This window comes from Lygodium microphyllum, chromosome 25, assembly GCF_053477565.2.
Source record: "Lygodium microphyllum isolate KBCC chromosome 25, Lygodium_microphyllum_v1.1.10, whole genome shotgun sequence".
In the NCBI taxonomy this organism is placed as follows: Eukaryota; Viridiplantae; Streptophyta; class Polypodiopsida; order Schizaeales; family Lygodiaceae; genus Lygodium; species Lygodium microphyllum.
The window spans coordinates 7,011,835-7,083,923 of record NC_141159.1 but is presented as its reverse complement, the minus strand read 5'-3'; the positions used below and the strand labels follow the sequence as shown (position 1 = coordinate 7,083,923).

Below are 72,089 nucleotides of genomic sequence, written 5' to 3'. Positions count from 1 at the left end.
TCTTGCATAAGACAAATCTGGATGGGTACAAGTAATTAGAAATAAGAGATATCTGAGTGTTTCCATATAAGGAATAGTTTCCATTTCACGAAGCTTGCTCATTTGAAAGAGAGTGAGATGAGGATGGATTTAGTTGGAGATTTTGGGCAAGTGGAGTGACCATGGGCTACAGTGGAGCATGGAGTAATGTGAGAGAATAGACATAATATAGGTATGTTAATGCATTTTGATAGATGTGCGTGTCTGTTCAATTTCAATGCCAATACAATAATGCATAGGACCATAATTTGTTATAGCAAATTGGGAGGATATAATGGATTTGGCTTTGGACATGGCATGAGGAGAGTTGGTGAGAAGTGGAATGTCATCAACATAGAGGCCTAGGATAATAACGGTGTTGCCTTGAAGAAGAATATAAATGTTATGATCAATGTCTAGCTGTCTAAAGTCATGGTGTATTAAGTGAGAATGAATGAGAGTGTACCATTTCCTTGGTGCTTGTTTCGGACCATAGAGGGCTTTATGCAATAAGCAGACATGAGTGGAGAATTTTGGATCAACAAAGTTTGGGGGTTGGGACATGTAGATTTTCTCATCTAAGTGACCATGTAAGAAGGCAGTTTTGACATCAACATGATGGTGAATAAATTTGAAATGAGCAACCATGGAAACTAATACCTATAAGGAAGTCATAGATAATACAAGAGAGAATGTACTTCCATAGTGGAGGCCTTCAATTTCTTCGAAACCATGAGCTACAAGTTGGGCTTTGTACTTGTCAATAGTGCCATCATTTTTGAGCTTTTGCAAAGTACCCATTTGCAGAGCTGATTGCAGATTCTCTAGGAGGAAGTGGGACCAATGTCTGGGTATTGTTATGAATAAGAGCCTTGTATTCTTCGAGCATTGCAGCTTGCCATTGAGAGGCTTCATGACTCCAAAGTGCTTGATTGATGGAAGGGCACTTGGGTGGCTTTAGAATGGTGTTTGGAGGCAACTGTCAAGCTTGTCCAAGGGCAATGTTGGCTTGGAGATGAAGGTCATGTAGGTTCTTGTAACATGGAATTGGTAAGGAGATAACTTTGTCATTCTTGGAGTCAGAAGAGCTGAAAGGAATAATGGGCATGGAAGGGGAAATTGGAGATGGGGGTTTGAGAGTGGTTTACAATGAGAGTAGTAGGAGAAGAGTTACTTGAAGTGGAGGACATTGCAACTATGCAGCAGACCTTTGAAGGTTGGGAAGGGAGTTTGAGGGTGCTTGATTTGTGGGAATTTTAGTGGGAAGCTCTTCAGGGATGAATGGAGAAGATTTTTGAGAAGAGGAGGTGTTTGTGTGTGGACTGAGAGAGATTGTTTTAGCTGTAGGATTCTAGGACTTGGAAAATGGAATGATGGGAGCTTGGGATTGCTGAAATATATAGAACTCTGAATATTCAATTGGAGAGTTGGTATTGGGAATTTCAGATAGAGAAGAGGCTTCAATTGTTGATTTCTCAAGAGTTGGAGTGAACCTGTTGGTGTGGACAGCTATGTGGCAATTGTGTCTTCAAATTTGGCACCCTGTGATGTGATGAGGGCTGCTATGGTGGCTGGGTGGTGTGTCGAGCAGGCATGACAATAGCTATTGCAGGTGAGGTTTGCACTGATTTCAATGTAGAGAAAGGCACCAAGTTGCCAGCGTGGTGCTGTAATCGTGAGCTGGAAGGTAGTTTATGAGATTTTGAAAGGTTAGAGTAATTAATTTTGGTGGGATTTAGAGCTTGTCCACATGTGGCAAGTGGTGAGGGAAAGTCAAGATGGGATAAAGGAGAGGAGCATACTTGAGCATGTGTATGGAAGGGGATAGGAAGAGAGGATTGTGTTGGAGAAGATACAGTGGGCCCATTAGGGGTATTGTTGGATGTTGATTGGGAAGATGTGGTGGCAAATGGGGTGACTGGATAAAGGGTCAGAGATTGAGGTTGTGTGATGGTGGAGCTTGCGGGTTTGGGTGCCTTTTCTTAACTTCTAGTGTACTTCTTTTACTTGTAAGTGCAACATTAACGTCAAATGCTATCTTCTTTTACTAAAATTTACAAGGGTAGACAATGTGTCCTTATGGTTATACATCATGTGTTGGTACTCATTATAGCTAGGATATGTAGAAACCCTTCCTCTTACCAAAACTAACGGAATAAAGTCATTGATAGCTACCATGGGCTCTTGGTTAGCATCTTTAGGATCAAATGATGGAGGATATATGTAGCATTGATATTGGTTTAGCACGGTCTTGTATCTTCTGTCATCTAGAGCAACATGTTGTCTCTACTAAAATTTGGAAAATAGCACATAGAGTTGGATAAACACTTGAGAAGTATTGTCTTGCTATCATCACTACTTGAAGGGACTCCATCAACATGAGATAGATTAAAAATTGCTTTCTTGCATCTATCTTTGTGCAATGACACTAATGAAAAATTTGTTGTTTAGACAAGGAAATATTGTAGACAATATAGATGCATTCAAATTTGGACTAGTGTGGTTGCTCCATAGCACAATTTGAAAACTCTATGCACAATCTATAATGCATTAGGTCTCATGATGCATCAAAGATGTTCTTATCTTTAAACCCTTTAAGGTTTGATGATCTTGTATAGAATGTTTTGAGGCACAAGCCTCGTTGATGTTTCTCAAAACATATGTGATCATATATCTTTTCAATTGTAGGCCATTGAGATCTAAAACAAAACATTCGTTCTTTGTTCCATTCGCCAATGTAACGTCCTACCTCAGCATCAGTATGGGTGTTCACAACGTTAACATCAAAGACACAAATTGCATTCTCATTTGTAGTTATATTTGTATCCCCACAATTAACATATTCTAGTCCACAAGTTTGGGCATCATTTAAATGTTCAAGGTCTAAATTACATGTATTTGCATTTGTCCCAAGATGCACATCTTGCACATCATTCATATGTTTTAGTTCCTCATTACTTGTATTAGCATCTTACCTAACATGCACATCTTGTGTATCATATATATGTTTAGCTTGTTGGTTATATGTATCAATATCTTGCCCAACATGCACATTTTGCACGTCATCAACTAATGTTGGGGATGGTGTATCACCCATCTTGCTTGCCAACTGTGCAAGGGATATAAGATGATTATATTGTGAATCATCCACTACTGCAACATGCATAACATTGGGCATCTTATCCATTGTGTGACACACATCCCTAGTACCAAAGGCTCCCTCTTGAGTTGTAGTATCAATATCATTTCTATTGCCAATATGTTCTATATCCGTATTTATTGTAGCATTAATTATAGGCTCATGTGGTGAACCTATATCAAAACTTTATGTATAAGTTGTAACATGACTATCTCTAGCACCATCAGCAGCATCATTTTCATTTTCCCTTGTGCCAATAGCTTGAGCATAACAATAGTGTTAGCATCTACCTTAGCCTTATAATCTTTTGTAGCCATGTAAATAATGAGAGCCTGCATATTACCTATAGCTTTTGCACACTGCTCTTCACCCATCAAGTGTGGAATCATACACATTGCTTTATGTTGTATGAATTGACATACCAGAAGACAACTTTTTATCAACTAACATATTGAAAGACAAATTTGTATCAACTAACATATTGAAAGACAACTTTGTATCAATAGACTTACCAAAAGACAACTTTGTGCATGTAGTTAGGCGTTCCAATTGTTTGCATTTGCACCTTGCATGGCCATATGTTTTGTCATCTGAATATTGTTTAGGCCACATGTTCAACCATAGGGTCAACTTTAAGATGGTGTCCCCTTAGCCTCTTTACTTAGTAGGGTAAACTCTGTTGAGAAACACAGACCTAGAACTAGATCGGCTATGGTGGACACAAGTCAAACACACGATACATTATCAGAATGAGGAATTGTAACTCAAGTGAATTGGGTTCCAAGATAGATTAGCTTAGACTCATAAACAAAATATTGAGTGTCTTAAACTGAAAGTACCATTACATTGAAATGAGTGTCAAGTACATGCTTATATAGCTTTTTGGATAGTACCACTATACCTCACTATGCTTATGGGATTCTGTCATCTCTTCCTAGAGCATACATCATATGTCTATCTTGCATACAAAGCCACTTATGGGCAATCCTCTATGGGCATACATATCAGGCATCGTTTTCTATTCTCAACGCCCCCCCTCAAATGATGGGTTCCTATACCTACTGGAATTTGCGCCCCCTCCCCCCCCCCCCCCACACATGCGAATATGGACCAGGAGACTAGCTCTTTGACAACCTCAGTTAGGTCAAGCTTGAAACCTTACATTTTTGGTAGGGTTTGTTACATCCACTATGGGAAACAAAATCCCCTATGGAAAATAAGGATCCACCATGGGAAGGTTTTTGTTATCGGCAACAAAGAATATTTTCTTCATCTTCTTTGTGCTTCTTTCCCACTCTTTGGTGCAGTCTTCAATCTTCTTGGTCTTCATGCTCTTTGTCTTTGTTGTGACTCTTGTCCCTTTGTTGACACATGGTACTTCTCCTTTTTGCTTTATGCTTTTACAAATGAACACACTGATGGGTACATGGGCTTGGTTTGACAAACTCTCATACATTCAAGTTCGGGATACATGATTTTTATTTTTATTTTTGGATTTTATTTGTCTCAATGAACTAGAAGAACTTTTAACCAAAAAATTCGTTCTTCCAACTAATGGCTATAGTATTATGATTCAACAGACACCTACAGAAAGACTCCATGATTTGGGCCTCACTTTTGTGAATAATTTGAGTGACTAGAGTGAATTAATGGTGATGCCCTCCAGGAGATCCACATGGTCCGACAACTTCCAGCTTAAAGACCTAAGAACAAAATCTGCATTCATGCAACTCTCCTTTTTTCAACCTAAACCAGAGAAGGTCACGCTCGTCTTCTTCAACTCCTCCTTGAACTACTCTTTAGTGACACCTTTGTCCATGGATGCTGTTGCTAAGAAACCCCTTGTACAGTCCTGAGGAAGTGGTCAAAGCAATTAACACTAGACCATTTCTGATGGGCCAAAGTTTCAATTCCATGCTCTCTCTCTTTCCTCTGTATATTTTGCACATAAGTTACCATCCCACGCTCCATGAAATCCTTTGCAAACAAGTCAACAATGAGTGAGTTAGCATGGAATCCACCAAGAGTGATGAATTGCCACACAAAGCTAAGCTTAGCAAGGTCTGGGATGAAGCTCTGCATCTGTGCTTCACTCATTCCAGCAGCATCCTAGTTGAAAGAAGGGGACACGTTATAGGCCAGGAGAATGTTAGGATAATGTGCCTTGACACCGAGGGCAAAGTCGCGTGCCTAGTCATAATGGGGCCCAACAGACTCCATCCAAAGCATGTCAACATGAGGGGCAAAGGCAATGCCTCTTGCTATTGTGGCCCTAGTGCCGCCTTGGCACCTATAGAAGCCTTCTATGGTCCTAGGCAGATTCCAATCCCAGAATACATTATCGGCACCAAGCCTCTCAGCCAACACTTGTGCTTCATAGTGTGAAAAACTATCAACTTGAGAGAACCACCGATCTAATCTCATCTTTTGCTCTTTCTTAGGTATGGGCAACATCCTTAGCTTATCTGCAACAACATCCTTGAAGAGCCTCAGGTCAGCTTTAGCCATCCAAGCATCTTCCAAGGCCTGTAGTTCAGACCCTAATGCGTTTGATGCTTTTGAATTGGCCTTTCAAGCTCACGTCTAGCCAGATGATGGCTCCTCTTGTCGCAAACACTCCCCCTTGCTTCACTTGAGAAGGTTTGGAGAGCTGGCCTATGATAGGTAGTATATCATGTCCTCCTTGAGCAAGAATGAGAGTCCTTTTGCAAGAACAGGGGAGGGCGACACAGCCACGCTTCTTTCGTTCTTCTTGGCCGAGAGGAGAGACTCATCGAAACATGTCTTTCTTCTAACATTTCATCGAATGCCGCGTTTGAGTGCTTAAGAGATTGGAATAGAAATAGGCTAAAATATTGTAGAGCTTGCAAGGAAGAAGAAAAACACACCACTAACCACCTAGCTCAGCCATGGCTCTGCTACTATGTTGAGAAACACGGACCTAGAACTAGATCGGCTATGGTGAAACACACGATACATTATCAGAATGAGGAATTGTAACTCAAGTGAATAAGGTTCCAAGATAGATTAGCTTGGATTCATAAACACAATCTTGAGTGACTTAAACTGAAAGTACAATTACATTGAAATGAGTGTCAAGTACATGCTTATATAGCTTTTTGGATAGTACCACTGTACCTCACTGTGGTTATGGGATTCTGTCATCTCTTCCTAGAGCGTACATCATATGTCTATCTTGCATACAAAGCCACTTATGGGCAAGTCTCTATGGGCATACAGATCATGCATCATTTGCTATTCTCAACAAACTCAATGCTGAAAATTGCAATGCTTGTTTGGTGATCTTTGGAGGGCAATGTTGAGTCCTGATGATAGTCGAGGGAGTGATACATGTGAGCAACATGGGATGATTATTCTACACAAGTATGTATAAACTTTGATAGGACAACTACTTCAAAATGCATATAATTAAAACTAATATCCTATATATACCAAAAGCATGGCCAAAGAACTCATTTTGATCTCTCTTGAAACAAACTCGTATAGGCCTTTTCCAAACAAGAAAGTTCAACACACAGAACTTCCATGATGGGTAGTTCAACACACAGAACTTCCATGATGGGTAGTTGTCTTGGTCTAGCTTTTTAATAAGAAAGTTCAACACAAAACTTCCATGATGGGTAGTTGTCTTGGTCTAGCTTTTTAATAATAGGGTTTCCATTGTTCTCAAGTATTATGATAAAATTGAATACCAAACAACAAGCAAGTCTTTTTTAATCTTTCACAAGAAGTACATAGCAATAAACCAATCACTATCCATAGGCTTTCCAAACAAGCAAGTTCAACACACAGAACTTCCATGATGGGTAGTTGTCTTGGTCTAGCTTTTTAATAATAGGGTTTCCATTGTTCTCAAGTATTATGATAAAATTGAATACCAAACAACAAGCAAGTCTTTTGTAATCTTTCACAAGTACATAGCAATAAACCAAGCACTATCCATAGACTTATCATTACTTTTTCAATTCACACTTTGCATTTACAATAGCTTGGATACCTAGCATAATCTTTAATCTATCAAATAGTGCATTTGTGCAACCCTCTTATTTGTATCAACGACCGAACTCTCTCTGCATGTATGCAAAGCACATGTGGTATGTATGCAGATATGACATGGAAAAGGCATCCAATGTAGTATGCATGAAAGGAGCTCCACGCCCAAGGCACATACGTACCACTCCTTGTATGCACCTTTACGTTATGATGTTGCAAGGTGTCACCTGCTTTGCCCAAATAATATAGTAGCAACCTTATATCTAGTAGGCACAAAGTACTGACTTGACATGTCATGACCTTTCATTGGAGTTAATGTTAGCTCTACTCTAGCATTCTCAAGCAATCTCTTAGCTTTAGACTGAAAACGCAAGTATAAACATTGTGATGAGCAAGGTGCATCATTGCTTGCATCAAAGCCAAGATTACACTATCAAGATTTGGTAATGTGGCCATCCTATTCTCAACCTCATGCTCAGTATTGTTCACACCAAATTGCACAAACCTTGGGTCCATTGCATGATACATGCATCTTGCAGTATCATGGACCCGATACGGTGATAATTAGAACCATGAGTCCAAAAGGTATAGCCATTTTTCCAACAAACTAAGACTCTTCAATACCCATTGATACAAAAGGAAGGGTTTTCTTGAACTATTTACCATGCCAATGCTCACCAAGTAAGAGCTTTGTAGTGGATCGAATGGTTCTTGAAGAGGAGGCAAAGAAGCCTTTCCATCCCAATAATAGTGCTTTCTGAAACTCTAAATTTTTGCAAGGCCATCAAAACGTGCTTTGTTTATTTCTGCAAGGCTATGAGGCCATGATCAGAAAAAAGAGTAGTAGTACATGCTGCAGTGTTGGATGAATTTCCAACTCGAGCGTACCATGTACAAGGGCAAGGACACTTTCCAACTTTAGTCATCAAACGATCTTTCAGAAATGTATGGAGTTGTACCTTGCATATGCAATGATGGGTGCACGAGACTTCCCTCATTAATCCATGTGTGAACGGAATAGACAACATATAAGACAGCACACACACAGCCTTCGTTTATCATCCAAAACCGTAATGTGGAATGGCGTTAACCTTGGTTTTATATGATTAATCCTCCTCCTCCTCCTCCTCATTGAGAGCTATTTTACACTCGGATCCCAATTTACATAAGTCGTCGAAACTCTGTGTAGCTTGTATTTTTCACAGCTGTTGGGAAAGAAGAAGAAAGAATTTAAGAATAAATAAATTTAGAATTTGTCAGTCAGTACGTATCGTGACAAGAGCAGTCCCCATCCTGGAATCGGTGAATCCTGTACGCATCCGTGATGACAATCTGGCGCTTCTCGATTGCGGAGATGGCCTTCATGTCGCTGTGGCAATCCGGGCACACTCGCAGGTTCTTGGAGATCCTGAGGGTCGCTCCCGGCGGGGTGCAAAGCAACCCCAGAGCCAAGGCCAATCTCTCGCAATGCCCACCGCCTCGGTCAGATCCATCACCCTCCTTGCGCCGCCGCCGCACTTGCACACCTAAACAGTCGAGCTTTGCGTAGATATCATCGCTTCTTGGATGCGTCTTGCTTGAGACCGTAAAATCATGCACCTGATTGTCGATCTCTATGAACGCCCTTGCTGGTTTCTTCCATCCATTTGCACATCTTCTCAACTGCTCTACTGCTTGCGCATCTGCTTGCCTGCCAGCACCTGACAGTATATCCGACATGAGCACATAACCAGAGGCATTCTCGGGATTCAGGCTCACAAGGTGGTCAAAGCATCGCTGTCCTATATTGACATTCCCGTGTGTCCTGCAAGAACTAAGCAGGGACGTCCATTGTGTGACATTGGGTGCAAATGGAACGGTCTCGAGTAAATCTTCTGCCTCAGACAAGTATCCTGAATGGCCTAACAGATCAACCATTGAGTCGTGGTGTTCTGTCGTTGGTGCAATCTCATACTTATCTCGCATGGATTTGAAATGCGTGCATCCTTCATCGACTAAACCAGCATGGCTGCAAGCGGAGAGAAGACAGATGAAAGTGGCATCGTTGGGCTTCAGACCAGCTTGCTGCATCATCTTAAAGTGGCCAACAGCAAGCCGATGAGCATTGTGCTGTGCACAAGCTGAAATCAAGGCATTCCATGCCACTGCATCCGGTTTTGCAACCCTCTCAAAAATTCTACATGCATCCTCCACACTAGAGCACTTGCTGTAGAAGTCAATGAGGGTTGTGTTTAAGAACAGGTCCGAGTCAAACCCTTTTTCAACAATCTGAGAGTGGGCATGAATGCCTTCTACTAGAGCTGCCAAACTGGAACATGCTTTCAATAAGCTGACATAGGTGGCCTGAACAGGCTCCACACCCTCTTGCTGCATGAGGTGGAAAAGAGACACTGCTTCCTGCCCTTGTTCATTCTGGACATAGCCAGAAAGCATTGCGTTCCAAGTCACAATTCCAGGATTTGACATTCGGTTGAACTGTGCCCGTGCATCCTCACAACACCCACACTTACCATACACGTCAACCAGCATACTGCCCACATATAGATCTTCCTCCATACTATCTTCCAAGATCTGACAGTGAATATTCCTGACATGCTCTAAAGCTGCTAGACCAGAGCATGCCTTTAAAACACACACAAATGTGAACGAGTCAGGGCTTATATCATCTTCTTGCATGTCATGATAAATCTCTAGTGCTTCCCAACACTGTCCATCTTGAATGAAACCTGCAATCAACACGCTCCAGGTTATGACATCTCTCGTTGGCAACCTGGAAAAGACCATCCAGGCATCTCTGACCCTTCCACATTTGCTGTACATGTCAACGATGGTGTTGCCAACTGGCAAACACACCTCAATACCCACTTCAATAATGCAAGCATGAATCCGTGAATGCAGCTCTTGTGCTGGTAACTGAGAAAGTGCTTTCAACACGATTATGAATGTGTCCACGTTTGGGTTTACGATGTCAGAAAGAAAGGGTGAAAGACCTTGCCAATCTTTCCTGTGATAATCATCACTTACCTGTTCTGGATCCAGGCTGTTTTGTTGCAGTTGCAAAAATAGGTTGAGGGCATCCTGAGCATTCCCATGATCAACAAAACCTGCGATCACAGTATTCCATATATCCACACTCTTCTGGGGCAATCTCTGAAACAGCACGCTTGCCTCATTGAAGCTACCCAATCTCATATACATATCAATCAAGCAATTCGCAGTGAAGACTTCTGAGTCAAAACCACATCCAATGACATGAGAATGAATCAGCTTGCCTTTGGCCAAGTCTGACATTACAATACATGCCTTAAGGACTGCAACAAATACATATCCATCGGGTTGCATATCAGCTCTCTGCATCTGCTGGTAAAGTGTGAAAGCCTCATGGGCTTGCCCGAGATTAGCATGTGCTGATATGATGGCACTCCACGAAAATACTGTAGGATCCAATGCTTTTGAGAACACCTGCCTAGCTATTGGTAAACTCTCAAGGGAAGAATATGCACGAATTAAGTGACACACCAGAAACCTGTCTGAGTCAACTCCATATTTTACCACAAGGTGATGGATGTCCTTTAAAATCGATATCTCTTTCTCATTAATGCATCTCTGCAAAAGATTGAAGAAAACATCGAAAGGAACGCTGAAACCTTGTTCAAGCATACAGTCCACAGCATTAACGACTCCAGTGATCATCCCATCATTGCACAAATCAGAAGTGGAGCTGGGAAAAACATGATAATTCATTCCCCTGCATTAATTGACCAGAATGTGGGAGACATCAGGTAGTATGGAAAGTGCAGAGATGAACAGACACATCGTCCTCAATTAAAATAAATCAGTCATCTGTATATCCTCACATCCTTGTTTTCCACAATGAGCAGCCAAACCTACTGAATTCCCAAAGGTTCTGCCCATTCTCAAATCCTTCCAATGACAGAGGGCTGGTGCAAAGGAAGGACCTGGATAAACTCATATTCGAAGAAGAGCGGCTTCCAGTGACATTTTGTGAGGGAAGCAGATTTCTTTCGGACAAGTGTTGAACACCTTGTTGCCTCATCACCACCGGTGTGGGCTTTAGCCATGGAGGTTTCCACTGATCAGTATTCCCCTCCCCTTGAGCAGAATCAGACCATTGTAAAGAACCCTGCGCAACGATAACACAACAAAGTGATGTCACTTCGTAACGAAAGGCTACACTAGTGGATCGGCTCAAAACCGGTTCTTAGGCAATGCGCGACTGACCCTGCAATGCTCGTACACATTCGTTTCACAAGCTCAAAATAAGTTTGTACGCAATGCAGTGAAACGACAATTCAAATGATTGAAGTGACAGCGATGAACCAGGAGAAGTTCACCTTGCTCGGACAGTCATGATGCGTGTACTGTGGGGCAGGAACGCCCAATTGGCTTGTCATTGCCATCATTCAGAGAGAAGAGAGCTCGTATAATGCCGTATGGACTCTAGAGAATTAGTCATCAGCAGGGCTGCATAAGACATAAAGCTCACAGACGCTGGAATATATGAGAGAGAGAGAGAGAGAGAGAGAGAGAGAGAGAGAGCCGGTGACTGCCACCGCTCCTTTGTGATGAGGTTTAGACTGTACACATCTGCAACAAACCTCATAAGTTTATCTGTTGGCATGGTGGGAAGCACGTGACACGTCTCTCCTTTCGGACTTCCAAGGGGCCTTGGCTATAAGTAAATTAAGACGGCCGGTAAATTGGAGCCATGAAAATAGAAATGATCTAAAGAAAACCCCTCGTTTCCAATCTTCCCTCCCAACTCTCCCCCCTCTTGCATGCCCATGTGAGATAGTGTTGAGGGCCACCATCTAGTTTAGTAGTTACAAATTACAATGGCAACTCTTGTCTTGTGACTATCTCACATAGGCACTTAAAAAGGCCTAGTTCACATTATATTGGGTAAATTATTTTGTAAATGTAAACAGTTAGAAAAGCCAATTTTGTTAAATCAAAGTTTACCACTTGTAATGTAGAACATGTTCCACCATCCAAAATTTTATTTTGAGGATATGACACTAGTAGAAGTTATGGTGTGTTAAAAGTAAAACCGGCTTTTTGCTGTCAAACACACATTAGATTACATTATTGTTCTTTTTCCTTCTCATCGCTCAATGTGAACCCGGATAGTGGAGAGTTTAAATTAGTGGGTAAACAATAGAGGAGAGTGTCTCATTGTCAATAGGCAAGCCAGAGAGGGTGAAGAGTTGAACGTTAAGAGGTGAGTTAATAACTAAGCAAATGTCATCATCAAGTGCATTTACTCATCACCACATCAAGTGATGAGCTCATCCACTTTGATGTCTAGCAGCCTTAACACTATCTCACACAAGCATTTAAGAGGGAAGAGAGGTGGGATCAATGGTTGGAAACAGGGAATACTTTTTAGAGCAACCTTGGCCGTTTGTTGAAATGTCACATTGTGGAAGTAAACTAGGACGTGAAAGTAAACTAGGATGCACGTGTAAACTAGGATGGTAAAAAAAATGGCATGGTTGCTGAAAAAATGGATCCATAAGAATAAATAAGTTAAACTTAGCCTTTACAACATGTGCATATATATATTCTAATGGTTTAGAAATATGCACGATGTTCATGAGGTCAAGCGTTCAAACTCGAATTCCTTTGAGTTTTCCTTTTTGGGTTATTTTCTTAAGTCTTTTTATTTCTCCCTAAATTTTTTAGAAGAGGTCTAGGCTTCTAGAAACAAACTATTGTATTAAAAATGTTAAATTTTTTCAGAGTTTAGGCTTCTACAAACAAACTATTGCAAAAATAAAAAATCTTAAGGAAACAAAAAATGAAAAAAAAAAGGGATTTGAACTACCATATTGAAATTTTTTAAGATTTGTTCCATAATAAAAATTTAAGGAGAAATGAAAAAATGTAAAGAAACAAAAAAGGAAAATTTTTTAAGAGATTTGGACCCATGACCTTTAGATTCATTCCAAATCTTCAAACCATTAGACCATGCACTATGAACATGTTTTCAAGGCTAATTTTAACATTTTTATCTTGACGACTCCAATTTTTTGATAATCATGTCAATTTTCCAACTGTCCTAGTTTACAAGTGCATCCTAGTTTACTTTCGCGTCCTAGTTACTTGTGTGATGTGACATTTCGATGAATAGCCAAGATTGATCTAAAAAGTATATGTTGTTTCTAACCATTGATCCAAATTCCCCCCCCCCCCCCCCCCCCCCCCCCCTCTTAAATGCCAATGTGAGATAGTGTTGAGGGTATGGGAGCTTACCTATGTAGTCTCGTGTAGAGTAGGTAAACCAAAAGATAGAGACATAGTCATGTCAAAGAGTATCAATGAAAGCACAATGAGCAACATCGCATCGATAGATCTAGATATGAAATGGGCCCACAAACGCAAGCACAATCAGGAGCATGAAGGTGATGAAAGTAGGAGGATCCAAAGCAAGCTAGGAAACCAAGCCTACCTAAGATTTAATTAACATTGAAGAGGACTATAAGCTTTGCCTCCTTGAAGACAACTTGCAATTGGTTGTAGACATTCTAACACCCATTCTACAAAAAAACATTAAGGAGATCATAAAAGGGGGTGGCAAAAAAAATCATCCTAAACTTAGATAAATTTACCCCAATGTGGTTTGATTTAACACAAGAGTAGCACTAATCTTCTTCATAAGCAAGCCACCTAAGCCCATGGAGGCGACCATGTGGTTGGCCAAGGGGCCTTATGAAATGGTATTCAATAGAGTTAGGAGGCATCAAAGAAAGTCAAGGCACAAGGATTTGCTTTTTGGGACTTGACCTCATCTATGCCATGGAATGGCAACCTATGGAGTTGGCAAGGGATAGTATTAAGAAGGATTGCCCAGTCTAGGGGGAGTTGCCAAAACTACTAGCTTATCTATGGAACATGCATGCTTCAAAATTGTGAAAGGCCTTGGCAAGCCACTATACATCCCTCCTTTGGCTAGTCCATTTCGAAACCGTGCATGTCTTCATTGGGATATCAGGGTGGTAAAGCTTGATGCCATGGAGTTGGAAATGTTGTACGTGGGGAGCCTCAAGCTTAAATTGGTATGGAGCAAGTTTGCTAGCACGTGCCACATTTCTGGCATGTGAGGGTACTATTTCATAAAGTGCTCACAAAACAATGATTCAAATGAGGAGGTCAAAGCAGGAGCACACAATTCTGGCTAGGCCGAAATGGTCAAGGAGGTTCAAAACACTAAAGATAAAGCTAGATAGAACAATGGGGTAGAAGATGATGGCTAGCACCTAGTCAAAAATGGAAAGGGGAATGGAAATTCCACCAAGAACAAGTGCAAGGCCTTCACCTATTAAAAACTTTTGGTCTAAAATAGCAATACCTAAGGGTAGCTGGAATTGAGCAAGTTCATTTGCAAATCTTAGTAAAATATCACTTAAGCATTTGAATCATGCATATCTTCTTTGATGCTTTTGTTCTCTTAGGTGTTGAGAGTATGCCTTCATTTAATGTAGTTGTATGTATCTCTACTTTCACAATCTTTGTGTCCTCCTTGTCTCCTTGTTCTTCTTATATGCAATTGACAATTATGTACTTGGAAAGCTTTGCTCATACATATCTCAAACATGCTCATTATTGTAACAATCCTTAGAAAACTATTATGTGTTTCAAAGAAAATAATATATATTTAGAGTTATTTTGCAATGGACTTTTTTTTTGTGAAACTCTAGCTTAAAGTTAAACATCTTCCATATTACCTTTAAAATTTTGTCATCATTAAGATAAATAAACTTAACCAATCTTCTAGCATTTGCAATTACCCTCCAACCGCAACAAAATGACTATCATATTGATAAGGGCTCTACAACCAACAATACAAAGCAAAACTATGTAACTTATTTATTGTAATTTATTCAATTAACTATCTTGATATATTTTGATCAAAAACTTATCACAACTTGTCTATACTCCATTTGTGTAAGTAGATCAAAAGGCATAGGATGTTTTTTCTATAATACTTCAATTAATCTTTATGCACCACTATATCAAAAAAATAGAGTACTTGCAACAAATAAAACTTTAAATTATCAAGGATCCTTGGGTTATTTAACTTATGTCTTAGCATTTTCATATATTCCTTTCAAAGAATTGATTTAAAAACATTTCTTCAATGCAATGCATGCCAATCAGGCTCCAATGAGATCTAGAAACAATCACAATCTAATAACTAAGCAAATTCCAAATTACTTACTTTTCATGGTATGGAAGCAAAATAAGCTCTAAAGTATCAAAATCAATTTGATTCAGCCAATAGTTAAATTTGTTTGTATTAAGCTCACTTAGCCTCATGTAATTGGAGATTATAAGATTAAGAATCTTTTTATTGTATATTGAAAGGAAATTCATGCATCATACACCTAGTAAAAGTTGTAAGATAGTAGGTAAATATGATAAAAAATATTGCTTAAAAAATATTATTCTTAAATATGAATATATTTGGGTATGCTATACTTCAGTCTAGAAAGAACAATAGAGTAATTTACTTCTCTCCTTTTATCCTTGAGAGTTTGAACACATTCTAAGTCCAAAGAACCAACATGATTTCTCTTGCCTATGTCACCAGGTAAGAAGCAATACATATTGAAGCCTATTGGATTAAACCCCTCAAGCATATTAGAGGGCTTCTAATTGCTCTCCTTCTTTTTCTTTTGCTTTATTCCTCTTATGCTCCTCCATTTCTCTGGTTGTTCTTCTCTAGTCTTTTCCTCCTTCTCATGCAATCTTGTATCTCTGTCATGTGTGACATCCTCTATTTTAGGATGGTGCACAGGTTGCTAATCACTTTCATGATTCCCCAAACTTGGGTTGGGAACATTGGCTAGAATTTGCTAACTTTGTGATGGGTGAATATGTTCAACATAATCATATCCATCTTCCAAATTGTGATGAAGAAGACATTGTGGATGCCTATGTTGATACACAAAAAGTGCTTCCCTCTTGCTCTGCTTTTTATGAAAATGGGTAATCCTCTTTTTCACGGGCAAGATCATGGTGATATCTTGGATCTATTTGTGGTTGACTTCCATTTTATGTGTTGAAAATATTTTTGTGGGCCCCAAGAGTTTCTATGAGGTTATGCTTACATTAATCACCAATCAAGGTGACCTTTTGGGCATACTACCCCCTCTTCTTTGATAGACAATTGGTACATGTAGTGTCACAAAGGTTAATTTCCAATTATTTCTTGAACAAGAATGTCAATTGAGGTGGAAAATCATTCTACAATCTATTAGCCTTTGTTAAGGGTAGTAATGGTAGCCATTGGTATTGTTTTGGCACCTCCAAGTATGAGGATAGGCAACATGAATTGATTATGAATGTTGTGGGATACTGCAAGGAAAAGGCCCAATTGGTTGCATCTTAATTGCACTAGTATGCATCTGCTATGGTTTAGACTTAATAAAAGATGCTACTGCTTCTCATAATATGGATAGTGATACAATGCTTGATGCACCAATCCCTAGGGAATGAACTTTACAAAAGATTTAAGCAACATGTGATGTCTTCGAGTCCTAGTGATTCTGCATGGGTTGATGTACAACATAGAAAGGGCAAGCATGTTGAAATTCAACAGCTCGTGTGTCCATCAAGTGCCCATGATTTCTTCCATACATACATACATAGAAAGGATAAATCTTCTAATGTGCTACATGCACCTGTCAAGGACCCTTCTAGCTTAAAGCAACCCACATTATTGGAAATGCACATTGAGTGTTCTCTAGATCCACCTACCCACCTAGATTTTGATCACTAGGGTAAGGTGATCACCCCATGGGAGCGTAGATATCCCCACTTGGATTGAAAAAATGAGACTAAGTCATCTTCCTCCATGTCCGACCGTCATGAAGGGTAGAACATTTTTCTAGTACTAGGGTTGATTTCTTGGAAAATGGTGTCCTTGAAAAGTTGGCTAAAAAAGTCAAATCAAGGCAAAATCAACCTCAAACATGATTTTCCTCTTGTTTTATTAGCCCACCCCACTTGGAATGTTCATGGCATTTGCTCTCATAGCAAATAACATGACATGTGGCATGTGTTACATGAGACTAAATGGGATGGTTTTTGTGCTATTGAACACAAAAGTCATGGGAATTATGAAAAAACTATCAAATGTCATGAATTTTGATTGTTTGATGATGGAAATGCCACCATCCACTATGCTAGTGTTCTCATGATTGTACTATGCATCTGTTTGCATGCGGTGTATGCGTGTCACAAAGGAAGTTTGCTCTTTGTTGCTCGAATCTCTAGATAATGATTTCTTGGCTTTCTTATCAATCTATTTGGCTGGTCTTCCTAAGCACTTTCAGCTTCATTCTTAGCAATGATATACAATATCTATTTTTAGCCTCTTATATTCGTGATTATGACATTCTTTGCATTAATGATATACAATCCTAGCCACTTTTATTTAATGATATGTCTGAATTAATGATAATGATAGGTTTACTCTAAATTCAAATTAGTAAAAAGCTTGGCTCTCTCTCTCTCTCTCTCTCTCTCTCTCTTTGTGCGATGGATACAGAAATTTGACCTTCAACGAGGCATCCAAGTTCCAAATCACATCCATATCAGTGTTTAACTCATTCCAAAAAGATGGAAAATGGATTCCTACAATCATTAGCAAAGGCAATTGGTTCACCATGCAATAGGAAAAATGTGGGAAAATGCAAAGATATGAGAGCTCATTCATCTCTCCTTGGAAGGGTAGAATCCGAGATTTCAAGCTTGGAGTAAATAAGAATAGCATAAAAGAGGTTCTGGTGCAACATGTGTTTATGCATAGACAGCTATATTTGGAGCCTGGAAGTTCAAATCTTTCAAAGCATAAACCAAATTGTAAGGATTGGATATTAAAACCTAGTATCTCAAGTAGGCTAAGCAAAGTTACTTTGTTCATGCCTATTAATATATTTGTTGACTTATTTTCTAATCCTAAGATAAGAAAATCAAAAGCTATGCTTTCAATGAAGAGACTAACATATGATCATGTTATACAAATGGCATTATGTTGGCGGTAGTCTGGTTGCTTTAGACCAAAATCTTGATAATTTTAGCAATGATCCTATAGTGGATCTTGATGTTTAGTACAATGAGGACATTATTGCAATTCTAAAGGTTAGATCATCATGTATGCTACATCAAGTGAGGATGGATTTATAGAATGAAGATATTAAACTACCATACTCATTTGTGTTCTAACTTAATAACAAACGAGTAAGTTTTTGTATCACATTATATCCACTTAGGTATATATCTGATTTCACTTCATGATTAATAAATATTTGTAACTTTTTTTTACAGATATCAACGAGGAGAGAGAAGAATATACAATGTAAGGATATTGAAGAAAATATCTCTTTACTATCAATATAAAATACATGTACAAATTTTTGTCAACCATCTCCATGGCTTATACACAAGGGCTTACGATTTGAGGCGAAGCTACTTTTTTTTAGAACTTTTCTTAGGAGAAGGGACATCCTTGCTAGGAGTCCTTTTGCCTATCTTCGATACTTTGGTTGCCTTGGGTGTTGAAGCCATAGCTTCACCTATTGTAGTTACATGCACCTCCTTTCCTTCAATGTCCAAGCCCCCACTATTGTCCATTCTTGTTGGTTGTATACAATTGGCCATTATATACTTCATGAGATTTGCTCTTATATACCAAACGTACTCACTTGCATAGCAATCCCTTGTAAATTGTCATACATTTGTAAGAAAATAATTATAGTTCATTGTTATTTTTTACAATGGACTATTTTGCAATAAAACTCTATCTTAAAGTTTAGTATGTTTTACATTACCTTTATAAGTTTATATTAGTTAAATAAATAAACTAAACCAATATTCTGACATTTACAATTGCTCTCTACACTATCATCCTAGTGAGGACACTACAATCAACAATATAAAGTAAAACTAAGAAAGTACTTATTTATAGTATTTTTTAGAATAAATTTTCTTTATATATTCCAGCCATATTAATCAATACCTTACCGCAACTTGTCTATATTGCATTGTTGCAAGTAAGTCAGAAGGTATGGAGGCCTTTTCTCTAGCACTTTAATCAAACTTTTCACAACTATGTACCAAAAAGGCAATAAATTTTAGAGTTATTACAAAAGAAAGATCAAAATATTTAGAGTACCTGCAACAAAAAAATCAAAATATCAAGAAGACCCTAGATTATATAACTTACAACTTGGCATTTCCATGGCTTTCTTTTATAGAATTGATGAGAAAACATTGCCTCTCCACACAGTCTATTCCAATTAGGCTCCAATGATAACTAAAAACAAAAATATTTCAATAATCTAGCAAAACAAGATCTCAAGATCTCATAAAATCTAACAATATAGCAAAATACTTAATTTTCATTGTATGGAATTAGAAGAAGCTCCAAAGATTCAAAGTCAATTGAATTGAACCAATTGTGGGAGCTTTCGCTCAACCGCCAAGATCCACGGACCGCTTATTGCTTCAAGCGTTTCAAGCGAGCTCTAATGGCTATCTCTCACCTAGCCGACGCGCCGTCGATCCTACGAATGTAGTGAGCTTACCTTGATGCCGATGTGAGTAGCCTCCTCCCTCGCACACCTCGATAGCTCCAGGATTCTTGATGCTAGCTCAAGCATCCTCAAGCCTCCTCCATCTCCAAGCTCCATTCTCCATAGCCGCGCGCGCTAGAGAAGAGAAGAGAAGAGAAGAGAAGAAGAGAAGAGGAGATGGTGAAGAGCTCCACCCTCTTGATCCCTCACTCCCACACACACTCACTCCCTCACACTCTCACACTCCCTCTCTCAAGAGCACACACAAGCAAGAAGGAGAGAATAAGAGAAGAAGATAAGGACTCCTTTTGCCACACACCAAAGAATGAGCTTCTCATTCACTTTTCAACTTTATATACAAAACCCTAAATCCCTTTTGGGCGGTCATCCCCTTTTTTACATGGCCGGCCGTAGCCTAGGCCCTTTTTCCCATTGTCCTTCTATCTTCCTAGCTTCCTTTCCACCGCCCGTCTACATTTACAAATTGCACGGGTGAGAGCCACCGCTCCTTGAATTAAACCATGATGCGCTTGCGCTCTTTTACAATAGTTTGACTTGCGCTTTTCCTTGTGCGCCTTTGTCTTCCGTTTCTCTTTGCCTTGGCCTTTGTCTTTGTTTTCTATTTTAGCTTTTCGAATTTTCCACCGCCTGGCATTCTTTTACAAGATTTCAGGGTGCGCCTTTGTATTTTAAAATGCACATTTCCCCTTTTGCATTTTCCTTGGACTTTTAAGGTTGCCCTTGCGCTTTTGGCATTTTCTCCTCTTCTTTCTTCAGTCGAGCTACCTTTTTTCCGCCTTTGCCCTGCGTCTTTTTTATTTCCTTTTGCTTTCTTTGTGTTGGGGTTAACATTAACCCCCTCCTAAACGAGTGCCAGTCCCATGGCACTCATCGTCGTAGGTAGCAGGCGTTAGCATGCACCGAAGACGTGGGTGGCAAGGACGTCGATGGTTGCCATGGCAGAGTGTTGGTAGTGGTGGGGAGGAAGGGCGTTGGAGGCACGTTGGTGGGTTAAGTGGTGGTAGGTGGTAGGGCAATGGGAGTTGGTGGTAGGTCTATTCTTTGGGGGGGTTGCACTAATGGAGTACAAGTGGCGGTTTGGTGAGAATTCTGTACATGAAGATTCGTGGCAGGCTTACCGGGAGTTAAGTGTGGATGAAGAGCAAACGACACCTTCGTTGGATTTGCAATACCTGCAATTGAAAAACCTCTCATGTGGTCTCTCCCTAAGGGGAAGTGCTAGTCTTCTTTATCGTGCACAAGACATATTTTGATTAGTTTGGGAGATAGGTCGAACTCTAAGCAAGCCTAGAGTATTGTCCTGCACTTGAGGACCCAAACCGTGTATAGGTTATAGTGTGAATATTAAGTGAGTACATTTGCATATTTAGGTATTACTTAGTTAGAAGACCGTCGGCCTGGTTCCTTGTATAGCAATGGGTCAGTGAAGCAAGGGGGTAAGTTGATGGAAAAATTTGTCGATGAAGACGGGGAGTACACTTGAAGATTGCTTGAGACATCATTATGGTCTTGTCAAGGCAATGTAGCATAATTGAGCTCCTTGATGTCTTAGCTGTTGGTAGCTAGTGGCTATTTGTAGTGCTTGAAAAGTATGGTGTACTTTTCCATTGTCTTTCATGCCTTGCTTACCACTGTTGATTGTAATAGCATTGAGATAGAGTGCAAAAGAATTGTGCAAGTGGTTCAGGGTGACAGGTCTAACCATAGGCGAGACAAGCTCCCTTGGTATGTCCTGCCCTTGATGTGCCTTGAACTATTGTGGGGGATGCTAGGGGGTTAGGGGACTAGGGACGGAGCCAGCCGACAAGGTCATTGGACGCACCTAACTTAAGAACCCCCAAGTGCGGTGCTGTGATCGTGGGTGCTTCTTATTTCTCCGTTCTTTGTTTTTTTCTTTTTTTTTGCCAAAGTACAACCACTGCAATATGCTGAGGCTATGAGTCTTTTTGGCTGGGAAATGTCAAGTCTGGAAGGCTCAGGAAATGGATATGACAATGATGATTGTGCCCGAGCCTCGTTGTTAGGGGAGCCATTTTTGCGATATTGGTGCGATTCCGAGGACACCTGTCGTGAGCTCACTGTAGCGCTTGGCCTAAGAAGAGAGTGTAGCCCATGACTATGCTTTGGTGCGTGTGATGTGGGTACTCGCAAGGGTGATTTTTCATGTTTCGCATCGTGGCTGTGTTGCGGTTCTTGTGCGGTTGGTGGTCTTGCGGTGGCCTGGCCATTGGACACGTTTGTGCGAAGACCTGTGTCATCTTGCATCCACTTGTCACTTCGTGAGAGTATATGCTCGCTTGCGTTAAGTGCATCGAACAAATGCAATCATGTTAAGACATAATTTTTCAGAATTTTATAATGTCTATTGGGATGCCTATTTCATTGCATGTTAAGGTCGCATACAGTAACGAGAGGTAACGGAAATGTGTACAAGTGGGGATCTTGCCCCTTTACTCATCAAAAACAAAAAAGTTATGGCATGCTGACTTGTCGAGCTACTTGTACATCATAGGGGTTTAGTCCATAGGTATGAGGCGTGGTGAGTCTGGTTGGCTAGGCGACCGGGGCGGTGCTAGTGCGGGGTTCCCATGAGGCTAGGCAGGGAACATGTTGGCCGGGACATGAATGGTGTAGTCCCGGGCCGCTACCGTTTCTAGAATGTCTTTAAACAATTCATTAAATTCTTCCCTATCCTGGGCCGCCTTGTCACTTCGTGAGCACCTGGTGCCCGAGCGTGCGTTGGGGGTCTGTGCAACTGGCGTTGCCACATGCTGCGCGTTTCTTTGAGTCTCGATTTTCTTGGCCCGGGGATTCTTTGGCCTTCGTCCGGGACGGTGTCGCTTAGGGCCTCGCTTCTTCGCATACCTCTTGAGGGTGGGTACGTAGCGCACCGGTGGAGGGGCACGTGCCGCATGTTCCCGGCGTGTGCAAAGAGCGTCCTTGCACGCCAGCTGATCGTGGTTTTCCATGTTTTTCTTCTGGGAACCTGAAAAATGCAATCCAAGAGTTAGGCTTTGATACGAGATAAGAGCGTTCCCATAGGAGGGACTTGGTGTGGGTTGTCAAACGTATGTGATTAGAAGAGGAAGTGCGGAACATGCTGGACTCTTGTAGTGGTGTCCCTTTGGCTGCTAACTACGAGCAAGTCTTGACTCACGCCAAGTTGGATCGGTTGGTGGTTCTGCGTTTGGAAGGCTCCTCCTCGGAAGGATAGGCCGGGGAGGGGATCGTGTACAGAGAGAGAGAGACTGCGCCCTGCTTACGTCCTTAGGGATGTTGGACAAAGCTACCATAGTGGTAATGCGGAGCACATGCTCTTTGCCCGGAGGCGGGCATGATCTGGTGAACATGGAACCGGCCTAGCATAGCTTGGCAGCCTCGATTTGTCTGTCTGTGCTTGACTTGTTATGGCTTGTGTGTGTTGATAATGTCTATACAAGGTGATACGAAAATCATTGGATATATATGTGCACATACATTTGTCCGAGCCCTTGTCTCTTCACTCAGATAGAAACCAATGGTAGAACTCGGGATTGTACTGAAGTGTGGCACACACATCTAGCACACGTGGTAGCTTACTTAATACTGATAAATATTTTGCCACATCGAGTAGCATGGAACCTTGTCTGAGTCTACTGGCAACATGTAACTCCTCCTCAGCAAGAACTTTATCAAACACAAGGTTTTCTTGGCCTGGTTCGGCCAAGTCCTTGCCCCGAATGGTAGTCAGCACTTGAAGGGAAGTTGGTGCCACATAGGTTGGGTCTCTTTGGGATCGCCATTTGGCCAATCACTCCTCAGAGACTGTCATGATCTAAGCCCCTAGTTCAGCCATTGCAACGCGGCCTTCACACCAATGCTTCTCAAATTGACTCTGGCCTGCTGACAGACGCTTTAGTTGCTCTATGTCTATGAGATTTGGTAGGCAGAGCACTTCATTGAACGTGACGGTTAAACGCAGTTCGTCAGCTTCCTTGCCCGAGATGAGTCGCAAGTGTTCGTGTAGCAGCCTGTCATAGTTCTCATCAAGGTGTTCCTACTCTTCCCAAGATAAAGGGAAGGGCAAGTAATCTCCAAGCTGCTCCTTGGGGATTGTGCCAAAGTCCGCAAGGACGTAAACGCGTGTGAACACCTTGAGCTTAGCATCCAACTCAGTTAAGCATTCAGCGACACTTCTATGTTCAACGAGGGCTTGCTCGGTTGCCATTTCATGCAAGGTTCTAGGAGTTTGCCTCGGCTTTAGCATAGCTGGGGGTTCAGGCCTATATGAGCAAGATTGGTCAATGCTAGGATTGCTCATGCTCTTGGGGTTTCCATGTTTCTCTTGAGGCTTCGTTATTGTGTCATGGTTCGCCTTGGGTGTGAATTCGTCACCCCGTCGTGACAGTGTTGTATCCATGCTTGATTTGTCAATGCGAGTTTTATTGTCAGTGGATAGAGTGTTGCAAGCGGCCATTGATGGTAATGATTGCTTTGATTTGTCGGAGCTCACGGATGTGTCTGAGGTTTCACCGCTATTAGGAGAGGCATCAGTGGGCTCGTTGGTGGGTGGACTCGATGCTTTATTCATCAGCTCTCCAGCACTCTTCATCCCAATGTCCTTGGGGTCTGCAACCACCTGCAATTGTTGTTGTTTTCGTTGTTTTCTCCTCTTTTTCTTGGTCAGTGCAGGTGCATCTAACGTCTCATGACCCTGGGCTATATCGATCGTTGATGTGCTTGGTTGGGCCTCAGCATTTCCCTTCTCTAGTGGGTCCTCATGGGACCTAGTCATGGCCTACGGAGTAGCCTTGCCAGGTTGCATGGGTACAACTGTCTCCCTTTTGAAAGAGTCTAGCTCTTCCGCCCATTCCCCTATGCTTAACTCTTCCAGCCCAGGTTGTAGGCGCTTTGGAAGTGCTGGAGTTGTTAAGGAGGTAGGTCGCGACACCTCCTTCACAGGTAAACTACTAAGGACACGTTCCACAAGGGGCGTTGTCACGGCCAAAGGCTGCGACTGTTGTGGTCCCTGATTGGAAGTAGTGGTGGCCAGTACAGTGGACTAGCTACCATTGGTAGACTGCGATGTCAAGTCCTTAGCAAGATCAGAAGTGATAGTGTCTTTTGTTTCCCTTTGCGCATTCACTTGTGCAAGTTGAGCAGCGGTACGAGGCTGCTGCTACCGTGCTTCCCGCGTCCATTTGGGACTCCTACATGGACTTGGCACTGACTGGAGGATTTTCTCGTGATTGTTAGGTGATTCTGTCATTAGCTTTGTTGAGTAATCGGCCTTATCATGAGCAATGTTGTGCCTATGGTGCTCATTATACTCTTGGGAAGTCGAAGGCTCCTTGGGCACTAGTGGACCTTGTGCGCGCTCGACAGTTACCTCTGATATATGCTTGCTAAGCACGCTAGGCTGAGGATCTAATTTTTGATAGGTCATATTCGGTTTCTTGATTTCAATCGTGAGGGGCTCAATCACTCCAATATTTTTGGTTCGAGACTTGGATTTTCGTTTAGATTTCCTCCTACGCCTCTTTGCTTTTGACATAATTGGGGCTTCTGATAGAGGTGGTTTAGCAGGGGGTTTTGGTACCCAAATCCATTGGTTGCCTGCATAATATCCTTGAGCACGAAGCAACGCTTTGGGTATCCATCGTGGCGTTGTACTGACCCTCCATCGATGCCTACGTCTATAAGGCTTGGACTTCTTTTGGGGTCTTCTACGATATTTGTAAGTCCCAAGCCCGTCCTTGGCATCATCTCGTGACCTTCTTGTTTCAGGCATGGCCTCACTCGCTGGTTCTCGTTGTTCGACCTGTGCGTGTATTAACTCTTCCAACAAGTCCTTGCTCTCGTCAGCAAGCTTGACTGTTGTGTCAGCACCTTGCTTGCCTTTTCCTCGAGGTTCAATGAGCTCACCCTCGCTAAAGGTCATGACTATCCTTACACCCGGTAGTGTCAGGTGTATCCTCTGTGCTACATAGTCGGCCTCACACTTGGTTGCCCTTTTGAAGGGTCTTCCTAGAAGGGTTTCTTTCCCACATCTAGCACTATTTGGAGGAACATGAAATAGGATAGGCAAGCTTTCCGTTTCAATTGTCGCAAGGATTTTGCACTTCCCTATGAGTGCTTGTAGGTGTCCCTCATAAGGGCTAAGAGTTGCACTAGTCGGTGTGAGCTCTCGTTGGCCTAGTAGGGTCCATGATTCATAGGTCAAGATGTTAAAATCTGCTCCATCAATCAGAGCATCAATAGTATGCTCTCTTTTCGCGGTGAGTTCGACCCTAAGATAAGCAAGTGGTACTATGTCTTCATCTTCTGGGTCTTGGCTTGTAAATTTAAGTCTTCTGACAGATGCCCTTGAGTCCCCACTTGCATGACCGGACGTGGATTCTCCACCAATGTCTTGGGTTGCCTATGCAGTGTTGCTCAAGGTACATCTCTCATCAAGAGTGTCATGTCTAGTCATCTTGGCATTTGTAGCTTGCTGATGTTGCATTTCGCTATGACTAGGCATGGTCTGAACACAGTGTCTTTGTGTTCTCGTGGTGTGGCCTTTTTGCCCTTGATGGCTAGATTGGCTCGTTAAGGTTCTAGGGTCTCTGTTTGCCCCTATTCGAGTGCGAGCTTCTGGTTGCTCGTCTACAAGGGAGCCTCCATGCTCGTGTAGGGCCATTACTGCCCGAGGGTCTAAGTTAGAGGGCCTGATAAGCTTCGTCGCTCAAGTCCTGGCCGTTCGAGCAGATTCTAGGGTCTGTGATGCTTCTTGCTGTTCACTCGGGGGTCAATCACAGGTCCTACGATTGGATTTCCGTTCTCAACGCGTTAGGTCGTTGGCGAGGGCTCCAACACTGTTCCCCTGTCCCTTAGTCGTGACTCCTACGTCGGGAACTGCCTACAAGGCGTTCGCTATGTTGTCCTGGAGCGGGTTGCACTTCTATTCGGTCGCGGGGGTCAATTTTTTATGTTTTCTTTTTTCTGCCTAAGGGTGTGTCCAATTCTGAGAATCGGACATTCGATTTACAAGTGGTTCGATTTACCAGTGGTCCGATTCTCAGAATCGGACCAGGTGGGTCCGATTTTGAGCTGTCCGATTCTCAGAATCGGACAGGGGTCAAGTGTCCGATTTTCAAAAATCGGACAAGTGGTCCGATCAGACCAGGTGGGTGGTCCGATTGTTGACGTGTCCTAATCCGTGGGTCTGATACAAATCGGACAGGGGTGGGTCCAATTTCCTCGATCGGAGGAGGCGTCCGATCAGACAGGTGGTTCAATTTCCTATGGTCCGATTTTCAAAATCGGACGGGTTGGTCCGAGTGGTCCGATCGGACGGTTGTCCACCGAGCGTCCGATTCTGAGAATCGGACACTAGATCGAGTGTCCCATTCCGCCGACCCGAACGCACTTTCGAGCATGAAATCGTCAGAAATCTTAAGGTATTGATTATTACAAGCTACAAGATTCAACAGGAATGATGCTCGAGTGATGGGGAAGAGATCTATATATCTGGGGATCGCCGATAGCAACGTAACTCCTCGTACTGATCGATCGAAATGGGTCACCCAAGCGCTCTCTCTCTCTCTCTCTCTCTCTCTCTCTCTCTCTCTCTCTCTCTCTCTCTCTCTCTCTCTCTCTCTCACAACTAGTTGCAAATGAGGATTTCCTTGCCCTCCAAGAACTTATACCCCTGTTGAACATTACCCGGATGTTACCGATCACTCTCCTTGCGATTCCTACACATTCAAATGAGCATTTCCTCCATTTTCCACTTGTTTTCCCCGATTTTCTCCATGTTTTACAGCAGTAAACCCTATGCCTCTCGGATGTGATTTCCTAATGCTAGCCTACTCTAAACGCAACAAAAATCGAAAGCAAAAAACTGAAATAATTTCTCCATGTTTTCCAATCATCAAACAACCAAAATATCCCAAAATACTTACTTGTTTTGAAGATCAAAAACACCCAAACTTCCTACCTATCTCAAGCTCCGTTTTGGGGATGAATCCCCTACTTCGATGCTCGATATGAGGCGCACAAGTGCTCAAGCTTGAATCCGTTGGTCCCGGCAACAGAACCAAAATGTAGGAGCTTTCCTCAACGGCCAAGACCCACGGACCGCTTATTGCTTCAAGCGTTTCAAGCGAGCTCCAATGGCTATCTCTCACCTAACCGACGAGCCATCGATCCTACGAATGTAGTGAGCTTATCTTGATGCCGATGTGAGTAGCCTCCTCCCTCGCACACCTCAATAGCTCCACGATTCTTAATGCTAGCTCAAGCATCCTCAAGCCTCCTCCATCTCCAAGCTCCATCCTCCAAAGCCGCGTGCGCGAGAGAAGAGAAGAAGAGAAGAGGAGATGGTGAAGAGCTTCACCCTCTTGATCCCTCACTCCCATACACACTCACTCCCTCACACTCTCACACTCCCTCTCTCAAGAGGACTAACAAGCAAGAAGAAGAGAAGAAGATGAGGACTCCTTTTGCCACACACCAAAGAATGAGCTTCTCATTCACTTTTCAACTTTATATACAAAACCCTAAATCCCTTTTGGGCGGTCATCCCCTTTTCCCCTTTTTTACATGGCCAGCTGTAGCCTAGGCCCTTTTTCCCATTGTCCTTCTATCTTCCTAGCTTCCTTTCCACCGCCCGTCTACATTTACAAATTGCACAGGTGAGAGCCCGACGCTCCTTGAATTAAACCATGATGCGCTTGCGCTCTTTTACAATAGTTTGACTTGCGCTTTTCCTTGTGCGCCTTTGTCTTCTGTTTCTCTTTGCCTTGGCCTTTGTCTTTGTCTTCTGTTTTAGCTTTCCGGATTTTCCACCGCCTGGCACTCTTTTACAAGATTTCAAGGTGCCCTTTGTATTTTAAAATGCACATTTCGTCCTTGCGCTTTTGGCCTTTCCTCCTCTTCTTTCTTCAGTCGAGCTACCTTTTTTCTGTCTTTGCCCTGCATCTTTTTTATTTCCTTTTGCTTTCTTCGTGTTGGGGTTAACACCAATGGTCAAAAGCACTTGCATCAAGCTCATTCCTCATATAGTATGAGATAGATGGATCAAGAACCTCAATCTTTTGTTGTATTTCGAAGGGAAGCTCATGCATTACACACGTAGCAAAGGAATGGAGATAGTAAGTATCAACATGAAAGTCTAATGCTAGAAAAATATGGTGAGTAAAAATAAATTTTGGTAAACTTTACCTCATCCCAGCAAGAAGAATCGAGTTATTTACTTCTCTCACTTTATTCTCGACAATTTGAACACAATTAGAGTCCAAAAATACCATATCATATATTTTGTTAATATCACCCGATAAAAAGCAAGAAACATTGAAGTCCTTAGGGTCCGCCCTTTCAAGAAGGGTAGATAACTCCTCTTCAAAAGATGGGAGTTGTTCTGCTTCTTTTTCTTCTTCCTTATTTCTTTTATACTCCCTCCATTTATCTCCCTGCTCTACTGTGGCATTTTCCTCTTTCTCATGTTGTCTTGTGTTCTTTACATGCGTAATATCTTCAACCTTCAGACTAGGATCATTTTTCATCTTTCTATATGGAGGCATATTTAAAATATTGAAAGCCTTCACATCAGAAAAAGGTATTGATTCAAGGACCTTTGAAAACCTATATCTTAGTCTCCTGAGAAGTATCATGTCTATATCCATAAGCGTAACCCTATGTGCATGAGCAACACTCATAGATATAAGAATCTTGGAAAAACTCAATCAAAAACTCCTTTGTAGCCTCCTGAATACAGTTGAGACCTACCCTAGTCTATCTAAAACTATGTAGACTATGCTTGTCATAGATTTATTTGATAAGCCTCTGAAAAGACAAGTTTGGAATTGCATTATTCAAGGCTTTCATTGCACTTCTGGTCTCCTTAAGACACTCACATGCTGTGAGAACTTTTGTCTTGGCTTTGATTTCCTTGTAAGTTTGGAAGGCTTGGAGATTGATGGATCTTTGAAGCAATACCTCTAGGATCAACTTTTTGCTTTCTTGCAATGGCCTTAGTTCTAGCCATCTAAAACATTCAAAAAAACAAATAATACAAACAAATTAGACAAGATCTACTAATCGCTCATATCAATTTGTCTACAATCACTAAGTAGCAAGCAAACAATGTACAAAACGTATGAAATGCGAAGAGGAGTTTTAGACCAAGGAACTTAATACCATATCACGTTTCATACGACACAAGGGAAACAATGCAAGCTCAAGTCATATAAAATGCAAGGAGGCATCACTCAGAGAAGTGAACATAACACCAATCATACATCACAACAAAATCATGGCAAGCCTTAGTCATATGGAATGCAAAGAGGCCTTTCATGGACAAGAGAACCCTAACACTCATCGTGTTTCATACGTAAAAATTCTTGCTATATCATTCAAAGAAAAATATGTGGTATCCAATTACTTAGTAGCTTCACCTAGTATCTTCTAGCAACATTTTCCATCTCACTATCAGGGAGAAAATTTTATATTTCAAGGAATTTATATTTGAAGTTTTAAAGTTCGACTCAGCTTTTAGACTACTTTATGGGTAACATTATTTACCCTAAACATTTTTACTTTGTAACAACAGACACATGCATTTCGAAGATATTGAAAGGTCATAAAGGATATTGAAAGTTCTATAACCTGCATGTGCATGTGCATGTGCATGACATATGAAATGTGAGAATGGCCTAAATGGACAAGAAAAAGCTTACACCCATGTCACAACAGAAACAGTGTTGCAAGCTAAGTCGTACGAAATACAAGGAGACCTCACATGGACAAGAGAAACCTAGCACCCATCGCGTTTCATACGTTCAGCATTTTTGGGGATGATTTGGTAGAAATCGTCAAGGGATTCAGAGCTTACTCCTATTTGAGCAAAAAACTTACATTCTTGAGGGTTCTGTGCGTCTGTTGGGCGATGAAACCTTCTTGAGTAGCCTTGCGCTGAAGAATAATTTTGCAATGCAATCAAATTAGCGTTGTGTTGATCTGGTTGAGAAATTTTTCAGATGTATAAAACGCAAATTCATTAATTTTTTTATGAGTGACTTGTGAAACTTAATTTTGTGAACTGTGAGGCAGTCTGAATCATTGTTTTCGCATTTCGTGAGTCATAAATGTTAAATAAAGTTTGATCGATGAGACTTGGAATTTCATGCTTTCTCTATTGCATGTAGTTTTAATTCATTTCATTCATCTTGTATTTTCTTAATTTTTTTTAGCAATCTTTCTTTATTCTACTAGATATGAGTAAATGTGGATTTATATTATGCCCCTTATTTTTGTTTTTGTTTTTTAGTTTTTCTTTTGTGAGTAATGAGGATGACTAAAAGGAAGTTGTCTTTAGAGGGAATGGAGGAGGAGGAACTGGAGGCTTCCAATGCTACTAAAACAACTTTACAAACAAGGTTTAGCCTTATTGATGAGGAATTCAAGAAGTGGAAAGCAGATTACCCGTTTCATCAGAATCAACAACAAAGTCTTCTTGTACAGAAGGATGTTGGATTTCTTATATATCTTCAATATATTGATAGTTGTTCTTCAGATACAATACAAGAGAAGAATATGGAGGATATTGCATGGAAAGACAAAGAAGTTGAAGAGAAGGGTGAAATGTTTCACGAGGATATTGAACCAGTTAGTGCAGGGATCTAATGTTGCTTTTTTTTAAAGTGAGAGCATTACAAAAGTGGAAGAAAAGAAGATAGAGTTGAGTGTAGAGATTGAAACAGGTCCTCTTGAATGTGTACCAACATTTCCCAGTTATCTCATCAACAAAAAGAGATATGTATTGCTAAATGATCTTCCACACCTTTTTTATTTTAGAGAAGATTATTGCTTGGTAATCCTTGCTGCATGGGGTCAAAATGATAAGAATTTTATATGTTATGAAGAGTAATTACTAGCAACTCTTGATGTTGAGGGAGAGAATTTTCAAGACAATTCTGTAGCCTTACATTCTTGTATTAATCAGATCATGGAATATGAAAAGGAGGAGATACCTATAGAGGAAGAGTACTTACAAATTCAACAGAGACTTGGTATTGATAATATGGGGTATGAAGAGAAATTGAAGTCTCCATTAGAGGAGAAACCAAAAAGTTCAATAAATCTATATGATAATAGTCTTTTTGAATAAGATGAAAACCCTAAGGTATGAAAGATAATTCTAATATATTCATTGTGATTTATATTAGAGTATATTATGCATTATAGACAAATATTTTTAGATATTTATCTACTAACATCTTATACTATTGTAGTTTATTGTGCAAATAGAAATTGAAGATGCAGACAACTTTCTTGGAAGAGCCAAGGGCTCTAGGCCATTGAAGCTTGGCAAAAGTTAAGGCCTTGGTCATTATATTGGAAGCTTAAATAATCAAACAGTTGCAATTTATCATAGCAGGTTGTCAAGCTCTCCAAACTTACCCATTTTTTCCATCTCTTTGTCCAGTTTATAACCATTCATAATATATTTGCTTTGCATAAGAGTTTAAATATTCCTCTTTTCTTCTTTGGGTAATAGTGGATATAGTCCTTGCCAAAGATGATGTATTATATGATGCAATTATGTCTTTGAGCTTGAATTTGTGCCGAATTTGTCTGTAGAACCATTAAAAGACCTCTAATAAACGGTTTGCTTTGTATCTTCCACCTCCATGTCTTGTATGTCTAAAGTATTTTGTTCTTGCTTGATAATGTGATTTTTTCATACCTTGGGTTGACCAAATAGATAGAGATCCATATTTCTTGATAAAATATGGAGCATGGTTGTATAAAATATGTCACATAGTTAACAAATAAAGAATGTCAATTAGAAAACCCTATATGAGTCAAACAATAAACAGACATACACATGCAAACTTCTTACCATATAGTGAGTGAAGTGTTGATTACCCCAAGCTTCTGTCATTGCCTTTTTAAAAAGGTTCAATTGGTTTTTGAAGTCTTTGAGATCATCATCATTCCACTCTCTTTTATCACAATAAAAGAATACTTTGTCTAGTGCCAGATGAGAACCGAAAGGGTTCAAGAGCTAAAGAATGGAGTAAAGCCAATTAAAGAAAAACCAAGGAGCCAAGAAAAAAAGAAACATATGAAAGAAGAAGAAGAACTATGGTTAGATGAAGATGAAGATGAAGATGAAGACCATGGAGAGGATGAGCTCAACCCGGATCTTGAAACACCTCGTTCCTAACAAGGAGACAACTACTACTACCCCAACTACTATCCTAAAGACTACTACCAAGAAGGCTACCCTAAAGACCAACACCTCTACAACGAATACCCTCCTAAAGAAGATGCATATTGCTACCCTGAAGATTTTCCTTTCAACTACCATCCAAAAGGAGAATACACTGACTACCCCTATCCTAGAGAATGCCAACTCAAAAAAGTTTTTAAAAATGAAAAAATGATGGAATATTATGTAAAGGGTGAAGGATAGAGAATGGATGTGTGTTCAAAGGTAGAAAATATCATGATAGAGTTAGGATACAAGAAAGAAGATGAAGCTAGGTGGACATGTCATAAGGATGAAACATTGCACCCACAGGTTGCAACCTAGTTAAAAGAAGAACCAATGCTAGAAGAAGAGAAGGGGGAGGATAATCTCAATCTTGATCTTGGAACAACTCCACCCATTGAGATGGAGAGTGAGGCCAAGTTGGCGCCCTCTTGTGAAGCACAGGATGCCTTTGATGAAGAGGAATATGTAAAAGTAGATGAGGAGATAGAATTAGAAGATGATAATGGAAGGGTGAAAGCACTTGGGATAGGGCATCCACTACATGGAGCCACCAGTTCTACCTTACATGATAATATAGGTGAAGGAAAAGAGAGAAGTGAAGAGTTAGAAGATAAGAAAAAAGAAATGCATGAGCTCAACCCAAATCTTGGAACACTTCTACCCCAACAACCCAAAGAAGAAGCAAAAGGCGAGGAGAATCTCAACCTAGATCTTGAAACACCTCGAACCCAACAACCAACCGAACCCGCAAAGTTCAATGTGATGATAGGCTAAAATAGCAGTTAAAGAAGATAATCATGCAAATATAGGAGGAGATTGAAGAAGATGATAAGAAAGAAGAAGAAAGACTTATTAGATGGAGCCATAGAGAAGATCAAGGAAAAGATGAAACAACAAAATAAAAGAAAAGAGATAGAAGAGCAAGTAGAGTTAGCTAGGAAGAAGCTAGAAGGGAAAAAAAAAAAGCTACATTAGATTATGAGGAATCAAGTAGAAGAAAGCAAGAATAACAAAGTTAGGAAAAAGATTGAGTAGAAAGAGGCAAAGGAAGCAAGTTAGAAGAACACGTATGGAGAGCTAGAAAGCCAAAGAAAAAAAAGAAGCAAAAGATAGACCTAAGTGAAGTAGACCGAAAGGACAAAGAAAAGATGGAGAGAGAGGAGAATGAGAATGAAAAGTACAAGAACGTGAAACCAAATGCTAAGAAACAAAGGCAAGCTACTAGAGCCAAGATGAGAGATGAAAATGAAGATGCCTCCAAAATCCCCCAAGCTAAACTCGTGGCTAAGGACGACGCACACCAAGCTTTTGATGCAAGGCCACACCCCAACCCAACCAACTCAAATCAAAAAAGCAACCAAGCACACTTCAGCAATGGAGTCATTGGCTACACCTTTGAGCCCGAAGAGGCAAACCCTTATAAGCTTAAATAGAATGAGTTAGGAAACAAAGCCTCAAAGAAGGGAGCACATGAGAGAGTGCTCACAAAATAGTCCAATCAAAGTAACTTAGTGCCATGGTCCCCTTCCTAGTTGAGCATTAGAGAACTCTCCAACTCACTCTTTAAGGTGAATGTCTTTGGACTATGGAACCCGTTGGGACCATACTCAATGCTGATAAAGATTGAGATATCAGCATTCAGACTGCAAGCAGTGCAAGAAGTTGTCTGGATCCTATGGATTTGTGACACACCAAGCACCACATATATGAGCATCACCCCAAGAACTTCAAAGATACCTCTACTTCCGCAAACCAATACCCAGTTTAACTATAACAACTTAGTCCATTCCCCTCCAAGAATTGGACAAGAAAAACGACCCAAGTTCTTGACTTATCGATGAGAGCAAAGCAACTTGGCAACCAAACCAAGAGGCCCAAGTCCCCAAGGCCCCGGGTAACGACATGAAGAAAGAGAGGGATGGCGCAAGGAGCAACATAATAGACTACCTCCCTTAAGGCATGGCACAACATGGCTACAACCACGTAATCACACCTTGACTCCAACAACGTGACAACTTGGGATCATACCTACAAAGCTTGGCATGCAAAGCCATAAGCACCAAGTCGCATCAAGTTAGGACTATGAAACCTCCACTCCTCAAATGTAATTGAGTCAAGGGTAGGTTAGAATGCAAAAGAATAAAAAGAACCAAGTCTAAATGGATAGAGACTCTGGCCAACTTAATAAAATAAGCTATGTTAAGATCCCTAAGTCGTAGTGCGACAAACACTATCCCAACTTAATAGCATAAGCTATGTTAGGACCCCGAAATAAGTCAAGAAACCACCCTTAGATTGTTGAGAACAACAATCCATTAAATGAGGGTGAATATAAGGGTATGGGCTTTGTAGCTGTACTATGGCGTTGGAGGCAAAAACACCTATAGTGGAAGTAGTAGCAACTCCAAGCCCTGCTCGATTTCCACTTTACATGTGATTCTCTATACTCAATGTCGTGAACCCTCACATGTGCAACGTCACAAGGGTGTAGTCTTGAGATGTGCCTCAATGTTGTATCTTTTGATATCATCAATACAAAGGATTCCTTATTGATATATCTTGTATACCTTTTCGTTGTGCCATTTTTGTGCCTCATGGCAAGTTATGACTTAAAAGTCTTGTGAAGGTCCGTAACGGGGGGGAGTCAATCAGACACAAGTGCATGCGTATGAGTGATATAAATGCCTCTTAACGCCAAAATGACCTATGGAAAGAACCACTGAGATAGAATATTTTTTAGAGAAAAATTGACAGCCCAGTAATCCACCAAAAGGAAGGATCCAAAGCTAAGTGAAGAAGAAGAGTTCAAAGGTGTTGCTCTGTTGTGCCAAAAAGTGAGAAAAATAAATGTCATGTTGCACCGACTCTATTTCAATTCGTGGTATGTTCAAGCATGCAGGAGTGTCAGCAATCCCCCGTCACAGCCTGCTTAAGAAGTAAGGAACTGCAAACCTATAAAGCATACATATAAGGTCGCGAGCTCACCTCGCTGTATGGAAGTCAACCAAAGCGAAAGGCCAGCAAACATTTTATGTATAATCAGAAGTTCCAGCAGGCAGTAATAATTTACAGAATAGGCAGGCATAATGACACGCGCCAGCAGGCAGTAGTATTCACAAGGTCGCCCAGAATGAATAGCATCACAGGCTTAATATTTATTTACACAGATACCAGATCCTTTGATGTGGGTATCCAGAGGTAGAAGTTAATACTCCAGCACCTATAAAGACCTGAAGCTGAATTTGTCATTATCCTCTCGTATGGATGTAGTTTGAGAGCCAAAGGCCTCAATTCTGAACGCACCCTCTACAACATCGCGCTGTGTAGGGCAGACAAAAATAGATGCACGGGCTTCAGCACAAAAGGTCTTCTGTTTCCCATCATTGTCTCTAACAGTTGCCACGAGGTCAAGTGTTGTCTCTCCTACCCATGTATCTGAATTTTTATCAGAACATACATTCCAGCAGGCTTCCCATTCTTCCGTTTTGGGAAGAATAACATAGTCAATGAATGGGTTGTAAAAAGGATCAGGTTCTCCTGCATTCAGCCATTGTTTTAACACGCGGAAGAGACGGCCTTCGCAAAGTAAACCACGATGATCTCCAGGTATTCCCAACCTTGCAACAGCATCCAGATTGTCTGCCTGTTGAAAAGTATGAAATGTGAAGGTTAGCGAACTGTTATTCTTCCTACACCTCATAGAAGTCAACATTCAGCAGCAGATCACTTATTGGACAAAAAACATGGATTCCATAATCTTCAATAATCAGACCACTAGGAGATTAAGTAGACAAGAACATGCCATTGCAGAAGCTTGTGGAACTGTTCCATCACCATCTACACAGCAAAATTCTGCCTGCATAAATAAAACAGTAGAAAGCCCGTTACAGAATGAGAATATGATAGAACAAAAAACTAGACAAATTTTAATGAGAAATTTCTCTCACCTCTGTGTGAAGGATGTCCTGAAGACTCTTGAGAGGTGATTTTTCACTTCCATAACTGCAGCAGCACGACACACATAATGAGGAATGACACATGCTTATTAACTCCTACCTACGGCTTAACATGACTTACTGTCTTGGTTCCTTATTCTGAGAAATTTGTTTCCAAAACTCCTCACTTTCATAACCCAAACCGTTAAATGCTGAGGAGAGAATTTTGTTTCCAAAACTTCTCACTTTCGTAACCCAAACCATTAAATACTGAGGAGAGAAAGGAGAAGTGGTCTAGATGTTGCACATCTTTTCAGATCCAAGACGACTCTTGGATAGGTGTTTCTCTGTACCTCCATGGGCCTGGGTGTTGCACATGTTTTCAGGTGCAAGACAATTCTTGACAAGGTGTCTCCCCATGGAAAACCAGAACTGCAAAAAGTTTCTTCAAATATTGAACCTATTAGATTTCTAATTAACGACTGAAGTACCCAGTTAACCTTTTCAAATATCCAGGTGGTTGGTCCCATCAATTTCCCTAGGTTGTGGAGTATTCGTACAACGACATGAGTCAGAAAGCTAGCAGCAACTGGGGTTGTTGAATCACGGCTTTCCTAATCCAAACCATCAAATGCTGAGGACAGAAAAAAGGAGAGGCCTGGGTGTTGCAAATGTTTTCAGGTCCAAGACAATTTTCTTGACTAGTCTCTCTTTCCCCCATGGAAAACCAGCACTGAAAATTTTCTTCAAATATTGAACCTACCAAAATTCGAATTAACTACTAAAGCACCCACTTAACAGCTTTCCAAAAGCCCAAGTGGTTGGCCTAATCAATTTGCACAACAGCAATCACTCCACTAATGTGAGCTTGTCTTTCAGAGCCATGGAAAAAGCACATTTGTCCAGAGGCACTTCTGGTTGCTGCTAGCACATCTTGACCTCCTAACAAGTCTCAACTTAAGTAGTTTGACCTCAACTATTTGTTGTTTTCAGATAATCTTTACAGTGTCCTGACTTGATTGTAACTCCTTTTCCTACAACAAACAACTTTTGTCTGCACAGAAAACTACCCCTTTCAGATACATTAAACTCATCATTATTTGAGGAAAAGATTTCCATACCACACATCTAATGGTGTATCATTGCTGGTACCAAAGATGTTGTAAAACTTGACCCCTGGTGGAAGCTTGGCAATCTGCAGAAGTTTTCGTGTTTGCTGTGCCCATCTAAAAATAGATTCATTGAATGGAAGTGGAATTTTCTCTCCCCCATATGTAATCTGCAACATACAGGCCTTGTTACAATTTACTTCTTGCCAGAAAATGTGTCTTGCAGGATTTGCCTACACTTACTGAGTTGTCAACCAGTGCTTCAGACAGCACAGGAACCAAGTTTTTCGGAGCAAATGAATGCAGTTTTACACTACTTTGATCAAGCTCATCGATTGATTCTTGCCAAACGTTCAGTAAAGGTGTCCTGGGCCAATCAAACTCAGGGTTTGCCATCAACTCGTAAACAGATGGACACTCAATCAGCTGCAATCAAAATTCAATATTGTTACCAATGAGCATGAACAAAACCAACTATAATAAGGAACCAGCTAATTAAGTTGACAAAAGTATACCAATTGATGCATGCTCCATTTAGCTACAAATAACTCTCTTTCCCAACCTTTTACAAATTCACAGCCTGTTAATAGGACATCCAAGATAAACCCTGGAGCACCTGCAATGCCACATTATCAAGAAAATGTAAGATGATCACTGGAACTGAATAAATGTTGTACTAGCCTCATCACTAAAATGCAAATCCATTAGGGTCATGCACACCAAATAACCAATCTGACATCGTTCTTAAAAAACATATTTCAAAGATAAGTAAAACACCTATGCCAATACTAAATTCATCTATCGTTACTTGAATTAATCCAGATTCAGCATTAAGGATTGTAGCTTGTGCAAGTATCGTAGTTTGTCTATTGCTCGAGAATGGCAGCATCTCCAGCAGAATCCTGGAGTACAGTCTGACACAAATGCATCGAAGGGCCTCACCTAAGACCCCACAGACATTAGTCAACTCTGGAGCTCATTCATATGAGCAAATTACTTAAAGAATGATATACTTAGTAAACACAAGTTACCCCAAGCCCTTGTCTGAGTTCAAGCATCATTTAGTTTGCATGCACACAAATAATGGCAAATGTGAATGTGGTGCTGCCTTACAACCTAATACAGGGTCTCTGCATTGCATTGTCATGAACAAGGTTTCTGGTTGGCTTCCAACACCATCCATCACTCAAATGCCATGAATCCATCATGCCACACTGAAGTTGCACAGCCCTATGGTATTTCTTGTTCACAGCAAGAGACTTGGGTATTTTCTTTTTTCTGTGGGCACCCGTTTGTTTAAAAACCCAATTCAAAACCACTTCACATAAAGAGGATAAAATACTTGAGAGAAAAAAGGGTTTGGGACTCGGAATTTGTTAAAGCAGTAAAAAGATGGTTATTAAACTCTTCAAACAGCATAAACTTCACCTTGAAATGGTGCTGCAATAGCAATCCAGGAGTTCACATACTTTTCAAATTCCTGCATGAAGAAAAGGATCAAAATGTGTACAAGGAGCAGCAGTGCAATTAATTATCAACTAGTAATGGGGAATTCAGCATACATCGTAATGAAGGGCCAAAAATGATTTTACAAGCACTCCACCCATAGAGTGACTGACAATATTTACTTTCTTGCCACCAGAGGCTGTGTAGGCACTTTCCAACCGTGCTTTGAACTTTTCCATCACTTCTGGTAACCTACAGTAGCTGAGAGTTAGCAATGTGATTCAGTAGATAAAATTTCATGAGAAATCAAAGCATTACCTGTTGCTCTGCCGAAAATCATAACCAAAACCAAAAAGGGTGGAGCCCTCTTCATAGCCCCACTCTAATAATTTTTCAATCAAGTCATGAAAGTAGTTCACAAGGCTGACAGGCACAACCTGTAAACAAAGAAGAGAACAAGACATCAGCATTACAGCTGCAATCTAGGCAACAGCTCAGAGAATTGCTATCAAAAAGCCCTGGTTTCACATTCATAATAGCAAATGTTAGGATTAAAGAACTTTATGAATGACTTCTTACTGAAGAGCCATTTTAGAACTTCAAATAAAGAACTGGATGTTTTAGTATGAGGAGGAAAATGAAAGGCTGCACCCAGCTCTTCATTCTTTGTTCCAATAAGTCAGTCACCTGGAGCATAGCTTACTCTGTGTCCTTTTTTTTGTAAAAACTACTGGCCACATGCACATCCTCTCAACTATTCACCTGTTGTCTACTAGTGCTCCTCCTAAGCACAAGCAATCAGTCAGAAAATGTAGCCAAATGAAGGTCTAGAACATGCAGACGAGGCCAGGACCTTCTGGCTAGTCTTCAGATCGTAATGATGCCTCTCCTATTGTACTTCTATTCTCTGGCCTCTATGATTATCATAGCCCCCAGTGCTTGCCATTGTGCAGCAGATTAGAATGCCATCAGAGCTTGAACTTCAGTATATAGCCTTTGTAAATGCATATGAAACTTGTAGTAAATTTTTAGAAATTTCCGTATTTTTAGAAATGAGTTTCCATGCAACTGTTTTTCCTGCCATTCCAACACAAAGGTGATACCGAGATAAAGGTAATGTTGGAGAATCCCAGCAGACACTGCTGATCACTACAAAATGCTCCTCCAGCTACAGCAGTCGCACATATTTCCAGGTTGTTCAAACTGGAGCGTATGTTTTGCGCACAAGGAATGATTAAGATGATACTTCTAGTTTTTTATGGAGGCAATGTGTCCCTAATGGGTGTCGGTATATGGCTGCTGAACAGTGCTGAACATTTGACTATGGTACTAATGACAAAATATACTAGCAATCAACACTATGAAAAACTTATGCAAGTCCACTGCATATTATCTTACCAAATCAGGATCTAGGATGTCGCAAGAGTACAATCCATTCCTGTCCTCTGGCACTTCAATTGTGGTCTTTGGATCTAGGGAAACTGTCTTGCCTACAAAATAGTTGAAAATCAAATATAATTTTTTTTCCAACATATGTTATATACTTGTGAAAATTTTCTATATTCCTGTAGCTTTCAGAATGCTTCAACAAAATCTAAACTGCATTTTTATATCTACTTTTGGCATCATGGCTTTTCAAGTTATACAATTAAAAAAGGAAGAAATTCTACCATGCTGGCAAAGAGAGCTACTCCATTATGCATGGGAAGCGGTCTGTCGAAAACTAATGCGAAATGGAAGTGCATACAACAGTATATACACCGCTACCTCCTCCCTCAGGCTGAGACACCAATTTGCGGATGTTTTACATGAGGAGAAGGGGCAAAAAATCAACTAGACATATGCAGCATCCAGCAAAGATGCGGATGAATTGCCCAGCTGTTCAATCAGCAGGAGGGTGAACTAAAAGCTCTGAACAAAGTGGATGGTAGTAGCTGACAGAATGGTGGGGCAGCCAGTCCTGTCTGAGCACATATTCTTTTTTTTCAATTCAGGGCGTGGTTTGGGTTTTTACCTTTGTTATTGCTTTTTCCCCTCTTTTTGGTTTTTAATTTCAATTGGGGTGGACAATTAAAATGCAAAATGGCAGGAAGGTTGTAACCACCATTACCATCTGTGGATGACAAGAACTTCAATACCTCAAACCAACTTTGATCCATGAATGTGTCCACCAACCCAATATTACCCTTTATCAGATAACTGATTCATCCTTGACTAAGTTCCGAGCCAGATGTATGTGTCTACCAACCCAATATTACCCTTGTATCAGATAACTGATTCATCCTTGACTAAGTTCCAAGCCAGTTTTTGTTCTTTTAGTCATCCTGTGAACAATTTCTACAATGACTAAAGCACTTTGTAGAGTTCAATCATATTGGCTCTTTTGAAGTGCTATGCATAGGATAATAATCTATCTAGACTGGTTCAAGACCCAAGCAAAGGTGCTAATGGACTTGTGAACAAATTTTCAAATTTTCACGTGATTTCCTGAGGCCTTGAAACTGCACATACAAGCTTTTGCACCCATCACACACTTTTACCATAAGCAACTTCTAAAACATCACAGGTCAGCATTTATCAAAATCAGAGTTTCAATTTACTGTCATTGTTTCACATAGACATCAATAATCAGTTACTCATCTCTTGAAGGTAATAATCAGCATTTATCAAAATCAGAGTTTCAATTTACTGTCATTGTTTCACATAGACATCAATAATCAGTTACTTATCCCTTGAAGGTGATTACCTGTATTAGGATCAAACAATGACCATAATTTTGATTTAAACTCACGATCAGCTGCAAATAACCTGACCCAAACTCGTTCTTTATGTCCATTCTCATCAACTGCTGATAGGATTGAACCACCAATGCCTGGCACCAATATAACAGGATCCAGATCGGGATTCACATAGGGCTCCTTCTTTGTCCATGGCCAAGGAAACCAGCTCCAATAGTTCAACATCTTGTAAGCAGACTGAACACTGTGCGCCTGTTAGTAGAACATCATGATCAATTCTCACCTGCTCTGTGTTTTAGGGGACAACGAAAATAAATTTCTAACATAAAATATTTGCTCTGTTACCTCATAGTCACCATGATTACCCTGAGACTACATGTTAACAGTCTCTAGTAATCTGCATATAAAATAAACATATACCCAAATGCACACATAGCTACCCAAGAATCTGGACAGTCAACTGACTACTGAAAGAGGGCAATTGTTGTGAGCGTCCACAACAGAAGAGGAAACATGAACACAAAGAGAAAAGGGAAGAGAGACTGCAAAGATAGAAGAGAATGGAAGAAGAAAATCTGCACTGAACTCCCAAAGAATGTGGAATACAAGGACTGATCAGTCCCTACATACAGCCCAAGGCATTAGTGAGGGCACCAGATAAGGCTAATGACAGAAGGCATCACTGGAAGACAGAGGAGAATCCCTGAATGTTGAAGTGTGCTGAAACCTGTAGAAGATAATGTGTGATTGTGTGGCAATTGCCCTGCTACATATAATAGAGGGCTGACAGGCCAAGCATTTAATGCTGGCCGACCTGCATTATTTAATGCAATAAATGCTGGTGAAAATAAAATATGTTTATTGCCTCATACTAGCCAATGTGGATGCAGTCCAAACCATTAAAAAAGAAATGCACAGACTGGAAAATAAACCTCAGTCAGTGTGTACATGCCTAAAACCGACTGGAAAAGAAATGCATGCTCTAGAAAGAGCTGCCCCATCCATCAAAACACGTAGCAAACTAAATGTTAGACCTCATAATGTCCCCATCTAACTCAGACTGAGGCTTGCAAGCAAGAGATGACGGTGCAAGACACATGACTGCTAACACCCCCTCAAAGATCCTGGGTGTGGATGAAGGCCAAAGAAGATGGAATGGATCCAAAGGGTGGCAAAAAAAGTGCCAAAGCTGATGAGGTCCGTCAATATAGTCAGTCAATGAGGAAGCTCCTCACAACCTTAGGAATCCCTCTCACACAAGGGGCCAAGGAAGCACAACCATATCGCCAATATTGGCCCCTTCTAAAAGGTATGGGAGGTATGAGGGAACCACCAAAGGAGATGGTGGGGGATGGGATGGAACCTATGGGATAGATGGTGCACAATAAGGGACACAAGCGGCTAACACCCCCTCTCAGATCCTGGATGTGGCAGCTGCTAACAACCTTCTCAAATCCTCGACATGACTAAAGGCCAGAGAAGACTGCTAACACCCCTATCTAGATCTTCGAAGTGATTGAAGGCCAAAAAAGATGGAATGGATCCAAGGGTGGCAGAAGGAGGGGCCAAAGCTAATGAAGTCCATTGATATAGTCTATCAATGAGGAAGCTCCTCGTAATCCTAGGAATCCCTCTCTAGAACACAAGGGACTAGAGAAGCACAACCGCATCGTCGATACCGTCCCCCTCTAAAAGGGATGGGAGGTACAAGGGAACCACCAAAGGAGATGGTAGGGGATGGGATGGTACCTAGGCGATACATGGTGCACAATAGGGAACGGTGCAGCTATGAAAGACTACCTCAAAGGACCCTATACAATGAAATGGAGCCTATATAGCCCTCTCTTCTGCCAACATGTCGCTAAAATGGGTCCTGTAAAAAGTGTAAAGAAAAATACCCTAACATAGAAACATAAACAGAAACCGTACGACAAAACACAAACTGATAAAAAGAACACAGTTAGGGTTAGGTTTAGAGTAACTCAAAGACAATGAACACAGTTAATAAATGAAATGATATGACTACTAATAATACGATGCTCATGCAGCAAACACAATATGCAATGAATGAATACTGAACCTCGAACTCCTGTATCTCTAGGATCAAGGCAGGGGTAATGAGCTGGAGAGTGTGTCGTACTCTGAACGGATCCCGAATCGCAGCAAGGCAGCTTCCCGATATCGAACACCAGCAAACACAGCAATGAGAAGCTGGATCTGATGCAGACAGCGATGAGGAGAGAGAAAGGCTAAAAACGGGGCCTACAGGAGAGAAAAACTAAAAATGTAGGTAAGACAGCCTACAGGAGAGACAAAGACTAAAAACGAAGCCTGCAGGAGAGAGAAAGACTGAAAACGCAAGTAGGACAGCTTGCAGGAGAGAGAAATACTAAAAACGAAGCCTGTAGGAGAGAGAAAGACTAAAAACGGAGCCTGCAGGAGAGAAAGACTGAAAACGCTGGCAGGACAGCCTGCAAAAGAGAGAAAGATTGAAAACGTAGGCAGGATAACCTGCAGGAGAGAGAAAGACTGTAGCGACTGCATACAGAAGAGAGAAAACTATCAAGGCGGCAGCTGGAGCCTGCAAACGCAGCAGTTTGCTGGTATGGCAAGCATTGCTGTACGACAGCAGTGCAGATGAACAGCAATCAGTCGCCAAGCAGAAACAATAGCAATCAGCGTATGGAGGGCTGGAAACAGGTGCCAGACTATAGGGAACAGTGATGGACAGCAAGGGTTGAGATGTCCTCCGTGACCGGGGTATGGGCAGCAAGCTGGTAACACCTGCAACTTGCAAAAACGAGATTGTGAAAGAGTGGAGGGTTGGCTGCCAATTTATAGAAAATTAGGGTTCTAGATCCTCTCCCATTTAACTTTCTCGATTTGCTCCCCATTTTAGGATTTTGGCTAAAATAAGCCTAAAATAAGCATGTTTTGGGATTGTTTAAGTGGCTAAGTGCATTTCTTAGCACAACACCCCCTCTCACGCCCAAAATAGAGCGAGAAAAGTAGACCAGCCTAAATTTTGATTTACCCCAAAAGACGTCCCACCCCAAAGTAGCCAGGGCATTGAACAAAAGGTGCACATCCGCTGCCCAGTGGCCTACCAAGACTACAAAGGCGATGGATATCTTACCAAGGGAGCCCAAGTGATCACCCCAGATAGGTCAGGGCATTGGACCAAGGGTGCTCGTCAGTTGCCCAAGGGCCTACCAAGGCCTACAAAGGCAGATGGAATCAACAATGGACTTGTTTGTTTTGTTTTCTTTTCTTTTTTTTTTGAAAAGTGTTTTAAAAATACATAAGTAAGATAGGGGCAGTGGCCGATTAAGTGACAGATAGGAAAAGATAAAGAGAGTTTTAAACCCAAGTTATTCACAAAACTAGCAAGCCAATCGCTCTCACTGATGAGGATAAGTACCTAAGGATAATAAAAGTGAGTGTATGTGCCAATCATGTGTTGAATATGTGAGAGACAAAAAAAACACTAGGCTAAGCAAGACAAGCAAGGTAAGCAAGCAAGCAAGGGTAGGGAAACTGCCTTTAGGAGAACTGCCTTTAGGAGAACTGCCATGTGTTATGCTTCAAATATGGTGGATCCTAGAGTCGACTACTCCAAAAGACCGAAAAGAGATAAATGTGCACAGATGCATGTTGATATAAACAGAATGCCAATGCATAGGGTAATGCAAAGGGAAATGCAAGATGTCATGCTCATGCAATATGCTATGCAACGGTGCCACTAAAACAATGCCCTCGCAGGGGAAGAGTTCACTTGTCCAAGTGCCCTTTTACAATCAGGTCATCCTGATAGTGCGGATGAAGTTGCAAATGCCCATAATACAATACAAAAGAATAAGTAAATGTAATGTCTAAAAAACTGTAAGCATCATCACTGTCACGATGAAGAGTAAGAGTCGCCCCCTCTCAAACTGGAAGGGAAAGCAAGAGGGAAGCACCCTCTCCCCGTCAAGCTGAAGTAAAGGAGGGTGTACCCAAGCCGATCCTGGATAGAAGGTACTGAAGAACCGGCCGGTTGACCGCTTTGGCCAAGATATCTGCAAAATTATATAATAAAGGCACAAACTCTAGGCGAATGGTACCTAGCTCAACCTGCTCTTTGGAAAAGTGGAAGTAGACTCCCACATACCGTGTCCGTGGTGTGATGATCGGATTGCCCGCAAGGGCAATGGCACTCTAGTTGTCACAATAGACAACTGTGGAAGAGTCACATGGAAAATGAAGTGTCGCCAGAAAACTCCTCAAATAGATGGTCTCGGTGGTGGTGCCATCGAAGAGAGCCCGGTACTCCGCCTCGGCCGTAGAAGCCGCCACCATCTCTTGCTTACGACTGGACCAAGAAATGGGAGCCGTGCCCAAGGTAAAGAGGTAGCCGCCATGGAAACATCGGGTGTTAGGATCTCCTGCCCAATTAGAATCAATGTACCCCTGCAAACATAAACCAGAACCATATGTCAAGCCATAAGAAAAAGTACACCCCAAATAACGCAACACACGAAGACATGCAATCCAATGTGACATCCTAGGTGCTGTGAAATACTGACTGAGTATGCTAACTGAGTAAGCTAAATCTGGCCTAGTATGAATTAACCAAAGAAGTTTTCCTACAACAGAATGATAGGCTTTCACTTCAAAGGAATGTCCCACAAAAATAAGAAGATTAGCTCGGGGATTAAGCTTACCTATCTTGTCATCAAGCGTGTGTATGTATACACGACACCCGAAGACTCTGAAATGGGAAATAACAGGCCGAGAGCCAAAAAAATGCCTCATACGGGGTCTTTTGAGGAAGAGCCGCACTCGGGCACCGGTTAAGGATGTACACCGAAGTGTTAACAACCTCGACCCAAAGGCGCTCAGGAAGCTCTGCTGCGAACAATGTAGAGCATGCCATTTCCATGACTGTGCAATTCCTACGCTCTACGACTCCATTCTGAGAGGGGGACTTGGTAGAGGTGAGCTAGCAAGAAATGCCATGCTTCTATAGAAACTCGGAAAACTCATGGGAGATAAACTCACCACTGCTATCACTCCTCATGCACCCAATACGACGACCAATCTGGTTATGAACTAGCAGCACCCAAGCAGAAAAATATGTGAAAGCATCTGACTTATGCTTGAGAAACTACACCCACATGTATCAAGAATGATCATCCACTATCAAAAAGAAGTACAACGCGCCGTTCAAAGCAGCAATGGATGTCGGCCCACAAAGATCAACGTGAATCAATCTAAGAGGCTCCTTGGCTCTATGTGTAGACTGCTGAGGAAATGGGGTATGCTACTGCTTCCCGAGCTGACAGGCCTTACAGACATCTCGAGCTAGCTACAAGCGTGGAAGACCCTCAACCAAATCACGGCGTGACAACTCATAAAGTGAGTCATAACCAAGATGCCCTAAGCAAAAATGCCAAAGATGCTCATTGTGCGTAGGCTCCCGAGATGTGGCTAAGGCCTAGAAGCTATGGAACACGGAGCCTTCAGCGGTCGGCTCGGTCAGAAAGTGTGTCATGTGATATGGGCCATTAGACTGTGCCTCACCACGAGCAATCACTGAATTAGTTAAGAGAGTCAAGGACCTCGACTGTGGTCGCTGTAAAGAAAACTGCTTGCCCCAACTGACAAAGCTGCTGAACAGATAACAAGTTCACCCCAAGTTGAGGGACATAATATACATTGTCCAGCGAAGCCAGATCCGGACCCTTGTCAATGGCAAAACTGACGCAACCTTGAGCGTGAATCTTGACCGAGAAGCTGTTTCCTACACGAACCCGCCCAGCTACAGGGACTGGGGTACGGAAAATGTCCTCTATAGGAGTCATGTGATATGTAGCTCCACTGTCCACAATCCAAACTGGAGCTGAAGTGCTCGGCTGTGACGTGTGGGCCTCTACAGTAACCTCGTCAGGAGGCAACTCACAGATGTGGACGAGACTTGCATCTGATGTCTCTATGGAGACGATATGGGCCTCTACAGACCAGTCAGATAAGCCCTCTAGAGTTGAGAACGTTGTCGACTGAGATGACTGTGCGGTGGCAGTGTGAATCTGACCTTTAAACTGCCCCTTGCCATCACCCTGCCTCCCCTGCTGGGGGTTGCCCAAGTGAGGAGCGGGGGTCTGAGACTTAGGTTTTGGTGCTGTGCCTCATGCCTTTGATCAACACTCGTCGTCAAAATGACCAGCCTTTTGACAATGTTGACAATACCTATTCTTTTTAAGTACATTCTGCCACCCAGGTTTGAGTTGTGACTGGGAGTTTCCTTGAGAATCCCTAGATTGATTTAGCTTTTGAGTTTGATTTTGATTTTAAGTGGAGGTTTGGTTTGGTTTGTCCTTCCCTTGTTGCCCTTTCTGAGAATGAACAAGAAGGGCCTCCTCTGAAGAGGAATTCATATAAACTGATCGAACAACCATACGTAACGCAACAGCTGACACTCAAATTCATAGAATGTAGACATGGTAGACTTTGAAACTATTCCTTCCACAAAATTGAAGTATTTCTTGGGGAGTTTATTTAGGAACAATATGACCTGATCGTCAGAGGACTTGGGAGTCCCCGTAGTGGAGAATTCAGCGAGGAGATGCCGATACTCAGCCAACTTGACTTTCAAGTCATCCCAGTCAGTGATTTTGAAAAGTTGAAGCTCATGGTCAAGATTAATACGACGGATCCTATCTCGAGCCACATAGCGGTCAGTCAAGTGTGGCCATCGCTCTGACGCTAAGTCAAAATGCTAAAGCTGAGAATGAAACTCTAGCAATAATCCATGCATCACCTCGACAATAGCGGAGGCATTCCTAGCCTTCCATGAGCGGACGACCTCGTATGGAACAAATGCGGGATCGGTTTGGGGTTCCAACCCTTGCACTACATCCCATAGGTTCTGTGAATCAAGGACATGTCTCATCAACAAATTCGACCAAGTAGTAAAGTTTGACCCGTTAAAACGAGTCTTGTCATTAAATGCATTCTTGGCAAAAGATGAGCTAGAACCATGAGATGCCGGATGGGTGGAATAAGATGATAGTGGAAAAGATGATGGAGGTGAGAGTGTCTGATAAGATTAAGGAGGGGGAAGAGGCGGGTAGGCAAGAGTAGGCTGTGAGTGTCCAATGAGTGCCGATTGATGCGGAAGCACTGGAACATGAATGTTTCCATAAGGTGCCGGTATAGGTGAAGGAACTGAGACACAGTAGCCTTGTCCAAAGTAAAGTTGAGACACAACATTATGACCAGAAGGTCCACTAGGCAATGCTATGGAGGCAAACTGTAGAGGCAACTGATCCACACTCGGGAGAGACTGAGTGGGATACCCAGGCTGCAATGATCCCGAAAGTGTGTATGAGGTAGGTGGAACACCACCCGGCTAAGGGAAGGATGAGGTCCTACAGGATGTGTCTATGTTTCCATAACCCCCCGGTGTGATGTGCGGTGCGACATGAGGGGTCTGAAATGGAAATGTAAATGAAAGTGGTAAAGCAGCAGAAGAATGTGGTGGGATGGGTGGGTTTTGAAAGTGAGATGTATGAGGTGCAGATTCTTTTTGTTCATTTTTATCATTTAAAGACTGAAAATGAAACTGTGAAGATGATGATACACCATGTAATGAAGTGAAAGAAACACCAAATTCATTCTGATTATGTGAAGTAGACGGAAAAGAAGGAAGGACAAAAGAAGAGTTGCCTGGCTTTTTCTTATAATCTCCGCGACGTGTGTTAACATACAAGAATTGGTCCTCAAGAGAACCTTTTCCGTAGTCAACAAACTGGACTCTTTCTTCCACATGATCTCTACCAGTATATTGCAAAACAGAAGAGGTAAAAGAAGAAGGCACAAAAGACGAATCAAAAGTACCTTGCACCGGAGAGGATGGAAGAGTCTGAAAAAATGGAACATACTCCGGATCTTGCTCTCCAAGAGGGGGGCCCATCCCTAATGGAGGCCTCGACGGCCCTGCAATATCATCAGACTTATGCGCAACATCTGAAGAGTGAAATCCATACATACCTTCATTTAGAAGCTTTTCTTGAAGGGCAATCTTTCAATCGAGCTCCTCAATCTTCTTTTATCGATAGGCTATGATCAGTTTATATTCCTCAGAGGTCAGCTTGTCTATCTTTTCTTCCATGTACTCAGATGTTTCTCCCACCATGTCGGAACTTTGTGGAGCAAGCTGATCGGCCCACTCTCGCTCGGTTCTCAGCATAGACTGATCTGGAGACTGAATCGGTATTGATGTGTTCGAAGTCATTTGAACCTACTATTGTTCTTGCTTCTTGCGAAGAGCTTTCAGATCAAAGGCCTAGGTTTCTCAGAGAGTACCAAACTCTGATACCATGTAAAGAAAAAATACCATAACACAGAAACATAAACAGAAACTGTACGACAAAGCACAGACTGATAAAAAGAACACAGTTAGGGTTAGGTTTACGGTAACTCAGAGACAATGAACACAGTTAATAAATGAAATGATACGACTACTAGTAATACGATGCTCATGCAGCAAACACACTATGCAGTGAATGAATACTAAACCTCGAACTCTTGTATCTCTAGGATCAGGGTAGGGGTAATGAGCTAGAGAGTGTGTCGTACTCCGAACGGATCCCGAATCGTAGCAAGGCAACCTCCGAATGTCGAACATCAACAAACACAGCAGTGAGAAGCTGGATCTAATACAAACAACAGTGAGAAGAGAGAAAGACTAAACGGAGCTTGTAGGAGAGGAAAAAAACTAAAAACACAAATAGGACAGCCTGCAGGAGAGAGAAAGACTAAAAACGGAGCCTGCAGGAGAGAAAAAGACTGAAAACGCAAGCAAGGCAGCTTGCAGGAGAGAGAAAGACTAAAAACGGAGCCTGCAGAAGAGAGAAAGACTGAAAACGCTGGCAGGACAGCCTATAGGAGAGAGACTAAAAACGTAAGCAAGTCAGCTTGCAGGAGAGAGAAATACTGTAGCGACTGCAGAAGGAGAGAGAAAACTGTCAGGGCGGCAGCTGGAGCTTGCAAACGCAGCAGTTTGCTAGCGTGGCAGGCTGTATGATAGCAATGCAAATAAACAGCAGTCAGTCGCCATGCAGAAACAGCAACAATCAGCGTGTGGAGGACTAGAAACAGGCGCCAGACTATAGGGAACAGTGATAGACAGCAAGGGCTGAGATGTCCTCCGTGACCAGGGTGTGGGCAGCAAGCTGGTAACACCTGAAACCTGCAAAAACGAGATTGCGAAAGAGTAGAGGGCTGGTCGTCAATTTATAGAAAATTAGATTTCTAGATCCTTGTCACAACTCTATAGAAACAGAATTTGAATCCTTTTTCATCAGATGTCTCCGAAACATATCTTTAAAGCATGAATTCCTTATTAAAACCGATCATCAAAGCTTGAAGTATTTCAAGACTCAAAAGCATTTGCAGGAGAAACATGCAAGATGGGAAAATTTCTTGTCTATGTTTCATTTTCAAATTATGTACACTCCAGGGAAACAAAATGTAGTTGCTGATGCACATTCTAGAGTGCCTCGCATTGCAACTATTACAGTGGCTCATCATGAAGATTTTCAAACGATGAAGAATACTTATGATGAAGATACTGATTTTGCAGCAATTTGGTCAAATTTACAGCAAGGAGATTCTCATCCAGATTATTCCATCAAAGACGGTTACCTTCTCATGAACAATCGCCTTTGTGTCACTCTTCCTGTTCGACAAAAGGTGCTTAAAGAAAGTCATGAACCCCCTTATGCAGGGCATAGAGGGAAGGCAGCCACTCTAAGTGCAATTGAGCGCTACTTTTATTGGCCAACATTACGAAAAGATACACATAACTTCATTGAGGCTTGTCTGGTATGCCAAAAATCCAAATATGATAGGCAGAAGATTCCAGGATTGTTACAACCTCTTCCAGTGCCCAAAGATCCATGGGAATCTATCACAATGGATTTCATCTCAGGTATTCCAAGAACACCTCAAGGTCATGATATGATTTGGGTCATAATTGATAGATTAAGCAAACAATCACATTTTATTCCATGTCATAAAACATTGAAATCCGCACAAGCTGCAAGACTTTTCATTCAACATATCTTCAGATTACATGGTATGCCTTCTGAGATCATTTCAGATAGAGACTCCAAATTCACAAGTAACTTTTGGCATGCTTTATTTGAGAATTTGGGAACCACTTTAAAGTTCTCTTCAGCTTTTCATCCTCAAACTGACGGCCAAACAGAGGTGATGAATCTCACTCTTTTGGATATGTTGAAAGCTTATGTTAGTGAACATAAGTCACAATGGGAGAAATATCTTCCATTATTGGAGTTTGCTTACAACAATACAGTGTACTCATCCACAGGGAAAGCTCCAAATGAAATAGTACAGGGTAAAGTGATTCCTCCTCCAATTATTCGCACTAAAGATAAGATTTTTGCTGCTGATGAGTTTGCTTCAGATTTAAAAACAACAATGGATCAAGTTCGAGCCACTATCAAAGTGGCCCAAGAGCGACAAAAGAAGCAAGCAGATAAACGAAGAAGACATTTGGCTTTTGAAAAAGGTCAATATGTCTTGCTAAAGTTTGATAAAAGCAGGCTCAAACAAGGTTCTGGTCAAAATTCATCTTTTCCAAAGCTCTCCAGTAGATACTTTGGACCCTTCAAAGTGATTGAGAAAATAAATGAAGTTTCTTATCGACTTGAGCTTCCTACTCATTGGAAAATACACAATGCTTTTCATATAAGTTTGCTAAAACCTTACATAGGACCAGAACCAAAGGAACCCATTACTGAAGATCCCCCAGAAGTTGAAGAAACAGAGCAACTCTTGGAACTTGAAAAGATTTTGTTTCTCAAGGATCGAACCACGAGAAGTGGCCTTGTGACACGAAAATTCTTACTAAAATTCAAGAATCTACCCACAACAGATGCACAGTGGGTAGATGAAAAATTCATGAAGGATTACCCAAATATTCTACAGCAATATCAAGAAGCTTTTCAGCTGAGGACAGCTGAATAAAAGCCAGAGGGCTGTCACAACTCTATAGAAACAGAATTTGTATCCTTTTTCATTAATTTGTCTATATAATGATTTATTAAATTTATTTTCTTTGCACTAATTAGATATAAAGAAAAGTGCATTGGAGCTGGCCACTGATGAGTGGTCACAGGTTATGGTGGACCCACGCGGTGGGTTAGAGAAAAGATAGTTCACACTTCCACCTATATGACCCGATTGGGCGCCTGTGACTAGAACTCACGCATATCAGGGTTAGACTCGCACACAGAAAGGATTGATGCCTTGAAGTGTGGGCTAGATCCACCAGAACAGACAGTTACAATCAACAAGATGGCATGATCATGAAATGCTTGTATAATGTGCATGTGTGGGCTGAAAGCTTGAAATGCACATTTCTTTGCATAGGAAAGTCACATGAAGATTCGGATACCATTTTTGCGATGTACATGGAAAAAGCTTTCATATGATACCCATATTGGGGGGGTCCCTAAATTTTAGGAGATCCCTAAATTTTAGGAGGTCCCTAAATTTTAGGAGCCTCGAATTAGCCTAAAAATGCTAGTCCTAAAAAATAGGGATGTCATTCTAAAAATAGTAAGTTCTGTACTCTGACTGTGCTTACTAAATTTGGTTGTTTCTATTCTTGACAGTATTCAACCCAAAAAGGAAGGCCATAGAGAAGAGACAAGTGTCAAGACACTTGTCACACAAGTTTCCAAGTGTCCCACCACTTGTCACATCTCATGACATGTGGTCGGACACTTATCTTGTGCTACTCCACTTTCCCCTTTTGTACTAGCTCTCCCCTCTCCTATAAATAAGAGCTCGTTTTTCTTCATTCATCATCATTTTTCTTTGCTGTAAACTCATGAACAGCACCCACAGATAGCCAGAAACTGGCCCCATCCATCCCCATCATCATCCCCCACTTCTCCATTATCAAATTCCTCCATATTCCCTCTTCTATCACTGTTTTTTTTTTATAAGACAGCAAGCCTGTAAATTCATTACAGCACCTCCTTCTCGAGCTCTTTCTTCCATTTTAGCTACAAGAAGTAAGCCCTATCCATGTACTGCTGATCAACGATGGAGAAAGGCTGAATTTCCCTTTTTCTTCTCTCATATTGTAAAGAAATCAATTCTTATCATTGCATAATAGATAATGCATGTGTTTGTACATCTTTGCATGATCTTGTGAGAGTGAGAATTACTTCTTCTCACTCTCAGGTTGATTGTAACTGAGCTCTTCCCTAAGGGACTTGGGTTGAGCAGAAATACATTCCTTCGAGGGGGGGGGGGGGGGTTGCCCATCTTCAACCCTCAATTTTGTCTCCATTACTTTTACATTTTCATGGCTGTAATTTTGTGAGCAATTTTCATTTTCAGCTTTAAGTGTTCATTCTCTTTTATATTAAATCTCGAAAACAAGCGAATATCATAATTGTTAAGCATACTACGTTGTTCGGGGCGTTTACAATCCTCTCCCACTTAACTTTCTCAATCTGCTCCCTGTTTTAGGGTTTTGGCTAAAATAAGCCTAAAATAAGCATGATTTGGGGCTGTTTAAGTAGCTAAGTGCATTTCTTAGCACAACAGAAAGATCCTAAATAAAGATGGTCTACTCTATGAAGACGACTCGGGTATCAAATCTATAAGGCCATGAACTGAGGAGTGGGGACCCCAAGTCCGGCGGAACATATAGAACTTCTGAAACAAAGCTTGATGGATGATTAGGCAATAGTGGCAAAGTGCCAACACCACTAATAGGCAGCACCAAACAAATGTCACCAATGGTGACTATACCTTGTAATGGACATAGATCCTACAACAAATCTCCTCGACGAGTCATATGATTCAAAGCACTGTTGTCAATGAGCCAAGGCCTTTCTATAGACGACGAAGAAATCGGCTCCATCTCATGGATGTGAAAGTTGTGTATAATAGATAGTGTCGAAGTAGAGGAGGGTTCAGATGTTTTAGCTCCTTTTGCTTTCGGACAAATGTAAAGGTATTTTGTCTAACGCTTCTCCTTTGTATGGGTACCCTTCCCACAATGTGGCCACGTAGGCTTCTCTGAAACTCTATCAAAGCCTGAGAAAGACCCCAAATGTTTAACATGCTTCTTCTTTTTGTTCTTGGCATTTTTGTCATTCTTGTTTCCCCCCTCAAACCTATAGTAAAAGCCTTAGTAAGGCTCAATCCGATAGTACCAAAATTTTCTTCATGCTCCAAAATAAGCAAAGCTAGCTGCTCATAGAAAAGTCCCCCAAACCTTGGAGATATGCAAGCTGGTGTAGAAGACATCATACTTGGGAGATGGCAATTAAGTAATGAGTTTCATTCCCATGTCCTCCAATGAAATCATCATGCTAAGGGCTCATCTCGCATGTCCTCCATCTTGTTAATGTGATCCTGTATAGAAGGGGAGTCGTCAATAGAAAGCATCAAGAGTTTCGTTTCTATGGTGATGCGATGGGCAAATCTTTTCTGATGATAGAGAGAAAAGAGCTTCGTCTACACATCCATTGCACTCTAAAGTATGCACATATGCACAAAGAATCCTGCAAACTCATGGAGAAAAACGATTGTGCTCTAGAGTTGAGCCAATTCCAAAGGGCTGCTTGGTCCATCGTAGAACCATTATAGGGATCCTCTACTAGACAAGGGATTGGGGTAGTAATAGAACTTCCACAAGTCGAAGGTGTCAAGGATACACTCCACTTTGCACGACCAAAGGGAGTAGTTTGTGTTGAGCTAAAGTGAGCTTTTCAGCTGATTAACATTCTTAAACAGCCCCAAAACACGCTTAATTAATGAAAAACCCTAAAAAGGAGAGCGGTCCGAGAGAGTTTCAATGGTCTCCCAAAAACCCTAATTTTTCAGGCACCCTTCTACATCTATAAATAGACAGGCTGCCCCCATTCAGCCTCAATCTGTCTGTGCAGGTTTCACACACTCCAGTGCAGATTGCAGCCATCAATCTACCTCAACGTGGCTGTCCAGCCTTCGCGACTATTGCCACCTCTCCCTCCAGCCTCACAATGCCCTGGAGCCTTCTTCCAGCTGTCGCCCACTGTCCGGCACCATCTCCCACGCTGCATTTGGCCTCTATCTGCCATCACCAACATCTCCACCATCAGGCGACATCCTACAGCTTGTGTTTGCACCTTCCTGGAGCAGCCTGGCATCATCTCTCCCTTCTACACAACTGTCACCTCTATCTCTGGCAGCCCCTAGTGTCAGCATTTCGCAGTTTTCTCTCTCTTCACACTTCGACTAGTGATTACAGACTTGGGATCCGTCTTCGATGGATGTCACTCTCCGACATTACTTTGCCCTTGAGCACACTGTACACTCTTACATTCATTTACAGCATTCATTCACTTCAGAGTTGTGTTCTCTCCCTCCCTTCTTCTGTTTGTGTTTGAGTTTTGAGTTTTGCGTTTAGGGTTTGAGTTTTGAGTTTTGCATTTTTGCTCTCTATGTCTATATCTATCTCTTTGTGTTTCTGTCGCGGTCGTACACTCTACGTTTCCTCAGTGCAAACCCTAGCAGTTTTCTTCACATGGTATCAGAGCTGGTGCTCTTGTAAAGGGTATCTTGCGGATATTGTGGAGAGCTAGTCTTTGCATGAGGCATACACTATGAATCGTAACCGAATCACAATGTCCTAGACACCTTCTCCAATTCCTATGATGTCCTATCAGGCTTCTCCATCACTGGAGGCCGTGAGACGGCATTATGAACTCGGTGAGGAGGACGACACTCCACTTCCACCTTCACCTTCTCTTTCTACTCCTATTCCAAATTTCACTAACATGACAGAGGATGACTTTGAGGAGTACTATCGCAACAAGCACGGTGATGTTTACACCTCTCCTACCAGTTTTGCTACCACATTCGGACCAGTTGGTGAGGCTAGCCACCTCTCCGATCATGGAGGACATACGGCATGCGGAACGTCCGGCGATCCATCTTCATCATCTCAGCCAGGTGCAATGTCAGGTTTGTACAATCCTTTTGAGTTGTATGAATCAAAACCCTCGCTTGTTTCTTCTTTTGAGGTGCATGATCCAGATGGCTTTGCATACGGAACTCAAGTACATCTATAGCTTCGCTTCATTTGAGCATGTCACACATACTTCTCACTTCCCTCCCATCCCACCCTCTTCTATATCACACCTCTCATCATCTTTCCAAAACCTTGGATTACACCCCACATCTGCATCACACACCCTAGGAGTTGGATCTTCCATCTCTGCTCCCAACACCTTCTCCTTCTCTACCCCATTCTCTACCTCTTTGCAGCATGGTACTTCATTAGGGGGAATGCCACCCTTTAACATAGTGCCTCTCACCTTTCAGCAAATGAGCACACCCATAGCTCCTGGGACGACTGTGATGGGCATCCCCCTCACTATCCCCAACTTCACATCTCACATGACCACTCAAATGCAAGGGTTTCCATCCTCAGCTTTTGGTGAGTCTTCACACTCTCCTTGGGTTACACCTACGCAGGGATTTCCCCATGTTCCCATCCCACCTCCTTAGCTTACTCATGTGGCTACCATGCCCATGCCTAGCCAGCCCATCCATACCTATGGATCCACCTTGCACACTACCCGCATGCCTGGTGGGCACTTCAGGGTCCTTTCCTAAGTGTACTCCACTCCCCCATCCTACCCACACTACACTTTTTCACACTATCCATCTCTGAGCACTACCACTCCCGTTGCAACGGCCAAGAATGCCTTCACAGATAAGATGCGTTTTAATGGGTCAAGCTTCACCACTTGGTCGAATTTCATGCAACAAGTGCTTGAGTCTCAAGGTCTATGGGACCTCGTCATTGGTCTAGTGCCTATGCCGGACCTTCGACTAGCTCACTCTGACTACATCCATCAATGGAGAGCCCGCAATGCCACAGCCAATGTTGAGTCGATGCAAGGATTGATTCCTGAGTTTTACTCTCAGTTGCAGCAATTCTCACCCGCGTCAGAGCGTTGGAGTCACCTTCTCAACTGCTATGCGGCTTGCGATCGTTCTTGGCTCATCAATCTCGACTTTGAGCTTCAAGAGTTCTCTATTAAGGAAGGGGATGATCTGAAAGTCAAGCTGGCTAAATATAGGCAGTTACTTGCCGAGTTCGCCACTACTGGCTCTCCAAAGTCAGATGACGATCAGGTTACATTCTTCTTGAATAAGTTGCCCGAAGAGTACTTCAATTTCATTCAACACATCATCTCCCAACCTCGATTGCCGACCTTCTACAAGTTTGAGTGCCAGTTCTTGCATTACGCGAGGTTGCATGATCAAGTCCACAAGAAATTCTCATCACAGCCTTATTCAGAGCAGAGGGGGTTGGTTGTCTCTTCTTCGGAAGGGAAAACCACCAGTGGCAAGAACTCACAAGATGCGAAGGCAAGCCGATCAAAGGGTGACTCCTCTTCCTCAGATGGAACCAAAGAATCTAGACCTATCAAGCAACAACTCCCTAAGAAAAATTGGTTTTGCACACACTGCCAAAGAGCAGGCCATGTGGACAAGGAGTGTCGCTCCAAGGCCTAAGGTCTTCAACCTAAAATGCATCAGCAGACTGCTGCAACTGCACAGTCCAGTGGGGCTACGCCTTCTGCTCCTGCTTCATTTGCTCCTTCAGCACCCGTTGTTGCTACTGGACATGTCACTCGAGTACAGCCTCAACAGCCCATCTCTTTTACTACCCTTGAGGGACTGGCTGATTGGTCTGCAAGTTCCAATCCCGTTGCACTTCATGCATCCATCTTACCTTCCTCACCTCGTCAGGGCGTTCCCTTGGCAGAGCCCTGCTATTGGACGTACACGATGGTGGCCACCTTCTTAGACTAGCATGTCTTTAGGTCCTTTCAGATACCCAAGGTCAGTCTAACATTCATTTTTCACACTCTTAGAGTCGGGCCCATAGGATTCATTATCCTTAGTTTTTCCATTCTTTTGTCTTCCGCTGCATTTACTCACACACATACACATTCATTGCATTTATTTTGAGTTAGATTTTCTTTCTGTTATGTTTTGCTTTGGAGCATCTCACCTCTAACCTCTGTGTTTGCAGATTCTCATCTCTTTTGCAAGGTTTTGTCTTTCAATGTAGGGCTAACTTGCACATTGTTTTGGTCCTACCTGGGCTAAAAACGTGGCGATGTGCACCGTTCCTTTTATGGTTTCATCATCCTAGGAGTGCTTGCTCTTCTTCTAGCATGGCGGTTTCCCCTCCCGAGACGACTTGTGCAACATCTCTCTCGATGCTATCATAGCAGTGACTTCTACCTTGCTCTTCCAACGAGGTGCTTCATCTACTTTATCTACTTCATCTTCTTTCATTCCTTATGGTTCTCGACACCATACAAAGACCAACATCAAGCTCCTCTTCCTTCTTCGGCATCTACATCCCAGTTAAGAGGGGATTCCTATCCTTCTTGGTATTCTACAAGCTTTAGCACTTTGTTGTTGAGCTAAAAATGCATTAGCTTTACTTAAACAGCCCCAAACATACTTAATTAAAAAAGAAACCTTGTTTATTTAAAAGAAACACGATCCTAGAGAGTTTTTGTGTCCCATAAGCACAAACCCACTTGGGAGAGCCCAAACTTTCTATAAATACGTATGCCGCCCTCCATTCAGCCCACAATCTCGTTTTTGCAAATTTCAAGTGTTTCAACTTGCTGCCCACACCCCATTCAAGGAGGATATCTCAGTTGAAGCTGTCCATTGCTGTCTAAATCAGTTGGCGCCTAATTTCCAGCCCTCTTCACACAGTTTGGAGCTGATTCCAGCCATGCGACTACTATTCTTGCGCAGACCTGCTACCGTACAACCTGCGACATCATCACAGCCCTGAGCCAGCTACTACAGGCTGTCGCCAAGCTGTTATGCTTGCGTTTGGCAATTTTGTCTCTCCTGCAGGTTATCCTGCCTCTCACCTACTACCTACTTTTTAGTCTTTCTCTCACCTACTGCCTATGTTTTTAGTCTTTCTCTCTCCTCATTGCTGTCTGCATCAACTTCAACTTCTCATTGCTATGTTTGCTAGTGTTTGACATCCGGAGGCTGCCTTGTTGCAATTCATGATTCGTTCAAAGTACGACACACTCTCCAACTCATTATCCCTACCTTGATCCTTGAGATATAGGAGTTCGAGATACAGTATTCATTCATTGCGTAGTGTGTTTGTTGCATGAGCATCGTATATTCAATAGTCATATCACTTCATTTATTTACTATGTTCATTGTCTCTGAGTTACTCTAACCCTAACTGTGTTCTTTTATCAGTCTGTGCTTTGTCATACAGTTTCTGCTTATGTTTTTGTGTTAAAGCATTTCTTTACATTTGTCTTCGACATCGGTTTCTTCCCCCTGTGTACCTTACCCTTTGCATTGCATGATTTCATCATCCTTGTACTAGGGCGCTTGGGCAAGTGAACAATTTCCCCACGAGGGACACTGTCCAAGTGGCACCTGCTACATGAGCATTCTTCAGCATGTAGCATACTTTGCATCTCATTGTATAGAACACCACTTGAGCGGATCTTAAGTTATTTCCTCCGGTGACTGTTGTTACTACACCACAATCCTCCTCCATCACATGGATACCTCATCACCTCTTTTTCCTCATCATAGACACCCTGAGTGGATGGGTAAGCTTGTACTGTTTTGTGATGTATTGGGTGTATCCTCCCTACTCCCGTCTTCTGGGTCAGTACTACTCAATTGGCTACATCCCATAAAATTTAACTCACTTTTTTTTTTTAAATTAAACAATGTGGTTCCATCTGCCTTTGTAGGGCTTGGTAGGCCACTGGGCAGCCGACGTGCACCCTTTGTCCGATGCCCTATCCTCTCTAGGGTGACTACTTGGATTCCGTTGGTAAGATAACCATCACCTCTGTAGTCCTCGTAAGTCACTCGGCAACCAACGTGCACCCTTTGTCCAATGCCTTGGCTACTTTGGGATGAGACGTCTTGGGGTCAATAAACATCACAGTGGCTAGCCTAACCTTTCGGCTTTGGGCCTGAGAGGGGGTGTTGAGCTAAAACACGCTTTTCAGCTGATTAGCATTCTTAAACAGCCCCAAAACACACTTAATTAATGAAAGCCCTAAAAAGGAAAGTGGTCCGAGAGAGTTTCAATGGTCTCCCAAAAACCCTAATTTTTAGGGCACCCTTCTACATCCATAAATAGACAGCATGCCCCCATTCAGCCTCAATCCGTTTGTGCAGGTTTCATACTCTCCAGTGCAGATTGCAGCCATCAATTCTACCTCCATGTGGCTATCCAACATTCGCGATTGCTGCCACCTCTCCCTCCAGCCTCGCAATGCCCTTGCGCCTTCTTCCAGTTGTCGCCTGAAGGAATCGATCAAGCACGGAGATAGAGGTAGACAGACCTTACGCTCTGAGAGAGAGACAAAGAGAGTGCTAGTGAGCAAAGTAGAGAGTGAACACGATTTTCGGAACAATGACGAGTGTACCACTTTAGGTTTTAGATAGATACATGTATAAAAGTACAATGTGCTAAGGGTGTGTTCACACCCGTGCATATATAAAAGGCACGATGGCCCTTTCTTCCCAATAACTGGTATCAGGCACAGAGATAGAGGTAGACAGATCTTACGCTCTGAGAGAGAGACAATGTGCGAGTGAGCAGAGTAGAGAGTGAACACGTTTTTTGGTACGAGTGTACCACTTTAGGTTTTAAATAGATATATATATGAAAGTACAATGTGCTAAGGGTGTGTTCACACCCGTGCATATATAAAAGGCATGATGGCCCTTTGTTCCCAACAACCTCCCACCTAAAGGCTATGTGCCTTAAGAGGAGAAAAGAATCAGCTAAGTCTAAGTATGTACAAAGCTGAAATAAATATATCTATCCAACTCCCATCATATGTCGGCAATGAGCAAACCGCTCTGCTGGAAGACGCTTCGTGAGAAGGTCTACAGGATTATCATCTGTATGCACTTTGACAAGCTCAATGCTCTTGCTGTCAAGTACATCTCTAATGAAGTGATATTTCAACTGTATGTGCTTTGTCTTTGCATGAAAGACAAGATTTCGTGCTAGCATGATAGCACTCTAACTATCACAATGGAGAACAGGTGACTCTGTGATGCCAAGCTCTCCCACCAGACATGAAAGCCATAAAGCCTCCTTGCATACTTCACTGGCAGCTACATACTCTGCCTTTGTAGTAGACAATGCAACACACTTTTGTAGCCTGGAGATCCAAGAGACCGCTCCTCCTGTGAAAGTAAACACATACCCAGAAGTGGACTTCCTACAGTCCGCATGACCAGCATAGTCTGCATTCGTAAAGCCAACAACAGATGCTTTCTGCTTTCCAAAGTAGATGCACAACTCCTTTGTGCCTTTAAGGTATCTCATAATACCTTTCACTACATCCCAATCCTTCTTGCCAAGGGTTGCCATGTATCTGTATAACCACTCCCACTGCAAAAGCGATGTCAGGATGTGTAGCAACCATAGCATACATCAAATTGCCAACAGCTGAAGCATATGGTATCTTGGCCATTTCAGCATTCTCATCATCAGATGTAGGGCTATCCTCTGCACTGAGTTTCACATATGGAGGCAATGGAACCCCAATTATTTTCCCCCCCTCCATATTGAAACGTTGCAAAACTTTGGAGATATACTCCTGCTGAGATAGATAGAGTAAACCTTTAGATCTATCTCTGAGTATTCGCATACCAAGAATGTGATTTGCATCACCCAGATCCTTCATGTCAAAGCTGCCATGAAGACTTTGCTTCAATGAATCCAAGGCATGAGTATCCCAACCAACAATCAGCATGTCATCAACATACAGAACCAAGATAATCAGGCTGCCATCTGCTTCCTTCTTGGTGTACAAGTAGTGATTCGCTTGACTTCTATGAAAGCCTTGGGACTACATGAATGTATCAAACTTATGATACCATTCTCTTGGTGCTTGTTTCAGCCCATACAAACTCCTTTTGAGTTTACATACCATTTGTTATTTCCCTTTTTCAACAAACCCTTCAAGCTGCTGCGTATATATGTCTTCATGCAGATCACCATGTAAAAACGCAGTCTTTACATCCATCTGTATGAGCTCCATATCCTCAACTGCAGCCAAGCCCAAAATGGTTCTCAATGTAGTCATATTGACTACAGGAGAGAAAATCTCATCAAAGTCAATTCCATGCTCCTATTTGTACCCCTTTGCAACAAATCTTGCTTTGTACTTTGGTGAGGAACCAGAAGTGACTTTCATTTTGTAAACCCATTTGCATGGAAGGGTTTTCTGCCCTTTAGGCAACTGCAAGTGCCATTTTTGTCAAGAGATTCCATTTCTGACAGCATGGCTTTATACCATTTCTTGATGTCCTGTCTGTCCATTGCTTCCTTGAAGCAAAACGGTTCATCAAAGTCTGTCAACATGACATACTCAGCCACATTAATTGCACCAGGAACAAATATGTCAGGTTGTCTAGTAGCCCTAGACGATCTCCTAACCCAATGGTCATTGTTTGCCGACTGTTCCTGCAAATTTCCATTTTTAGCATGCTGTCCTGGCATTTCAGCCTGCAAATCAGCATTAACAGCTTGCTATCCTGCCTGTTCCTACACATATATGCAGAAAACCACTCACGATGAGGGGTGACATGAAAGGAAACACCTGAATCAAGAATCCAAGTATGCATGTCATCATCTGTATCTGCAAATAGAGCATATGCACCAAAATGTGAAGAGACAAAGAGTACATCACTCCCATTGTCACTGCCATAAGTGACTACATTCACCTCTTCAATTTTTACACTGCTTTTCTTAGGCTAACTGTCCTTCTTCTCATCCTTGCAATAATCTGTCTTCTTGCATTTTCCTTTTTCTTTCTTCCATTTGTGCAGTCACGTTTAAAGTGACCCTTCTTGCCACAATGATGGCATTCAACATCTTTTCCACGTGATTTACTACGTCCCTTGCCATCATATTTGCCCTTTTGATGTGATCTGCCCCTGGTATGCAAAGCACTGGAAGACTTACTGGATGCATTGTTCTGCCGATTCATCTCTTCCATAAGTAGACCACTCTCTACATCAGCATACAAAAGGATCACATTAGAATTGCTCATAGCAATCCTGAATGTATCCCAACTCTCTAGTAGAGTGCAAAGCAAAAAAGTAGCCTTAAATTCCTCATCAATCATGAACTTCAAGGCAACCAACTGGCTGAAAATGGAGTTAAACTCACTCAAGTGAGTAGACATTGCTGTACCTTCTTTCATACGTAAATCCATAAGCTTTTTCAGCCAATACACTTTACTTGCAGCGCTCTTCTGTGCATACAGTTCTTCCAATCTTGTCCATATAGCATATGCAGAATCCAAACCTTCAATGTTGAAGAGCAAGGCATCAGAAATCGATAGCTCTATGGTTGAGCGTGCAAGCTCATTCAACTCATCCCAATCGTCCTGATCCATGTCCACAGGCTTTGCCCCTTTAGTTTTAATCGACTTTGCCTGCTTCTTTTGTAACAGGATATTGTAGCATTGTTTTTGCCACACTGCAAAATTATGTGCGCCTTCAAGCTTCTCTATATGCATCAAATTACTGCTATCATTGCTGCCAGCCATGGTTTTCAGCTCAAAAGTGACCAAAAAACCAGTAAATGCAGGCCCAAATTGTCACCCAAGTGACCAAGGTACAAACAAGTACCAATCAGCAATAAATGACCACGCAGAAGAACAGATTTCAGATCTGTAATTCAGTTTTCAGAAGTACCAAACCAAGTGCCACAGCATTATTCAACTGATGTAGCTGTTCCAAAGGGCACGTGCATCACATTACATGAGAAATCCCAAGATTTTAGCTGCAATTTCTGTTGTACGTGTACCCACGGGTATAAAATTTGACACGAACGGTCAAAAGTCCCAAAATTTTGTGCTCAAAAGCGTCAAACACACATCTACATTTCCTCTGTCATGCATAGGACTGTCCAATTTTGCCAAAATAAAGCAATTTCAGCAAAACCCCCAAATTTCACCAAGTGTTGATGTCCAAATTGCGCGGAATTCAATCTGCATGTACATAAAATGACCAAATGCTGCACAAATTTTGCCCAAATTGCAAAAGCCCCAAATTGCACAGGGTCCAATGTGCCTCAATGTCGAGAAATTGGGTTAATTTCAGCCCAATTTGTGCATGTACATGAAAAGCCCCAAATGTCGAGGACAAAATGTCACAAATTCCTGCAATTTGCTTGTCCTGCATCAAATTCCTGCAATTTGCTTGTCCTGCATCAAATTTCCCAAATCTGGAAAAAGCCCCAAATTTTTAGGCTGAATGTTGAGAAATTTTACTCAGATGAGCAAAATTTCAACAATTTTGGCGAAATCCCCAATTCAAATGCGCACAACATCTGCAATTCCGATGCAGATGTCTCAATTTTCCATGAACAGTGCTCAATCTGGCAAAGCCCCGACTTTCTAGGCCAAAATTGCACAAAATTGATGTTTTGTGCTTGCACATGCAAACCCCTATTAGGGGAAGGAGTTTGAGAAAAAGATTTTTTTTGAAAAAAAATGTTTCGAATGACGGGTCCGTTGACCTGTCAGGCCTCCCCATCGCGCGCTCGTCAGATCTGTCCTTGCCCGCTAGCATCGCGCGCCCCATCAGGCCCATCCTGCTAGTCCGGTCATGCCACGCTTGCCCGATGACGAGTGGCCTCACTGCCACCTCTAGGCAGCGCGTCTACCGTTCCGCCACATGTTGACTGCTGCCCACTACCGTCACGTCACGCTGCGATACTGCAAACATGCTAGTTCCCGCCACTCCACGCTAGGGGCGAAGTGCACACTCTCCACGGCTTGTCCACTTTCTGCAGCTCACGACTGCCTCAGCTTGACTGGCGATCGTACTCAGCATGCTCAGCACCTTACGCTCTGATACCAGTTTGAAGGAATCAATCAGGCACAAAGATAGAGGTAGACAAACCTTATGCTTTGAGAGAGAGACAGAGAGAGTGCAAGTGAGCAAAGTAGAGAGTGAACACGTTTTTCGGTACAATGACGAGTGTACCACTTTAGGTTTTAGATAGATATATGTATGAAAGTATAATGTGCTAAGGGTGTGTTCACACCCATGCACATATAAAAGGCACGATGGCCCTTTATTCCCAGCATCGCCCACTGTCTGGCGCCATCTCCCAAGCTACGTTTGGCCTCCAGCTGCCATCGCCAACATCTCCACCATCAAATGACATCCTACAACTTGCGTTTGCACCTTCTTGGAGTCGCCTGGCATCATCTCTCCCTTCTGTAGTTGTCTCCTCTGTCTCTAGCAGCCCCTACTGGCAGCATTTTGTAGTTTTCTCTCTCTTCGCACTCTGACTAGTGATTACAGACTTGGGATCCATCTTCGGTGGATGTCACTCTCCGACATTGCTCTGCTCTTGAGTAGACTATACACTCTTACGTTCATTTACAGCATTCATTTACTTCAGAGTTATGTTCTCTCTCTCCCTTCTTCTGTTTGTGTTTGAGTTTCTGTGTTTAAGTTTTGAATTTTGCGTTTAGGGTTTGAGTTTTGCTCTCTGTGTCTGTGTCTGTCTCTTTGTGTTTCTGTCATGATCGTACACTCTGTGTTTCCTTAATGCAAACCCTAGTAGTTTTCTTCACAATTTGCGCCATCAAGTCAATCATCTTTGGGGAGAGAAGGAAGCATGGATACCTAAACAGAAGATGCCATCACGACAAGGAAAGGACCTCTAGTACAGACCCTATGAAAAACATATAGAGAAGTAGTGGTAGGAGAATGGGGCACCAATCTTCTCAATTTATCAAATTTAAAACAAGACTCTAAATGTCGACCTTCACATTGCTCTTCACAACGTTCTCACTAATGGGACTGCCTACTAAAGGAACACTGGACAACCTCCGCATCTGAGTCATCAAAACTATCAAGCCATTGCTCCATAACTCTTCTAATAGACCTATACACACGAAAAACTCTTGCATTTTGGTGTTGTGCTACTCAAATAGAGGGAAAATCAGCTACAACTTGCAAAGACAAGTAGATGCCTGCACACTTCCTAGAAGGCTAGAACAAGGCAAAAAATCTGCATACTTCGCAACAAATCTACTCCAAACAGCAAGTTGAGTGTAGTCATCTCTTTGTAGAGCCTCAAAGTCCTCACTTTGGCAATGCTACCATGTGAGAGTGTGCAATAGAAGAGGAAACACCAACATGGAGAGAGAAGGGAAAAGAAAGACTGCGATGATAGAAGAGAATGAAAAAGAAGAAAATCTGCATTGAGCTCCAAAAGAATGCTAGATACAAGATGGATTGATCAGTCCCTGCACGTAACCTAAGGCATTAGTGAGGGTGCCAAATCAAATTGATGACTGAGGCATCATCAGAAGATGAAGAAGAATCCCTAAAAAAAGTGCTAAAACCTGCAAAAGATAACCTGCGAATACAAGATGAACTGATCAGTCCTTGCATGTAGTCCAAAGTGTTAGTGAGGGCACCCTATCAGGCTGATGACAAACGGCAGCCCCAAAAGATAGAGGAGAATCCTTGACTATCGGAGTGTGCTGAAACCTGCAAAAGATAACTTGCAAATGTGTGGCAGCAGCCAATCACCCAACTTTATTTAGCAAAGGGCTGAAAAAACTGGCCGAGCAGCATCAAGCCAGGCATCTAATGCTAGCCAACCTACATTATTCAATGCAATAAATGCTGGTGAAAATATAAAACGCTGATCACCTCATACTGGCCAATGTGAACACAGTCCAAACCATTGAAAAAGAAGTGTACATGCTGGAAAATAAACCTCAGCCAATGTGTATGCACCTAAAACCAACTAGAAAAGAAATGCATACTCTAAAAAGAGTTGCCTCCGTTGTCAAAACACATGAGAGACAAAATACCAAAGCTCCTAATGTCCCTATCTAACTCAAACTTAGGGTCACAAGCAAGAGATGATGAGCAAGCCACGCATGACTACTAACAGTTGTATCCTCCTACTTGCCAAGCCATACCATCAACATCTCATTGCTTGGAAAAGTGGCCTTTTGAATCTGGGAATCCCCTGTTGGAGATTTATTCATCCCCTGGACAGACATTGGCACTTTTGAATGTGCAAGACACACGGCTGCTAACAATTGTATCCTCCTGCCTACCAAGCCATACCACGAACATCTTGTCACCTGGAAAAGTGGCCTTTCTGAATCTGGGAATCCCCTGTTAGAGACTTATTCATCCCCTAGAGAAGCATATTGTCCAGTTAGTATTGTCAGCATGCATTTTCTATTTTCAGCTCAGAGTCCAGACAGTTCTATGCAGTCTACATGTCATTTCCAGCATTTCCAGGCAGTTGAGCAGGCCAGACAGGTAGTGCAAGATGCCATGGCCAGCCACATTTATTGCGCGGCATTTTATACATAATTTTATTCAGCAATTGCTTTTTGGGCAGCAACCAGCCAATTTTTAACTAGCCGACCTAATTATTTTGTGTGTATTTTTCTTGGCTATTTATAGGCACTGCCTTGGTCATCATTTACTTGGTTTTCAGTGGAGAGAGAGATCACCTCACGGAGATACATTCAACAGCCCATGTACAAATCTACCTTCTTCATTTCAACATTCATCTACTGCGAACTTCTATGCTCTACAAACTCTCTCTCTCTCTCTCTCTCTCTCTCTCTCTCTCTCTCTCTCTCTCTCTCTCATGTGTTCCCAGTCATACACTTCCACATTCACTGCAGTCTGACATGGTATCAAAGCAGCATTGAAAGGGCTGATTGATTGTGGGCAGACCTGAACAGAAGATTTCAGCAGAGATAGAGGGTGGAATTCACATTCTCTGGGAACAAGGCATTGTTCAAACATATTCACAAAGGTGCTAGGGCATGATAATAATGCATCTTTGTCAACTCTACTATGGGACAAAGACACTACTTTCCCCTCATCTGAACTATTTTGCATGCTGAGGGGGGTTGCTGTAGCTAGTCATCGTATACTGAAATTGCAAGTCCCTCATCTATGTTCAGGATTTACCCCTAATATCCTTAATCCTTCAAAACATAAGCAGTCATTATGGTTGCACATCGGATATATTTGTCTTGCTACTTTTAACCAATTAATAAAGCATTCACGTAGCAAAACAGATCCAAATGAAAACTGCGATATTTCAGCTCACATATGACAATGAATGGGAGTGGGTTGAAGGAAATAATAAAGTTTGGCCTAACACAATGGATATAGTTCATTAGACAATATGTACCCTTGAGTCTGGAGCATTATGCTCACAGCCAAACACTGAGGGGGACCAACACAACGAGGTAACGAAAGAGGCCTTCATGTGGCACAAAGCGACAGAAGGGTATGCGTTGAAACACTTAGAAGGTTTAGAGCCTTGTATGGTCAATCAATGGACATGAATTGGATAACTTGCGCAGCACCATGAATACCCTATTTGCACAAAGAGAAGAGTTTCAGACTTTGTGCTATCAGTCTATTGTCCGTTCTCTTTTGATATGCCTATGGAGGACGAGAAGTCTTATGTTGTAGATGCTCAGAGTCGTCGCTTGCATACTCCATCGGATGGCCAGCAAATGTCCAACATACATCAATCTACTCGGTCTCTAAACTTTATTTACTCGCAGGCTAGAATTAAAATTACAAAGTCGAAGCATTGTCGCAAAATAGCGTCAAAGCGCAGTCGTACACAATAATCGAAAACGAAGAACAAGCAGAAGAGTGGAGGAAGGACGACGCTTACCGCGAAAGTACAGAAGAGACTGTCAGGAGCGAAAAACGTCTGAATCGATCGATCGATCGAACAGTACTTGCTCCATCCTTTTCCTTTCTTGAGAAAAAATGGAAGTCCGACCAAAATTGATATAATCAGGAATGGAATTGAACGTCCCCTCCAATTATTTGTGCGTGAATTGTAATACTCCGAGAGACGGAGAGAAAAAGAGAGAGAGAGTTTTTAGTCTGTTATCTATTATCTTACTACTATTTTATTTTGGTTGTGGGCTCGGGAATTTGGAATCTACCACTTTTTCGAACCTTTTTTTAAATTAAAATTTAAAACCTCTTTCTCACCTGTAATTTCTTATTTTCTTTTCCCTTCTCCATTTTAATTAAAAGCCTATGCTCTCATTGCAGGACATAAGCTCTCTTTCTCTCTCTCTCTCTCTTTTACCTCTTTTTTTTTAATTAATACCACTCTCTCCCTTTCTCTTCCCCACCCTCTTTTTAATTAAATTTCTCCCCCTTTCCCTTTCTTTTTCTCATATGCAGGACCTAAGCTTTTTCTTTCTCTCTCTCTTTTTTCTCTCTTTTAATTAACTAAAACTTCTTTTTAAATCAAAACTCTCTCTCTCTCTCTTTCTTTCTCTCAATTAGATTAAAATATTTAATTAAATATTTTTAAAAGTTTTTTGACAAAGTTTTCTTACACTTTGGGAGGAATAAGAAGAAGAAGAGAGAGAGTAAATATAAAATTTAAAAGAGAGTGTGTGTGAGAGTGAGAATTATAGAGAGGAATAATAAATTTTAAAAGAGAAAAAAGAGAAAGAAAAGAGAGAAGAGAGAGGAAAAAAGATAAAAGAGAATAGTTTTATCTTTATTGAATCTTTTTTTATAGTTTTTGACTTAGAGAGAGAGAGGAAGAGAAAAAATGAGGGGGGAGGGAGAAAAAAAATCAAGAGAAAGATAGAGAGAGAAGAAGATAAATAAGAGGAGAGAGAGGGAGAACAAAGAGAATTATAAAGGGAGGAAAGAAAAAAATTGAGAGAGAGAGAGAGAGAAGGAAAAGAGATAATATGAACACAAAGAGAGAATTATAGAGAGAGGAAAAATAAAATTAAAGAGAGAGAGAGAGAGAGAGAGAAGGAAAAGCTCTCCCCCTCCCCCCCTCTCATGTGTAGGGCCTCTCTCTCTCTCTCTCTCTCTCTCTCTCTCTCTCTCTCTCTCTCTCTTATTTTCCTTTTTTAAATTAAAACCCCCTCCCCTTTCTCTCACATATAATCTCTCCCTTTCTTTTTTCCCCTCCCTTTTTAATTAAATTCTTCCCCCCTCATCCCTTTCTTTCTCATGTGTAAGGCATAGGCTCTCTCTCTCTCTGTCTCTCTCTCTCTCTCAATTAGATTAAACTTTTTAATTTAAACTTTCTTTTTACTTAAACATTTTTAACAACTTTTTCACATAAATTTTCACACTTTAAGAGGAAGATAGAAGGAGAGAGAGAGAAGATTCAATTTAAAAGAAAGAGAGAGAAGGAAAACAGATGAGAGAGAGAGAGAAGTAGAGAGGAATGATAAATTTTAAAAGAGAAGAAAAAAAATTAGGAGAGGGAGACAATGAAAAAAAAGAGGAAAAGAGGGCAAAAAAGAGGAAAGAGAATAGCTTTATTTTTATAAAATCTTTTTTGACATAGTTTTTTACTTAGAGAGGGCGACACAAAAAGAAAATATATATGATTAGAGAGAGAGAGAGAGAGAGAGAGAGAGAGAGAGAGAGAGAAGAAGAAATAGGGAAAGGGGAAGGGGATGAGAGAAAAGAGAAAAACAAAGAGAAAATGAAAAATAAAAAGAAAGAAAATAGAGCAAGAGAAAAAAACTTGAAAAAGAAAGAGAGATGAAAAGAAAAACAAAGAGAGACAGAGACAAAGAACAAAAAACCAAGAGAAATATACAAAGAGAAAAGAAAATAAAGAAGAAGACAGAGAGGGGAAACAAAGAGAATTAGGAAAGATAAA

General features: G+C 41.7%; 2 protein-coding genes across 4 annotated transcripts; both read right to left on the bottom strand.

Moving 5' to 3' along the window:
- Positions 1-8,384: 8,384 nt before the first annotated feature.
- LOC148013876 (pentatricopeptide repeat-containing protein At2g03880, mitochondrial-like) lies at positions 8,385-11,768 on the bottom strand. The gene is made up of 3 exons (XM_087666774.1): positions 11,527-11,768; positions 11,131-11,315; positions 8,385-10,919 (listed from the first exon to the last, which is right to left on the bottom strand). The coding sequence occupies exons 1-3, from the start codon at positions 11,593-11,595 to the stop codon at positions 8,432-8,434; spliced, it is 2,742 nt and encodes a 913-aa protein (XP_087522900.1). The 5' UTR covers positions 11,596-11,768; the 3' UTR covers positions 8,385-8,431.
- A 24,276-nt stretch (positions 11,769-36,044) lies between these two features.
- Positions 36,045-70,295, bottom strand: LOC148013875 (alpha/beta-Hydrolases superfamily protein). Of its 3 annotated transcripts, XM_087666417.1 has the most exons (14): positions 70,104-70,295; positions 46,369-46,714; positions 42,274-42,517; positions 40,926-41,017; positions 39,846-39,964; positions 39,644-39,779; positions 39,510-39,561; positions 38,859-39,023; positions 38,597-38,697; positions 38,325-38,507; positions 38,094-38,251; positions 36,985-37,039; positions 36,836-36,893; positions 36,045-36,676 (listed from the first exon to the last, which is right to left on the bottom strand). In XM_087666417.1, exons 3-14 carry the CDS (start codon positions 42,488-42,490, stop codon positions 36,258-36,260), a joined length of 1,755 nt encoding a protein of 584 aa, XP_087522543.1. In that variant the 5' UTR covers positions 42,491-42,517; positions 46,369-46,714; positions 70,104-70,295; the 3' UTR covers positions 36,045-36,257. The 3 variants fall into 3 exon arrangements, with proteins under 3 accessions (XP_087522543.1, XP_087522542.1, XP_087522544.1); XM_087666416.1 differs by lacking the exon at positions 46,369-46,714; XM_087666418.1 differs by lacking the exons at positions 38,859-39,023; positions 46,369-46,714.
- Positions 70,296-72,089: the final 1,794 nt, after the last annotated feature.

Coding starts and splice junctions, on each gene's coding strand:
- LOC148013875 (XM_087666417.1), bottom strand. CDS start 42,490: ATGTTGAACTATTGGAGCTGGTTTCCTTGGCCATGGACAAAGAAGGAG. Junction 39,780..39,845: donor GATTTTCGGCAGAGCAACAG/GTAATGCTTTGA, acceptor CAGCTACTGTAG/GTTACCAGAAGTGATGGAAA. Junction 38,508..38,596: donor AATGGAGCATGCATCAATTG/GTATACTTTTGT, acceptor TTTTGATTGCAG/CTGATTGAGTGTCCATCTGT.
- LOC148013876 (XM_087666774.1), bottom strand. CDS start 11,595: ATGATGGCAATGACAAGCCAATTGGGCGTTCCTGCCCCACAGTACACG. Junction 11,316..11,526: donor ATCATGACTGTCCGAGCAAG/GTGAACTTCTCC, acceptor ATCGTTGCGCAG/GGTTCTTTACAATGGTCTGA. Junction 10,920..11,130: donor TCGAATATGAGTTTATCCAG/GTCCTTCCTTTG, acceptor CAATTAATGCAG/GGGAATGAATTATCATGTTT.